This window comes from Schistocerca gregaria, chromosome 1, assembly GCF_023897955.1.
Source record: "Schistocerca gregaria isolate iqSchGreg1 chromosome 1, iqSchGreg1.2, whole genome shotgun sequence".
Taxonomy (NCBI): domain Eukaryota; kingdom Metazoa; phylum Arthropoda; class Insecta; order Orthoptera; family Acrididae; genus Schistocerca; species Schistocerca gregaria.
Window position 1 is genome coordinate 1,097,785,647 of NC_064920.1, and position 72,089 is coordinate 1,097,857,735.

At 39.0% G+C, this 72,089-nt stretch overlaps 2 protein-coding genes across 4 annotated transcripts; one reads left to right on the forward strand and one right to left on the reverse strand.

Moving 5' to 3' along the window:
- Positions 1 to 16,772: 16,772 nt before the first annotated feature.
- LOC126282271 (histone H2A.V) lies at positions 16,773 to 20,035 on the reverse strand. The gene is made up of 5 exons (XM_049981886.1): positions 19,056 to 20,035; positions 18,834 to 18,911; positions 18,541 to 18,654; positions 18,133 to 18,262; positions 16,773 to 17,212 (listed from the first exon to the last, which is right to left on the reverse strand). The coding sequence occupies exons 1-5, from the start codon at positions 19,056 to 19,058 to the stop codon at positions 17,151 to 17,153; spliced, it is 387 nt and encodes a 128-aa protein (XP_049837843.1). The 5' UTR covers positions 19,059 to 20,035; the 3' UTR covers positions 16,773 to 17,150.
- Positions 20,036 to 25,836: 5,801 nt separating this feature from the next.
- On the forward strand, positions 25,837 to 53,375 carry LOC126282258 (uncharacterized). 3 transcript variants are annotated; one of them, XR_007551355.1, is made up of 3 exons: positions 25,837 to 26,029; positions 39,845 to 40,045; positions 52,577 to 53,375. XR_007551355.1 is itself a non-coding variant. In XM_049981871.1 (3 exons), exons 2-3 carry the CDS (start codon positions 44,221 to 44,223, stop codon positions 53,263 to 53,265), a joined length of 762 nt encoding a protein of 253 aa, XP_049837828.1. In that variant the 5' UTR covers positions 25,892 to 26,029; positions 44,185 to 44,220; the 3' UTR covers positions 53,266 to 53,349. The 3 variants fall into 3 exon arrangements, 2 of the variants coding, with proteins under 2 accessions (XP_049837828.1, XP_049837818.1); XM_049981871.1 differs by lacking the exon at positions 39,845 to 40,045 and adding an exon at positions 44,185 to 44,293 and having other exon boundaries at positions 25,892 to 26,029; positions 52,577 to 53,349; XM_049981861.1 differs by lacking the exons at positions 25,837 to 26,029; positions 39,845 to 40,045 and adding an exon at positions 50,564 to 50,915 and having other exon boundaries at positions 52,577 to 53,349.
- The last annotated feature ends 18,714 nt before the right edge of the window (positions 53,376 to 72,089 follow it).

A 72,089-nucleotide genomic window follows, 5' to 3' on the forward strand; every position in this document is an offset into this window, starting at 1 on the left:
ATAGATTTCATTTAAAAATGATTATAATGCTCCATTTATTGATCTCCCTTTCCTAAACCCAAACTGGTGAGTACTTAGTATGCAGTTACTTTCCAAGAAATTTATAACATGGTCATATACTGATTTTTCAAGGACTTTTGATGAGCTTGATAAGACTGAGAAGGGTCTGTAGTTGTTTGCATCACTCCTTTCTCCTTTTTTAAACAGAGGAATAACTTTTGCTGCTTTAAAAAGTCTAGGAAATCGACCTGATGATAAATAGCAGTTTATTATATGTGACAGTGGTTCACACACATTATGGCAGACTCGTTTTAAAATGCAATCAGATATGCAATCAAGACCACAGGAATGTTTGTTTGGTCTCTACCTTATAATATTGCAGATTTCATTTGGTGTGACTGAGTCAACGAAAATTGATTGTGGGAATACTGCTAAATCTGAGTGATCAGTGAGTACAGGAGTCTTGATTAAAGAAGAAAACTTGGCACCAATATTTGTGAAAGGGTCATTAAATATTTCACATAATTGCTTAGGGTTAGTGATAACACCATCCTGATCTTTAATGCAGGTTATTGATTCATTTATCAATCTCCACACAGCTTTTGATTTATTACTTGAGTTGATAATGAATTGCCTATTATACATTTTCTTTGCTTCATGAATTACCTTGTTTAGAATTCTTTTATACTGCTTGAAATAGTTACGGAATACCTCACTGTCTATAGTTTTACTGTAGGCATATAGCAGTCTTATTTCTGCAAGAGGTTTTTATTCCTGGTGTTAGCCATTTATTATTGGACAGTTGAGATGTGTATTTTTTTAGTTGTAAGTTTAATTGGGAACGCCACTTCATAGCAGTGTTGCAGGATACTCATAAATTCATTAGCCTTTCTGTCAACATTGATGGCAGAATAGACACCTTTCCAGTCAGCTTTATGGAGCAGAAGTGAGAAAAGTGCTATATTATTTTTATTGCCAGTTGATCTTTTGTAAGTCTGTTGGGGAGGTTCTGTCTGTCTATTTGCATCTTGCATGGTCATATTCAGTATCAAGCAGTTGTGAACTGATATACCGTTGGAGATGTTGTCTAGTTTGCAAACAGATGACAAGTCAGTGTTAACCAAAACAGGCATCTATTGCAGAGGAACTGGTATTAGTTGTTCTAGTAGGTTTTTTTGTTTAAGTTTAACATGTTATAACATTGCAATATATTCACTATTTTCCGGGAAGCACTGGATTCTACTATGAAATCTGTATTAAAGTCTCCACATAAGATAATACTGGGATATTTTAAAATGTACTGTTGTAGTAGCATATCTAGTTTGGAGGTGAATATTTGTATGTTACCATCAGGTGGTCTGTAGATAAATATAGCTAAAAGCTTAATAGATTTAACTTCTACTCTGACGTGTTTAAAATGCTTTTCCTGAAGGGAGCAAACAGCTCTGACAGAGACTGAATTTTTCCAGAAAAGTTAAAGTTAAGCAGGGTTATGCCAGAGTACAAGAAAGGGGGTTAACAATGAACCTGAAAACAACAGATGGCTTTCCCTGCTATCAAGTTTCTCAAAACTGCTGGAAATGCTATGAATAACAGATTAGTTGTTTATCTGGCAAACGCAACATCATTGTACCATCACAGCATCTTTTCAGAAAGAGTGAATATACATAATCAGCATTTGCCAAACACACAGAAAATGTTATATGGTCTTTAGATGAAAAAAGTTGTATCTTCATTTCTGTACCTCTTCATAGCATTTGCCATCATCACCACAAGCAATACTGACACACAATTGGAAAGCTGTGGCACTCAAGGCAAACAGGAGAGTGGATACAGTCATACTTTTACAACAGCAAACAGTATGTATGTGAAGGAAACACATGCCAGTCAGAAGCAGGTTGATTACAGTTCAATCTGTTCATAAATGATACAGTTGTTGAAGAGAGAGCGAAGAAAGTATTGCGATTGTTCAGTTTCTCCTGGCGTATTTCTTGCTCGAAAAGTCCACGGGTGTACTGCCGGTCCATAGTGTCCAACGAGCACAATATTTCAGCAATCAGACATGTCAACATCGTCAGGTGCGTCCGGGCACAATATTTCGGTGATCAGACATGTCGCCATCATCAGCTGCACTGACGTACCTGACGATGGCGACATGTCTGAGTGCCGAAGTATTGTGCCCGTTGGACACTATGGACCGGCAGTACACCCGTGGACTATTCGAGGAAGAAAATATTGTATGTGGATGACTTGACATTGCTGAACAGTGACCAAAATGTGGAATGGATTGAGAAAAGAGTATATATTTCTGCAAGTGTAACAGCCTAATGGCCCATGGAAAATAAACTGGTTTAAAACTGGACAATCTGCAGTGCTCAGAAAGAAAGATAAGTCTGAGCACATGGACTTAGAGGTGGATGAAAAAGGCTAGAAGAAGTAGATTCCACTAGATTCTTAACCATTGACATTGATAATGAGCTGAAATGAAAACAGCATATTAATTCAGCCTGTAAGAAATTCAGATCCATTATATTCAAAATGAAGTAGCTACCACAATGCACAAAGAGCTTCTGTGCACAGTAACACTATGAACTCTCTAAGCTGTAGTTGCAGAGTGGGGTGACTGTGCAGGGGGAAACCAAGCATTCAAGAAACAGAAAAAGTGTTCATGTTCCAAAAAATGTGAATTCAGATCATTTTAGAAAGCAGGTCATCTGAGAGATTAAAACTGTCTTGCCAAACCGAGACTCAAACTCGGGACCTTTGCCTTTCGCTGGCAAGTGCTCTACCACTTGAGCTTCCCAAGCATGACTCATGCCCCGTTCTCACAGCTTCTATTCTGCCAGTACCTCATCTCCTACCTTCCAAACTTCACTGAAGATCTCCTGCGAACCTGGCAGATCTAGCACTCCTGGCAGATCTAGCAGTCCTGGAAGAAAGGATATTGTGGAGACATGGCTGGGGAGGTTTCCAGAATGAGATTTTCACTCTACAGCGGAGTGTGCACTGAAGCTCTGAGCACTCTCATTCAGGTCTTCTGAAATATTCACAAACTGCTTTAAAACTTATATTGGTTGGGGAGTGAGATATATGGAGCAATTATACATAAGCCATACCAAAAATTGTCTGCCCAGATATATCCTTAAGCATACATGCATTCTAAAACATTAAATAACTGTTAATCTCTCAGTTTTAGAGTGCAGCTTGGTAATTTACCTTTTCTTCCCAACAACATCACTGTGACTGCAGCAGTTATTCTTTTTTCGAGTTGGTTTCTTCTCTGAAGAGCTGAATTTTAAAACACAAGTCATCACATCAGGAGAAGGAAATTAGGACATACATCAGTAGTAGAATGAAAAGCTTGTGACTCCCACATATTAGAACTTTTACTTAACACAATACTGAGATAACTCAATTATATACGTCTTTCTCGTATCAGCTCAGAAAACTGACATGGTGTAAAAAAAATTTACATAAAATAATTGCTTTTTATGTTCTCTAATTGTCTGTCAGAGTAGACATAATCATACATCTCTACAATACCTTGCCGTACAGGGAGAGCCCGAATATTTATTTATACGTGTAGGCCATTTAAAGAACCTACACAAAATCTAGGTATGGTTTCTTAATTTTTGTGTCTTGTACATATGTAAAACAAACACACAAATCACCATAGATAGTTCAGAGTGGATTGTTTTTTAGAAAGGAAATAAGGAAAGGAGATAAGGATCTTTATTGTCTTAATAAATCATACAATCGCCATTGATCTTTATTTTACAATTGCCATTACCAACTTTCGCCGATATAAAGAGGTACTCATCAGCATTTAATTTCTTCTTTCTAGTACTCAAAACAAATGGCATGCTTGGAACTAGATTACCATAAGGCTGTTTAGCCAACAGTCCTGTAGTCTCAGAAATACTCCATGTCTTCCAAGTCAGAATGTTAGCATCAGGAAAAGCTTCAAGGCCACCATAATCTGCTTGATTGCCCCACACAACAGCAAGTGTGAGCCAAGTAATACCTCCAAACACTGCTTGTACATCACAGGTAAAGTTCAGATGGAGTCCATGAAATGCATTCGGACCTCCAATCAACTGCTGTTTATTAAATTGACCAGCAAGGTCAATATCAATTGCCTTCAAACTGCGATAGACAGGTACACTGCGCCGCCAGCGACGACGCCATGCACGTCGCAGAGGAAGAACAAGCATATACCTCAGCAACCAATGCCAGTACTTAGGTATTAAGTTACTAAGAAATCAACCTAAAAACCTATGTCTGCCACTAACTACCTGGTGCAAAATGAATCATACAGTGTTCCAGATTCCTGCCCACAATTTCTCTTTAAACACTTTAATTAAGGCATTGCCTATGCTTCAGTGACAGTACTATTCTGATATGATCTGAGCCTACTTGGTAAGTGTATTTTATTGATAACATTTAATTATTTGTTTGTATACAGTCTTCAATATGATGGCTTTTGCAAATTTCAGATACATGTATGTCTTAATATTATAGGTAGCAGTACATCACAATCTTTACCCATATTAGTGCAACAAGAATCATTAATTTACTGTAAACTATAAATTATGTACTTCATAAAATTGTCAACTTCCTTATGTCTCGTCTGCATATACATTATTTTTCAACACTGGCCTCTAACTCTGCAGGATAGAATTTTGTTTGTTTGCTGTCCATATAGCAAATGGTTTCCAGACGTTTCACAGATTTTAGTTCACATATATAAAGGTTTAGTTAGTATGTGAAAATCAGAAATTATCATTTTCGTGTTACAAAAACAAACTTACGCTATACACACCAAAAGTGGCTGGGAAACATTGTACCACTACTAGTCATTTCATTCCCTTTCCTGTTCCATTCACAAATAGATGAAAAAACAACTATCTGTATATCTCTCTACAACATCCAATGTCTCTTGCCTTGTCTTCATGTTCCTTAGACAAAATGTACACTGGTGGCAGTAGAATCTCTCTGCAGTCAGCTGCAACTGACAATTCACTAAACTTTCTCAAGAGTGTTCATGAAAAATAATGTCATTCTCCCTCCACAGATACCCATTTAAGTTCACTAAGCATCTCCATAAGTGGTGATCGAACCTACTGGTAACAAATGTAAGCACACCTCTGAATTGCTTTGATGTCTTTCGTTGATCCAACCTGGTATCCCAACTGAGCTACACTTCCCTAAAACTCTCCCAACAAACTGAAGTTGAGCATTGACATGCTCATTCCATTCCATATCGCTTTGCAGTATTATGCCCACATATTTAACCAACATGATTGTTTCAAGCAGCACACTTCTAACGCTATATTTGAACGTTACAGGATTGATTATCCTATTCATCTGCATTAACTTACATTTTACTACATTTAGAACAAGTTGCCATTTATCACACCAACTAAAAATTTTGTTTAAGTATTGGGTTCTGCAGTCACTGTCAACAGAATCCTTCTTGGTATGTGACTATTGTAAATATGTAAAATTCTCTGACACTTCAGCCACTGCCACAAATCGTCTTCCTCGGGGCGTTTTGCTGACTCAGCCAAACCAACATCCTGAGGAAAATCATTTGCAAAAGTGGCCAATATGTTGGAGAATTTTACATATTGATGATGCAGCCACACAACAAGAAGAATTTTATTGACAGCAGAAATTTTATCTAAGTCATCCTGCATCCTCCTGTAGTCACTCACTGACATCGTCCCATACACCACAGCATCATCAGCCACAGGTTGGCTGCTTACCCTGTCCATCAGATCATTTAGGTATACACACAATAAGAGCAGTCCTGTCACATTTCTCTGGGATACTCCGGACAATATCCTTATTATGATGAACTGTGTTACTTAAGAAGCCTTCGAGCCACTCGCATATCTGAGAAACTAATCGGTATGCTCAGACTTTCGTTCAAGTCTGCAGCATGCCACAATGTTAAATGCTTCCCAGAACTCTAGAAATAGGGAATCTGCCTGTTGTCCTTAATCCATTGTTTGTAGGATATCATGTGAGAAAAGTGCCAGCCAAGTTTTGCACAAGTTATGCGTTGATGTTCAATAAGTGAATATAAACATCTTTCCATTAAAAATTTGTTTAGTTTTGATTCAAACTGTTTTTTGTTAATAGTTTTCAGGGAGTTGGAGGAGATTAGCGTTTAACATCCCATCGACAATGAGGGGATTAGAGATGCACCCCCAGCTTTGATCACAGAAAGATGGAGAATAAAAGTGGCCGTGCCCTTATGAAGGAACCGACCCAGTAACTGCCTTAAGTGTTTTAGGGAAATCATGAAAACATAAATCAGGTTGGCCAGAAATGGGTTTGAACTGTCATCCTCCCAAATGCAAGTCCACTGTGCTAACCACTGTGCTACCCCACTTGGTTAGTTTTCAGGGGCTCTGGTAGCTTATAACCATATCAACCCCTTAACGTATGGACTAGTCTGTCGTTTTCACTTTAGTTCTTAGTTACCTTCGGACCTGGTGGTGCACTCGTGTATTACAACAATTACTTCAGTTTCCTGGGTGACAAAAACGATGTAACTGATCTATAGAAGTACAACGAATATGTGGTAAAGCGCCCATTTTTATGGAAACTTCATGGCAAGAATTGTTACAGCTTAATCGACATGTTATTCTTAACCATCTTTTTTGTAGCAGCTGTAATCTGTTAAGCTGTATGTCTGCTGCCCAACCCCATATCTCTACGCAATAGCTAAGATAGGGGTTGATTGACCCCTAATACACAGCTTTCAAGGTGTGGATTTGCACCATTCTGAACAGCTGGCTAAAACAGATACTGGTCACTACTGACTTTACTACACACAGCATTAACATGATTAATCCAAAGATTTGAGTCCAGGTGGCCACCTAGGACTTTACAGCAGTTTGTTTCCACTGTCTTTTCCCACATACATAGTTTCTGCACGAGTGCTGTGAACTGCTAGTTGCAAATAATAGCATCTGGTATTTACTTACACTGATCCTTAATCCACGAGCATGGAAATATTTCTATTCCAATACCCTTCATTAGTTACCACAAATTTCACTTCCTCACAGCCTTCGCCATATAAAAAAACTGAGGTGCCGTCAAGCGTAATATGTGCGTTTACGGATGTACATATGCCAGCAACAGGAAAGTGCAGGAATGAAACCTCAGGGGACTCTGTACCATTGTTTCGCTTGTGAATTTGAAAGTTTGAACTTCATCATCAATTAGATATTTAAGTTTGTTACACCTCCTTTGGCTGAAACAGCATACTTCATGGAAAAACTGATAACAGCAGTTGCCTTGCTTAAGTCTTTCCTAAATCCATGCTGTGATTTGGTAAGTATTTCGGGGTCTTAAGAACACTATGCATTGGGCAGGATGACGGTTTCAAATATTTTGCTAAACGTGGAGATTAGTGATATCAGTTTACAATTTTAAACTAGTTCTTACCTACCTTTTTTAATAGACTGGCTGAATTACACTTATTTTTGAGCACTTGCCTACATACTTCCACTAATACTACATTTAATAAGATAATTAAGCAGCTAGCCATTTCATTGGCCTGATTCTTTTAACACCACATGCAAGAGAGTCCCATCCATCTGTTTGCTGTTTACCTTTCACATTTCATGAAATATATATTGTGCCGTGACTCAATCTGCAGTTCTGTAATGGGAAGTGGTTCGTCAAAAGGAGAGTTAAGAGCTTATTGAACAAATTAAATTACATACTCCCATGGACCATGGATCTTGTCACTGGTGGGGAGGCCTGTGTGCCCCAGCAATACAGATAGCTGTACCGTTTGTACAATCACAGTGGAGAGCACTCTCTTGCAAGGCCCGACAAAAGTGTCATTCTGAAGAGGCGCAGCAGCCTTTCCAGTAGTTGCAGGAGCAACAATATGGATGATTGGCTGATCTGGCCTTGCAACATTAACCGTAACGGCCTTGCTGTGCTGGCACTGCAAATGACAAAGCAAGGGGGAAACTACAGCCATTTTTCCCAAGGGTATGCAGCTTTACAGTATGGCGATTTGATCATGGCGACCTCTTGGGTAAAATATTCCAGAGGTAAAATAGTCCCCTATTTGGATCTTCAGGTGGGAACTACTCAGGAGGACATCATTATTAAGAGAAAGAAAACTGGCGTTCTACGGGTCGGAGCACGTAATATCAGATCCCTTAATCGGGCAGGTAGGTTAGAAAATTTAAAAAGGGAAACGAAAAGGTTAAACCTAGATATAGTGGGAATTAGTGAAGTTCGGTGGAAGGAGGAACAAGACTTCTGGTCAGGTGACTACAGGGTTATAAACACAATATCAAATAGGGGTAATGCAGGAGTAGGTTTAATAATGAGTAGGAATAATGAGTAGGAATAATGAGTAGGAATAATGAGTAGGAATAATGAGTAGGAATAATGAGTAGGAATAATGAGTAGGAATAATGAGTAGGAATAATGAGTAGGAATAATGAGTAGGAATAATGAGTAGGAATAATGAGTAGGAATAATGAGTAGGAATAATGAGTAGGAATAATGAGTAGGAATAATGAGTAGGAATAATGAGTAGGAATAATGAGTAGGAATAATGAGTAGGAATAATGAGTAGGAATAATGAGTAGGAATAATGAGTAGGAATAATGAGTAGGAATAATGAGTAGGAATAATGAGTAGGAATAATGAGTAGCATAGTGAAGGCATTATTGTGGCCAAGATAGATACGAAGCCCACACCTACTACAGTAGTACAGGTTTATATGCCAACTAGCTCCGCAGATGATGAAATTGATGGAATGTATGATGAGATAAAAGAAATTATTCAGATAGTGAAGGGAGACGAAAATTAATAGTCATGGGGGACTAATTCGACAGCAGGAAAAGGAAGAGAAGGAAAAGAAGTAGATGAACATGGAATGGGGGCAAGAAATGAAAGAGAAAGCTGTCTGGTAGAATTTTGCACAGAGCATAACTTAATCACAGCTAACACTTGATTTATGACTCATGAAAGAAAGCTGTATACGAGGAAGAGGCCTGGAGACACTGGAAGGTTTCAGATACATTATATAATGGTAAGACAGAGATATGGGAACCAGATTTTAAATTTTAAGACATTCCCAGGGGCAGACGTGGACTGACTAAAATATATTGGTTACGAACTGTAGATTAAAACTGAAGAAACTACAAAAAAGTGGGAATTTAGGAAGATGAGACCTGTATAAAATGAAAGAATTGAAGGCTGTAGAGAGTCTGATAGAGAGCATTGGGTAACAATTCACAAGAAAGGGGGAAAGAAATACAGTAGAAAAATGGGTAGCTTTGAGAGATGAAATAGAGAAGGCAGTAGAGGATCAAGTAAGTGGAAACAAGGGCTAGTAGAAACTTTGGTAACAGTGGATATATTGAATTTAATTGATGAAAGGAAAAAATACGAAAATGCAGTAAATAGAGGAAGCAAAAAGGAATACGAACGTCTCAAAAATGAGATCGATAGGAAGTGCAAAATGGCTCAGCAGGGACGGCTAGAGGACAAATGTAAGGATGTATAGGCATGTATCATTAGAGGTAAGATAGATACTGCCTACAGGAAAATTAAAGAGACCTTTGTAGAAAAGAGAAACACCTGGATGAATATCAAGAGCTCAAATGGAAAATGCGACCTACGCAGAGAAGGGGAAGCAGAAAGATGGAAGGAGTATGTAGAGGGTCTATACAAGGGTGATGTACTTGAGGGAAATAATATGGATATGGAAGAAGACGTACATGAAGGTGAAATGGGAGATACGATACTGAGTGAAGAGTTTGATAGAGCACTGAAAGGCCTAAGTCGAAACAAGGCCCTGGGAGTAGACATTTCATTAGAACTACTGACAGCCTTGGGAGAGCCAGTCCTGACAAAACTCTACCATTTGGTGAGCAAGATGTTTGAGACAGGCAAAATACCACCAGACTTGAAGAAAAATATAGTAATTCCAACTCCAAAGAAAACAAGTGTTGACTGGTATGAAAATTACCAAAGTATCAGCTTAGTAAGTCACAGCTGCAAAATACTAACACGAATTCTTCACAAACGAATGGAAAAACTGGTAGAAGCCAACCTCACGGAAGATCAGATTGGATTCCATAGAAATGTTGGAACACCTGAGGCAATACTGATCGTATGACTTACCTTAGAAGATAGATTAAGCAAAGACAAACCTATGTTTTAGTGTTCGTAGACTTAGAGAAAGCTTTTGACAATGTTGACTGCAATACTCTCTCTGAAATTCTGAATGTGATAGAGGTCAAATCAGGGAGCAAAAGGCTATTTAAAATTTGTACAAAAATAAGATGGCAGAGTCAAGGGACATGAAAGGGAAGCAGTGGTTAAGAATGGAGTGAGACAGGGCTGTAGCCCATCTCAAGAATAGAGGAGACATGGTTGTAGCCTATCTCCAATGTTATCCAATCTGTATATTGAGCAAGCAGTAAAGGAAACAAAAGAAAACTTGAGTAGGAATTAAAATCCATGGAGAAGAAATAAAAACTCTGAGGTTTCCCGATGGCATCGTAATTATGTCAGACAGCAAAGGACCTGAAAGAGCAGTTTAACAGAATGGACAGCGGCTTGAGAAGAGGATCTAAGATGAACATCACCAAAAACAAAATGAGGATACTGAAATGAAGTGATGCTGAAGGAATTAGATTAGGAAATGAGACACTTAAGGTAGATGAGTTTTGCTATTTTGGGAGCAAAATAATTGATGAACGAAGTAGAGAGGCTATAAACTAGACTGGCAATGGCAAGAAAAGAGTTCCTAAAAAAGAAATTTGTTAACATCGGGTATAAGTGTCAGGAAGTCATTTCTGAAAGTATTTGTATGGAGTGTAGCCATGTATGGAAGTGAAACATGGATGGTAACTAGTTTACACAAGAAGAGAATGAAAGCTTTTGAAATGTGGTGCTACAAAAGAATGCTGAAGATTAGATGGGTAGATCACGTAACTAATGAGGAAGTACTGAATAGAATTGGGGAGAAGAATTTGAGGCTCTAGTTTACTAGAAGTGATCAGTTGGCAGAACACATTCTGAGGCATCAAGGTATCACCAATTTATTATTGGAGGGAAGTGTGGAGGGTAAAAATTGTACAGGGCAACCAAGGGATGAATACACTAAGCAGATTCAAAAAGATGTAGGTTGCAGTCGTTATTCAGAGATGAAGAGGTCCGTGCACTTGCCCAGAATAGAATAGCATGTAGAGCTGCATCAAACCAGTCTCTGGACTGAAGACAGTTTCTGCATATGTATCTTTCACTATGTGGCCTTCACACTTATTGCTTACTTTACAACTTGCTTGTGGTTTTATAGTGTTTATTGATTAGTCTCCAGGCTGCTTGACCTATGAAGGCCATGTTTTATTGCATCATTATTTCTCTGTTTCCTGAAGTATAAAAGTTAGCTTTGTTTCTCTACATATACAGTCAAAGTCGTATACATTTTGCTGTAACTTTATTAGGCTAGGTAATCCTCTAGGTTTGACAGCATATATAGCTTCACTTCCATTTATTCACAAAGTTGGGTCCAAGAACAGTCACAAATGCACCTTGTAAGCCTTCACAAAACAATAATACTCCACTTAAGTCTGCACAACTGCATTAAAACTGTCTGCAACTACTTTAACAATTTTCCTCTTATTAGGTAATATCTCTATCTGATTTCAGTGATTTCCATGGAATGGTCTGATTAAGCCAAGTGCTGGCTTTCCATATACTTGATGGTCATTCATTATATTAATGGGATTCCTAACATTTTCATGGAAAAGAAAACTAAATGACTTTAAAAGCCATGACATCATCAAGGTGCAGTACTTTGTTCTGTTAGCAGCTGTTTCGATTATAACTTCAGTTATTCTGCACCTCTCTCTTTTGGATGAACTGAATAACTCAATTTTCTATACATTACAGCAACACCTCAGTGTTGTCACAAATAAACTATTGTTTATACTCTCAACCCTTTGCATTTTGAAGTTGAAAGCTGACAACAGGGCCAACTGCTGTTGGGGACCTTCTTTCACAAACTAAACTAGTATGGGGAGCATGCTCAGCAATGTGCATGATATCCTTAATTTTATAACGATGCTTACCCTCACTAGGTATACTGCCTAAGGGAACACACCAAGTATCCTGTAACAGAAGTATTTGACAGTAAGTTCTGAAAGTCCAGTCACTCCCTCTTTTTTTTCAGATGGTGGACAAAAGTACTTGTACTATGGAAGAATGTGTTCTGGCACATGCATGGGCTAATGAACATGCAGTACACACCAGTAAGTACCTCATAGGGCTGTAATTCTTTGCTGGAGCAGTGAATCAACATAGTTACTGACAGTTGGCTTCAACAAGATGGAGCTCCCACGCAATAAGCTCTACGTGTTCGAGACTTCTTGGATGAAGTGTTACCCCAGAGGTGGGTAGGGAGAGGATCAGTGCCTGTGCCAGCTCCGATCAAGTGGCTTCCAAAGGACTGACATTATGTGACAATTCCCTGCAGAGAATAAATAAGCATGTCACAAAATAATGACAGCACGTAACTGACATATTTATGAAATTGTTATGGAGGCTTCACAGGAATTCACACTGCCTACACTTCACAAAATTTCACACCAGACCTGGCACCGTATCATTTTGTGCCACAACTAAGATGGTACCCAACATAAAATATCAATGTTTATCACACATCTGCTATAACGTGTTCAAAATAAACACACACAAACAAAGAAGAGGGGCGGACCAGACTGTCAGCCTCTGACTGCACAAATGGTATCAAACAGTGAAATAAACCTTCCATTATTAGATTATTTTTTTCCAAGATCATAAATCACAGTTGACATAATGGAGCCCTACACTTGAAACAAAAATAGTGAGTTATCTAGTGTAACTTCCAAACAATTCTACACCAGTTTTGGCATTAGTAGTTCCTTGCTGGTGCACACAGATAATCAATAGTAAGACAACACTAATTCTATAAAAGGCTGATGAAATAGTCTATTTGAAATATTGTAAACAAAAGGGTCTCTGGGTAAGAACTTGCAAAAATTGTATTTCATGTGCAGAACCAGGTATAGGTATAGTCAGAGGTAATGAACTCAATATCTCAAAATTGTGTTTCACTCAAATTTTCTCAAGAACTGCCAGTGATGTTTAAGCACAATCAAAAACATGGTGTACTGCTAATGGGGCAAGAAAATATGACTAATGGTTCAAATTATTTCACAGATTTACAAAAATCTGACCATCCTTGTGGTATAAAAGCAGCAAGAAAAGAAACAGGCTGCTGTCAAATATCATGGATAAGGGGCAAACAAAGAGGTTTATAGCCATTCGATATAGTCCATCATCCACAAATTTGTTTGCACTGCTGGTCACTTAACACTGACTTCTAGTCAACAGAAACAAAGTTCTGGCTTAGAATCAGTTGAATCATTAAGGAACACAAGGAATATGTCAAAACATTTTATGAAGCAAAGTTAGAACCATTTCTTCTACAGGAAACAGTTGAAATAAATGTTACTGACAGTGACTCACTGTCAGTCACACCATGAGAAACGCAGATATCAAGTCACCATTTAGCAGCAGGATGTGGGGAAAACAAAGAACTGGGTGTGCCACATTTTTTTAGAAAAGTGTATGAACCACTCTGAGCATCAAAAGAGGGACAAAGACTAGTGAATTGGAATGAACTTTTGCTTGAGGAAATTGACACACCCTTTCAGAAGGAGAAATATTTAGCTATAAGGCTACATAAAAAACAGGTTACCATCAGCTCATCTACCACTGAGGAAGCACTTATTGCCGCAAACAATGCTTGAAAGAATCACCTTGGTATCTTATTCAAATAACGGAAAATGAAACTCTTACCGGTTCTTTAGTCAACGTATGAGTTACAAAGATCTCAGATTTCCCCAACACACTGAATTTATTAAAATGCAGATTCAACAAATCACAGTTGGTTTTTTTATTCCTTTTAATAACTTCAACTGAACAACAGAATGCATCGAAATAATGCATGTTCTGCATTTAATCAAAGAGTTCTTTGGTTTGAAATAGACCATTTACAAGTAATAGTTAACACTCCCACAGTAGTAGTAGTAGAACAAGGAAAGGAAACTGATTGTAAATGATGATAGCACCTAAGAGCAATGTGCTTATTCAGCCACAATAAATCACTTTATACCATGTATGAGTGCTCTATTCTATGTTAAGGTATAGATATCAACAGGCAAAGTACTAAAAATTTAAATATGCAAGGCCACAGATTTGAACATTTCTACAAACAAAAAAGTAACTTTCATGTGCAGTAAACAATATGATTGAATTCAATATTAACTGAATATCACAACCACAATTAACATGTGTAAAAATTTCCCTAGACTGCATCCCTGCCTACGTTAAAGACATGCCACATTACATCCACCATAATATTTGGACTCTCGGATTTAAGTTCCTAGCACCCTGAAAATTTTGTATAACAGAATGAATCAGCTAGCTGATGCTGTGAGTGCAGCCTTTTTTCAAATGACAACTTACATGTTGCTTTAACCCTCTGGAACTTCATAATTTTCACGAGCATGGCTCAACTAGTATATGTCCAGATAGAAACAGCACTAGCTTACATCTTTTAATCTAGTAAATTAATGAGAATGTTTTCACTGCATAGCTCCTGTTCATGTGCTATTAGCTTTTTTCCAAATAAAATATTTTCTTAACTCTGGAAATGCTGTACATTACTACCAATACTTGCCACACAGCATTATAACACTGCTAATTTCCACATAGTTAGAACTAACCCCTGAAACTACGTACTGTGATAATTCAACAAGCAGCTAGTTGAACCTAACTTCAGCACTATAGTCAGTTTCATGTTCCACAGATAATTTGCACAAGACATGGAATTCCACTCACTACCTTTTTACACATTATAATAAACTATGCAGGTGCTTTCAAAGAGAAACTGTTTTAAAATGTCAGCCAGACATTTTATATCACTGGGTACGTGATCAAAAACTTTGGCTGCAGCACTATGCACCTCTCAGCTAGACTACCTTAAAGTGGCATAATGAACATTATTCCTCCCATCATCTTTAAGTACATTGCTGTATTACCTACAACACACTACAATGGAATAAATATACCATGAAGCAGTACTCATCATTCCAAACTCTCATCTATGATACAATTGTTGGTGGGCACCACATTCTTACCACACATTTTCAGGCAAGGAAGACTTAATGAGTTAACCCATACTATTATTCCACAACATTGTAAATATGTCAAATGTAAGCTTACTGATTTCTTCCCCCAATATTTGCAACAGTTCTTAAAAGCAAATGTGGCTGAACTAATATTTTAGGAATGCAAAAATGTGGTTTTCCGGAGCAAATTATCAATTTGGACTCGTCAGGATTTGAAGTTTCCACCCTATTGATTATTTCCCCACCATGTGCTAACACTGTTAGTTCTAAATGTGCTTAACTGAATACAGTGGCGTCTTTCTAAAATTGAGGGTGAAAGCATATGCCAGACACCAGTGATACCTTTAAGACCTTTGTTTACTGTTTTCTGTTGCTGTACATGTGCTTGCATTAATGATACAAGTGTCACCCATTGACATAAAAGGGACAGTATAGAGGGTTAATGTAGTTTCATATGTTGTAATATTAAAGTACAGGATACAAACAGAAACTGAGTAATTTAGAAACAGCAGCTAAACCATAACCATGCTAACACATTTGACTCCATTCCACACTACTACACTCAATTCAATCTACAAAACGCAATGGTAGTTTTAGATGAATGCAATAAGCAAAAGTGCCCATACACTACCTTCAAAAAAGCATTAACCATTCACAACACCCACATTGAATTAGGAACAGCATTTTTGTCAAAGCCACCACCTCCCAATAACAGCTCAGTTCAAAATCAACCGTTACTATTGCAGAACAGATTGATAAAGTCAACAGTGACCACATACAGAACCCCTTTTATCTAATTCCCAACTTCCTAATATTTCATGAAATTAGGTAGTATTGCCATTTTTAGTTTATACTTTAAGACTTCAAGCAACCTCATGGCATACAGCTTTTTAAATGTATTTAATCAAAAATCCTTTTCAGTTTCAGCTTTGCTACTCCCACAATGCATATGTATGAAACAATACTTACGTGTACATACCCTCAGATGAACTTCACAGGTTTTTTCTACACATACTTTCCCCTGACCACACAATCCTTGCAGTGCACAGCCAGAATTTATACAAAAAGCCAAAGGTTAGCAGCTATTACAAGAGTTGCCATAAAAATAGCACAAAAGTTAGGCCCTTTCTTCAAGTCCACTTCCTGCCAACAATTCCCTTCTCACATAATACCAACTGGCCACAACAATTTGTCTAAATTTAATCTTTCTTACATCCACAGAGCAGACAGAAGTTGCCTCACCAAAATATTACCATTCAATATGTCACTAGCAACACACTGCTCTCCACAACAAACATAATACTGACACTCCACAATTCACTGTAATTGTTATAATTAGAATACGAAACTGATTTGTATATTGTTACAAGGAATATTGTGCACCTCTAATTACACTGAGGATATTTTTGGCTAAATCAAGACTTCCAAGTAAACCACATTTAAATTTCAATCACCAGTGAAACCACATTTTCCAAACAATGCTATGCACAACTAGAAAAGTTGTTAAGTACTTGGGATTAGACAAAGAAACAAAGAAAATTTTATATGAAATGAATATATTTTCTACATATTTAATACTTAATGTCAAAAATATGTTTATGGCGAATGATATCTAAAACTAATGAATGCTTAACATTAATGTTGTGACTGTATCAATAAATTTAAGACATTTCAAAAACATTTAAAATAACTATACCCCTAACATCAACTTCACTCAATTAGTGAAACGTGCCCAGAATTTGCTGTTGTGTTTTAACATTGTCATAGAAGTAGTCTTTAATGTAATGAATAACTTTTAAATGCAAATGAACAGTCTTCAACGTCTGACCACATTCTTGAAATTCCACAATTTCATGCAAAGTTCAGTCACTGCTTTCTTATTGAAACTAGTGTCCTCACATAACACCACATTACACATTATGCTGGCTTCTGTGAACCCTTCTTGCCAATAAGAGATTTGTGGATGTGTGGTATAACACCTGGAATGAAAAGGTTTTTTTATCAATTGCATGATTAACTTTAGAGGATGATGTGAAACAGTATTATTGGACACTAAAGGATATATAAACCTATGAAACTGAATTAAACTACCAACATTGTTCAAACACAGTATCTAGTACACACATTTACATCTTAAGTGTAATCATCAAGGGCATGTAAAGTGTTGAGCACCCTGTACACCCTTATCCCAGCAACCGAAGTGCTATGCATCAGCCAAAAATATTTATCTGAAGCAGCTCTATACCCACAATGGGTATACTCTTTGTTGGGAACAAGTAGTTGTGCAAATTTACAATTCCAAGTACTAAATATCTCAAAGCAAAATTCATCCTTTTCAACATAAAAGGAATTTGTTAACGAATATTAGTACATTACTTTCCATATAATCATCAATGTTATTGTTCCATTCTTGCAATAGGTATACCTAACAGATTCCATATTTAATCAACCCATCCAAAATATCTGCAGAAAACTTGGCTAACCTGAGAATCCATTCGCCTAATATACAAACAGATCACATGCTTGTGTGTGCTCACCATGCTACCATAGCATTAAGTTATCAGATAGCAATATTAGTGAACTTTAAATCCGCAACATTTTCACAGCCCAGTTACTATCAAGTATGCGACTACACACTGCACATCCCCACAAAGCAAGAACAAATTTCTTTTCACAACGATAATTATGCCGGCACAAGGCCAGTTCATAACAGTTTAACTGTAGCGTTGCTTTCCATTTTCAGTAACCACAAGCACCACTCACGGCATCCTTACACAAAGTTGTACCTTTAAAAACATACAAACTTCACTACGAACTAGTAAACAATCCCATTACGCGATTGTGTGTATATTGTACAAGATCTAAGTAAATACAACACTAATTTTAATGTAGCACTTACCACCACCCGCGATGGTAGCTTTAATTAAGCTATCCAGCTCTTCATCTCCTCTGATAGCTAACTGGAGATGACGAGGAGTTATACGTTTCACTTTCAAATCCTTCGATGCATTGCCGGCTAACTCCAGGACCTGTATCAAAATATTTACAATTAAAATAAACATAAAAATCAACATACTAACAGCACGGAAAATCGCGCCAAAATTTGAAGGGTCCCAACCGTTCATATTTTGTAAACACACGCATTCAAAGACACGACAATGACAGACTTTCTGTGATCTATTTCCAATAAGACAAGGTTAGATACTTACCCAGAAACTTCACCATTATATAAACTACGGCCTATTTCAACAAACAACGGATCCTTGATTACGTCTTCCAAAGTCTATGCAGCCATTTTGTAACTCACCTCCGCGGTCAAATATTCCAAGATAGCTGCGCTATAAACAGCTGCCGTTGCTCCAACGCGGCCGTGGCTTGTTGTCCTGTTCTTCAAATGTCTGTGTATTCTTCCGACAGGAAACTATGAACAGAGAAAAAAAAGAATGCGTTCACTGCGGAGCCAACATAACGCACGGTTAGCACTAGACAAAACATTGATTTTTCTGCCAAAGAAAAATATAATTTCACAATAAAGGCAAGTCTTATTATGGAGGGAAGACAAAACTATTATTTTTCATTTATCAACAGAAACAACAGTACCTGTAATCCTGCCCTTGCTGACCGCGAAACAGCCTTCGCCTTCGCTTTACCGGAGTCTTTACCAGCTTTTCCACCAGCCTAGAAATTCACGAAAATGAGGTTAATTTTCGTAGTAAGTCATTCAAACTTCGCCAGTTGCTAGAAGAAACCTTGAAGTTTCTAATTTTGGCACAATTGAACACCACCGACTCGTATTTACCACAAAAACTTATCTGTACTCACCATTGCTAACGTATCTCCAATGCCGTTTGCTACCAACGCTATGCCTACCCGCCAAACGAATCTACTGGTGAAAGTATGAAAGCAGCCACGTGATTCAGCTCAGCCAATAGCAAGGAAGTGTACAGGCGGGAAGCCCGCCATCTATCGATCATGTTGCTAGAAGCATGGTTGGGACTCAACATGATGTTGGCAACATGGCGAAGCAAGGAAATAAAATTTTAAATGTAAAATTTTTGTACATTAGTTTATTCACTTAATTTCAATAATGTTATATCAGAAATTGTACCGCAGCCGAATATTCTTTTCATTGGTCAAAAAACCTAAGAATAATTGTTGTCAATAATAAAGTTTCTGCTTCGTGGGTTTTTGAATCGCTCTGAAAGTTAATTTGCATCGTTCGCCATTGATGATCGGTGGCTAAGGAATAAGAATATTATGGTCCTTGAAACGCAACGACGTCTTTTAAATTATGAAGAATAACGTCTATGTAGCGCAGAAGAACCAAATTGTCTCGTTCCACAAAGCGTTTATTTTAATTAAGAGTACTGTGGAAGTTGGGAACCTGAAAGATTTTCTCTGCCAGCTGGATACCAACACCTATATTCCCAGATGGCGTTAACGGCGTTAGAATCACGTGTCTCGGTTTAGTGGGCGTCTGTGTAATGTGTATGAGGAGTTGGATAGCAGTTGCACAATTCTGTGTAGTGGACTGGGAAAGCTTTACATATTCATTTCTGCTAATTTGTGGAAGAGATTCTATGTTATCACATTTTTTTCTTCGTTCATCTTAAAGATAGGTTCAGAAACAAACGTAGAGTGCGAAGTATAATTATTCCCAACCAAATTAGTCTCAAACTCTGCTGTTTTGTTAAGTCAACAAAAACGAATAATTGCACAAACCAACCCCCCCCCCCCCCCCCCCCCCCCGTTGTTGTCCGGTAGCAATGTACGTATTTCACGGACTGTGAGCAGAAAATTGACCCTCACTGCATTGAGACCTGGCATATTTAAAATAAACTGCGACGTACCATCGTGTTCTTGTTGCCGTTACTAAGCGATGAATCGTGTTAGAGAGCAACCATGATTAGGTACTCAGACACGCTAATGAAAAACACCACAATTACGCCACTAAATGTAACGTAGATTGGAAACAACGGTACTGAAATGCTCCGCCTCATTGTTAAATCTCCATGGATTATTCAAACAGGGCACACTTAAAAAGTAACATCAATCACATAGCAATTTGATGAATTAGAACAACGACATTGGTGATATAAAATATTGATCAGAGTAATTAGGCAAGTAACAAACAGATGATTTTACATTGCTACAGACTGTTATTGCTATCTCCTTGACGCCCTAGAGTGACGACAATATGTGGAAACAGTGGATTTAAACAAACTATTATTACATATGATATTTAGTAACAATAGTTTCTCATTGAGGATCTAACAATAGAGGAATGCTAGTGGTATGACAGATGTGGGAAGAGAAACAATTTTGTCATGGTACAGTAACAAGTTAGTAATTATGGGTGGCATCAAGTAGTATGATACGAAAAGAAACTTGCAGAAGCTATTAATTTCTTGTGTAAATGTAATAAAATGACTTTACTGTGCATTGGCCTCGCGGAAGGACGAGGCAGATGGGAGACACACACACTTCAGGATCATCCAAAAGCGTTAACAAAGCAACTTTGATCATACTCTACAGTAACAGGGCAGAGTTTAAAGAAAGTTATCTTTGTGGTTAATTAAATGCCCCTCACCGCATAATGTTTAAAACATAGTTCATCACAATAATACTTTACTAGGCATGACACTATTTGGGGAAGGGTGGGAAGAAGTGGTAGCTGACAGCAAATAATAGTTTGATGGTAAAGTTGCACAGAAACTCCACTTTTCTTACCCTATCCTTCCCCCAAGTAATTGCTTTCCTCCTAATTTACTGGTTAACTATAGATGCAGTAACTACACATAGCATTAACCAATAAGTGATAGTTTATTGTCAGTGCAGTGTACTGGTTACGTTTCTAGCAATTGCTTCCCATTCGTTAATGTATTCCTTGACTCATTCCAAACTTACACTTTGTGACAGCATATAAGAAAAGCAAGGAATGAATGTCCTTTGCAGTCTTCTGTCCTGAGGCAACATGCAGTTACATCGAAATCACCATTACACTTTTAAGTAACTTGGCATAAGCAGTACCTTGCATATTTTGGCAATTCAGTATTTTTAAAATCTGTTTAGTTATTTGCATATTGTGTAGAACATGTTCATTGTTTACGTGTAGGGGGTGAAACATCCCTGAGAATATTTCTGTGGCCATATGCTGATCTCACTATTTTGTGTCTGATACTTCCTATTTTGTGAGGATATAGGGAGAATCACTGAAAAGCCACCCAGAGCCCCTGTCAGGGAAGACTTCTCGGATAGGATGAGAAGGAAAGACCAAACTAGAGTAATAAATTAATCATAGTACTTTGTTTATAGAAGAAAACCACAGATCTGATGGGGTATATTTGTATGAAAATGTAAAATAAAAACAGGTACTTTCACTTCAGTTTATTAAATACAGCTTAAGCCTACATTCTGAATTATAGCATGAACATTAGTAATCTCATTTCATCTTGATTGTAAATCCATTGTCCCTTATGAGAACGTACATAAATACAGTAGGGTGTTGTTTTTTTCTCCCCTCCCCAACATACTACAGATATCTCGGGTAAGAAGCACAGGAGAATAGGTTGCATATTATGATGCTGGTGTTGGTTGAATGTAAAATAATCATGTGCATGAAGTGGAGGAATGACATTATAAATGTTTCTATCAGTTTCCTGAATAATGTGTGTTTCTGACAGTAGGGAGTTGGCTCAGAATATATCAGCCTATGATGACACTGATGGAAATAATGGGTAATTGCATCATAGCTGTTTGAACATTATTCTCACAGTAAACATTAATCTTCTGTGGGATATATGGCTTCTCTTCTGTTCTCAGCCCAAAAAAAACTGTTTTGATGGATGTAATTGGATGGGAAGTACAATAGAATAGAGTTTACAAAGAGTATTTCTATGATGATACAGAGTTTCTAGAATTGTGGAGAAGGACAACTATATAAATTTGAGATCTGAGTTGAATTTATAAAATTTCAAGTTAAGCATTAGTCTGAAGACAACAATAAAAATCAATTACACACACTGTTGTAATAAGTTTACTTGTAAAATGTAAAGTTTCATGGCTGGAGCCATGGTGTGAACTGGACATTCAAACAAACTACGATCCCCCTTGAAAAAGTCCTCCACAGATGGGTATGAAACTTTGGGTTTTAAGGTGAAATCTGTGTGACCACAGCATAATAGCCCAGAACATTTTAATAATTTTACTTACTTGTAAGTCCAGCTATGTTCACAATAGCTGATCAAATTGCCATGACTCAGTATCTACACATGTGTGGCATTGTTGTACACCCACTGAAACAATCTTGCAATTGTTTGTACAGTGTCACAGCTAGTAAGAATTACTGCCATGACATAATCTTCAGTCCCGACAGGTGCCTCGTGCACAAGACACTCCACGAGCAGAAATTAATGGTGTCAGATCAAGTGAATTAGCTGGCTACAAAATGACCATCATTTCATGTCCCTCTTCACAGATCAAAATTGGTCATCAGTGATTAAAAATACAATGATCCAAATGGTGATTTTCATTCATTATATCAATGGAGGTCACAGTTGCCCTTGTCATGGCTTCAGTTGAGAGACAATGCCAAAAGCCATTAGAATTTAAATCACGGACTTTCTGTAAATGGTATAGGTGTAGCTGCTGTGTCAACATTATGTTCCACGCAGTACTTTGCGCAACTCTTCTTTCAAGGCAAAGAGTTCATATAGGTCATTGTCTCCTCAGTTCTTGTGTTGCAGAACTGCTCGCTCTGTTTCTCTTAATAGCAGGGACAGTCTTGAAAGCATGGTGTGCATCAGATGGTTCCTGTGTGTGTGCTTGGCCTTAAAACCTGCTCCTCCTTATCTGTTGTTACATTTGCTCACCCATACACAAAAGTCATGTCACTTACATACATAACCAGGTAAAATTCCATTTCACCAAAGCTGTTCATGTGTACCCTCAACTTCTAAATACAGACTCCACAATTACAGACCTTGACACTAGGACTGACTGTGCCAGTATACACTTCACACCATCAAACACTAAGCATTTTATGCCTCTTTACAGGCATGGCTGGTGCTCAGTATCTGTTCTATTTGACAAGTACTGATCTGTGCCCATATTCTAGATTTTCTATTAAGCACAATGTCTGTTGTTCACCTGCAGTTCTGCTCCAAAATACAATTTACACATATCATAGGTTGTGATGGTAGCTCAAACACATTAGACCACCTCCAGCCTTCTGCATGCTATTCTAATGATAGAAGTCTGCCTGTAATATCATCATCAGTTTGTTTATGCTAGTTTGAGATGATTAACTGTTCCCATGAAAACATACAAGAATGAAAATGTCTGTCTGTACCTGTTCATACAAAGTACTTGGATAGTGCCTTTGCTGTCTCAAGAACACACATTGTATGAGATCGGCACAGAAAGCCGCAAATTAATACTAGCTTTTAATGACATTATGCCAACTGTACATTTTGTTTTCGAGAAAAAGAGGCTTAGTGTGATACTTGGTTGTAGTAAGATTCAGCATGTAAAAAATGATACACCCTTCAGTTTGCCTACTTCATGAAATTAAAAAGTAAAACATGCTGCATGGACAAGATTAATAACAGATAACTGGTTGGTGTTTCTCTTTTGTGCATGCCTGGTGATGACTAAATGCTTTTGCTAGTCAGTGACTGGTGTCTTTTACTTCTAAAATATTTATGTTCACCAGATCTTTCTGCTTTGTATTAAGATTAATAACAGTTTTGTGGAGTCCTGTCAATTTCTTTGTCGTAACTTACACAGTAGCCAGATAATTATTTTACACCATCTACGTAAATGAATTTAGATTTTTATCGGTGTTTGCGCAATGCAGGATGAGAAGAACCTGTTGTCAGTGGATGATTGATTGTTTTATAATACTGTGCTTCTGCTAATACACCAAGTGACCACAAACATCCAGCCTGAAACTGCACAGCAATTTTTCCCTTGTGCCATCCTAGTGCTGTGGATTTTTATATAGCTTTGACTGACCTTTTGTCTTCAAGATGACTTTTGCTTTGCAATAAGGAGCCAAAAGCATTTGCTGAAAATGGCAGCCCATTCTTTTCTCAATATTTTCACAGATAGGTATCAATGTGACTTTTTGTGCCTCTCTGATGCCTTTCGTTTCCCCCTAGAAGTAACTGGTAACTTGCTCATATACTCCTACCAGACAGCACTCTTTTCTTTTCTTTTTAATTTAATCTTACTACATAACAGTGTGTTACCTTCAAAAGTGTCTTAAAATGGCTGTAGTTTGAAATATTTCCAAAGGTTATGATGACTGAAATGCAAGAGCAACATTTCCCAAACAGTTTTACACTGTATTTCAGATATTGCTTCCATTATAAAGTTTATTCTGAGTCTCTTTCTGTTACAGTTGGATTAAAGCACATTCAATTGGATTAAATCCCTTAGAGAGGTTAGAGAGAATATGACTGGCAAGGAGAGTAAAGTACCTGTTGTAGCTGTCATTCTGCACAATTACTCATGTGTTGACTGCTAAAGAACTGATAAAAGAACATAGGCATGTAAGTGAGAAGTGCACAAGCAGTTTTAGAGGGGTCATTTACAATAGATCACATTTGCGTACTTAGTGGATTCCAAGGGTGGTGACTCAGCCTGCAAATTGGGATGGAGTTAACGTTTTCAACTTCCAGATAAATTCACTTGTTGTGTTTTGTAGATTCTCTTCAGAGGGAGACCCTTCAGGGATGTGGAATGAATTGAGGTATACATTAACAAAAGAGAAGTAACTCTTAGGCATATCTGTAAACTGTACTAATATTAAACTCTCAGTATAATACTAATACTACTGTTACATTCCATCCTGGATTTTCCATTGCTTAACACTGTTGATACTTATACCATCTTTTGGGGACGACTGATAAAAAACTGCTATCACTGCCAGTGAGTGAAGGATTTACAGTTAACAATCCTGAAGTGGAAAGACAGGGCCCCAGAAGAGTTCAACCCGTCATACAGGTGAAGGGTGAACATGTCCCATATTAATGTCCATTAAACATGTTGACCAGGTAGTGTATGTAGATGCAGAAATAAAACTTGCTCCAGAGCTAGTATTCAAGGTCAAACTATAGGTTGCCCTAATAAAACACTATGCAAGTACAATAATTTTTTTTCAGATGTAGATGAAACATTAAGCAATAGTTCAAACCCCCTTCCATTCTTAAATATTTATAGTTTTTGTGGTTCCGCCGCACTCGTTTAAGGCAAATGCTGGGATGGTTCACTGGAAAAGAAGACTTCTGATTTCTTTGCTCATTCCGAGCTTGCGTTCCGTTTTTAATGAAAATGTCCTGAACGGAATGTCGAACCCTGATCTTCCTTTTTGATGCAAAAAGACCGGCCAATCTGCAGGGAATCTGACTTTTATCTGACACACAGCGACAGCCTTTATGTAACAGCATCTTTTGCTTACTCAAACGCACTGTAACTATTTTCTTTTTTCACGTACTTTTGCCACTCCTTTCAACAAGCACAAATTTTCTGCACTTGTTCTATATTCCATAAGACTCCTTCCATCAGACTATCGTCCTCCCACGATGAACCATTGTAATCCACAACTAGCGTAGTTTCTGTCATGTCGAAACGATGCCCGTATTTTTACCCTTGTAGTTTACTTTATTCAGAGTTCCGTAAGCTAAGCGTGGCCACGGATGTGAACAAGTGGCAAAAATATTATGTTTACAATAGGCCTACTTGAGTCTAGCAGTTCTCAACATTGTGGAAAATAGGACTAGGAGACAAAAAGCGTGAGTTACCGAAAATTTTCTGAATGTTTATTTAATAGACCAACAACAAAATATTTCACAAAAATTGCCGGAATCATCCAGCACTGTCTGTCTTCAGATCTTGATGAGAAGCGGGGGTATTTGTAAGTGTTGCGTACATAGTATTTATACGCACACGACAACTACCTAGTGTAACCGATACAAATATATATAGAGATCCGGATCTGGCTAGACGTACATATATTAGAGAATATTTGATACGATAGACGTACATTTAAGATATTCTTCCCGTTTATATGATGTGTTTGCTTGTACGTATCATCTTATCATAGTAACCTGCCTTATCATGATATGAGGGTGGCTGATGTCGTCTGAAACCGATAATTTCTCTGGAATATCTCGTGACAACGCCAATAAATAAACACTTTAAAAACTCAACATTGTGTTTCAGAGCGCTGTTACAACCATTACGGTACTTCCGTTGACTATTTAGGCTGCTTTCACGCGGAGGCAAAATTGCGTCAGACAGCTATGCATTTGATTTTTGCCATACAAAAAGGCTGTATGACATTCGTGCGTTTACCCCTATCAAACCGTTCGCAAATAACACTAGTACAGTAAATACCTCTCTGACTGCGAATAACGGCTGCAGCAAAATATGATCTGGAAGTGGCTATCTTGCGCAACCGCTATTGATTAGCTTTTGCGTGCACTTCACTTGCTGCACTTTATGCTTATAAGTGTGAGTGTACGTTATTTGTAGCGTGCTAATGCTACTTACAGATTATTTTCCAGGAAATTACTGTCTTATATTGCAACAACAAAATCCCCTTGATTGAATCTCACGCTGTATTCAAAAATGGTTTAAACGAGATATGCTGTAACTAAATCATTAAGTATAAAATTAACGCCAAATTTATCATAAAATTTTATTGATTGCACGCGATTTGACAGCTTGTATAAATGAGAACCACAACACACAGTCTGTAAATTCAACATGACATGTAATGATTTGGTCGACTACAACATGTTACCACCTGACAAAATATATTACTACTTTTATTCAGAAACGAAGGACTGGCTTCCCTTCGAAATTCAACAATAATTTCGAAGTATTAACCACAGAAATATACCTACAGTTCTCGAAAAATAAAACTCCCAATGACACGATTCAAGCTGCAAGATAGCAGAATTGTGCGCTGTAAGTCAGTTAATTTCCAGTTAACATGATAACCATAAAGAGGAGTTAAAATTATTTAGTTGATCATCATGAAACTACAATGCGAGATTATAGTGTGCAAAAGATTCAAACTTGTTAATGGCGTCTTCTCTTTAAAACCTGTTGTGAAACATTGCAGAACAAAAATCATACCGAAGGAAAAAAGTTTGTTTTTAATTTTTTCTACAAAAACTAGAATATTTACCAAAATACCACCTTCAGAGTAAGGTGTAGTTCTACAAAAAATATTTTTACTGAGACTTAGGAAAGAAGTGCTTTCGGTCCATACTTGGCATTTGTGAATGTCGCAATATCGTGCAGTATTACTTCAGTTGACTTCATGTACCACATACCAGGGTTTCGTCCCGTTCCATTCGCGTATAGAGCTCAGGAACAATCACAGTTTAAATGCCTCTGTGTGTTCCTAATTAATCTTGTATTCGCAGTCACTACGTAACGCTTTAATGTTTTCTAGATACCAGTTTTTGATACATCGCCAGTAGGCTTTCGCGGTATACTTGACACCAATCTTCAAGCGTCTGCCAATTCAGGTTTGTCAGCATTCCCGTGAGTCATGTGGACTTGTGAACATTCGCGTTACCCGTCTTTCCATACTGTTAAAGGTATGTCCACAATATGCCTCTTTTCTCGTGCGCAATCACGGGCGCACGGCAAGAAAGAGCATGCGCAAAAAATTGCGGAAAGAAATGCAAGGGCGCTCTCGTGTCCACACATTGCCTTACTGCACAAGCCGTTTGCTAATGGGGACCATTCCTGGCATGAGAGCTTGTACTGCGTTTGTTGTGGTGAAAAGCCGGCAGAAAAAGAAAACGTAAAAACGACTGTAGGTAAAGAAGTATCTAAAAAACAGAGATACCTGAAACACGAAGTGACGACAACGTTTCTTTGCAAATTTCTTGATGAGGTCACAGCTAGTTTTTAGATTATCTGCTTAGGAAACTGCAGCTACAAGGCTGGCAATAACATTTGGCAATCTAGTAACCGGCAACTTATATGTCAGTTTATTTCGCATTTCAAAACAATACATTTCACTGATTATTCCCGGGAAATACCATGGTTTTCAGTCGTTATGTGAAGGTTAACTAACTTTCAGTGCGTCATTTGTATTTTATTTTATTAAAGAGTTGTCTACACAGCCTCAATCACGGAAGATTATACGTAGATTACCGTCTTAGGCCTTGACAAATGTGAGAATTTCATAGACACCAAAATCCACTACAACGGGGGCTGCGTAATTCAATTTTGTATTTTTTGGACCATTAATGTTCTTATTTCTATTTCTAATAGTTTTTTGAAAAGCTACATATACCCCAACATTTCTTTGTTCAGACGTCAGGCTTCTCAGTTGTACTGTCAAGTCACCATAGCGTGAATATTCGTCCACAGTTTTCATAAATTTCGGGCTTATTCTTCTCTGTTTTCCTACTTATGGTTTTTTTTCTTCACAGTAATATGGTCGGAGATTTTTTTTATCTTACTCTTGACACTCAGGGCATCATGTCTCAAATTTTTGTTCAAGTAATCTTTCAAGATGGCATTCCATACGACTTTTCTTTGTCTGTAATCACCTATGAATTTAAGCGAGTTTCATTTAGAGTCAGCAGACATTACTGCACGTAAATCGCTACACAGCATAACCTCAACATTACACAATCAAACACGCAAGGACCCTAGCTGCCCGTCGTCTGCTAAAACCAGCAAAGATCCCACCGAAGGCGGAGAGCAATGCGCTTAACGCACAGCCTCCATTTCCAGAAAATTACGCATACACAAATGCGCATGCGCAGTTGGCTGTTGGAAATTTATGCGCATATGCAAAGTGGATAGAAATACAAAAAGGCATTATGTGGACGAACCTTCAGTCCTGTTTGGTATGGACACCATACACATCTGGGTTACACCGCACGAGTTTATTGTTAGCAATCTCCTTTGTAGATTGACTTCATTTTTCCAGTATCCCATCATTTAAGTCTGTCATGCACTTCACCTACGACTGAGTTTACGTAATCATTCAATTTCATTACCTGACACATTGTTACATTAAGATGTGAACTGAAGTCTGCCACCTACAACTGAACATATGAAGGCCTATTCATTCCGAATCATATCGTGAGTTGTTGCTGCACCACGAAATTTGTTTGAGATGTCTGATTCCAACTGTGACCTACTGATACTGCGGTAGCAGGATACGTTGTGTGACGTACAGTTTTAGATTTTTGTACATTTAAAGCAAGTTGCCAATCGTTGTACCACTTTGAAACCTTATTATGATATTGTTGGGTGGAAGAAATTCCTCGACAACTCTGTCTCGGTCAACCATATAAGACGCAATTTTCCCATCATAACATTTTTACATAAGTCATTGTACTTCCAATCTCTTTCATAGCGCTTGCCAACGCGAGGTTCTCTTGTGAAAGGAGCATTCTTATGAAGGAAGCCTTTACGTAGATCGCTGATCAGCTACCGATATAAAAAATCGATCGGTAACTTACGTTGAGAAATAATTTTCTACATTAGCCATAACTGTGCTTTTCAAAGAACATCACGCCAATATTCACGCTTACTAGCTATTTCAGATGTTGTTGTGGTCTTCAGTCCTGAGACTGGTTTGATGCAGCTCTCCATGCTACTCTATCCTATGCAAGCTTTTTCATCTCCCAGTACCTACTGCAGCCTACATCCTTCTGAATCTGCTTAGTGTACTCATCTCTTGGTCTGCCTCTTCGATTTTTACCCTCCGCGCTGCCCCCCAATACTAAATTGGTGATCCCCCGATGTCTCAGAACATGTCCTACCAACCGATCCCTTCTTCTAGTCAAGTCAGATGTATGACACAATTATACAACGTTCCAAATGGTTCACATGGCTCTGAGCACTATGGGACTTAACATCGGAGGTCATCAGTCCCCTAGAACTTAGAACTACTTAAACCTAACTAACCTAAGGACATCACACACATTCATGCCCGAGGCAGAATTCGAACCTGCGACCGTAGCGGTCGTGCGGTTCCAGACTGAAGCGCCTAGAACCGCTCGGTGACAGCGGCCGGCTACAACGTTCCAAACACACACACTTAAAAATGACGTTTAGATATCAGAAATGACCTGGTTCGTTAGCTATAGATTTTGAGGCACATTTAATGAGGACTCGGAAACTATCTCTGTGCTAATAACTGGATCTGAAAGATCTAACCCTCTGAAAAGACCGACATTGTTACGATTTGCGGATAATAATTTTGTCTTTAAGTATTCTGTAGAATGACTTGCAGTGTTGCAATGTTTTTCGGTCCAAAAACCTTAATCGTACCAAAGGGATCTACAGTATTTGTATTTCTGCTCAACGCAGGCCGAAATTCACCAGACAGTGAATCATAACTTCATGACCATATTGTGAATGCACTAAGGGAAACAACTTTTATGAGTGAACAAAAGTCAAAACCAGCATAGTAAAAATTACGTTTAGCAGGCTTTAAAAACGGAAGCTTTCTTGCGATTTATTAATATTTAGCAGGCCAGAAACGGTTCGAAAAGAATGTAAAACTGTTCAGAAAGAAATTCGATGCGTTGTGCCTTTTCCAAGTTATGTAACATTGAAGTTAGCCAATCAGGCCGTTGAGCGCGCAAATTCAAGCGACCAGCCAGAGACGTTGTAACTAAACGTGTACCGTACTCGGTTCGGTTTCCTAAAACCGAACAAGACATGGAACGGCAGACACGATCGATCCAAGCCGCAGGCTGCCATGAGCCGTCTCGTGCGCTATCAGAACAAGTTGAACCAACTGTATCTAGCTGGTCGCTTGACTTTAAGCACGCAACATCCTGATCGACTGACTTCAATGTTAAACTCTGGAAAGGCGCAACGTATCGATTTTTTTTTTTCTGGAGAGTTATTTCTACCTTGCTGCGCCCTTTCATATTTTTCAGACTGTTTCTGACTGCACTGTATATCGCCCAAAGTTTACGATCGAGTCTTGGAAATAAACTTGTAGAAAAATAGTGTCGATTCACCCAATCTGACTAGAGGCTTGATAGAGTACGAATGCGTATAAACGTTTTCTTGTGCAGTCTGCTCTAATTTTTCCCCTTTAAAAGCACACTTCTTTTCCAAAAATAGTTGATACACTAGTTTTTCAGTTACTGATGCTCGCACACATAACTGATAAAAACATATTTCCTTTGAACAGTCTTTAAACACAGGGATTTCTTACCTCCTCTATTCACCAGTTACATTACGATTATTTCTTCCATCATGAAGATACGTTCCGTCTATGCAACTAATTGAAGCAGTTTGTTTATTCCCACACGCATTTCGCTTCTTTTATTTGTGAAGCATCTTCAGTGACCTGCTTCTTTTTACACATATAATAATTGTATTATGTGGTAGTTGCAATATGTTAGTATGTTACATGTTTTTGTCTTTGTTTCAGGTTATAAACCACTTTTTTAGTACAAATTTCGTTAGGTGAAATCATCCTTCTGTGTTACTTACGATTTCCAGCGCTGTTAGCCGATGTGTGTGGACCTGGAGATGTGGTCATTAGTCTCCATGCACCAACTGGCCTACTTCTGGCGTCCTTTCACCCACATTTTGTTACTACACATCGCTTATGTCACTTGCACTTTACATTTGTGTTCAACATGTATGTTTTTACAGTGTGTAGTGTTGCCAACTGTGGATGTGTGTTTTTCTTTCGTCTTTTGTATGTGATGTTGGTTTAGTTTGATATTTTTCTTTTGGTTTGTGTGTATGTGTCGTTCTTTGTGAGAGCGTCATCTTTTTAATGGATATTTGTGTATGTGTGTGAAGGGGGAAGAGGAAGATTCATTAATTATTAAGTCTGTTTCTCTTTCAGATCTCTATTTGTTATTGTTTCAGTGGCTAACGTGATCTGAGAGTTATTGCTTATATGTGCTTGGTCATTAAATACCTTATTTGCCATTGTAAGAGCTCTTTGTATGTGAAAGTTTTCTTCTAGTATCGGGAACTTTTTGTCGTGATTCTTCAATCAAATAACTGTAGTTGCTAGTGAGGACAAGGAAATGATCTGTGTGTTGTTTTCGGACCTTTCCAAAGCATTTAATCTTATAAATCATAATCAACAGGTGTTAAAACTATGTAGTTATGGTGTCTGTGGTATTTCCTACCAGTGGTTCAAGTCATATTTAACTGACAGGAAACAAAGAGTACCAGATTGGAAATGTGTACCATTCTGAATATAGAAGAGTTAATTATATGGTGCCCAAGGCTCGCTATTATGACCATTGCTATTCTTGATTTTTATTAATGACCTACCACAACAGTTGGTACCATATTATTTGCTGATGGTACCAACTTCATTATAAAAGGAAAGAATGATTATGAGATGAAGCAAAAAATCGACAACACAGCAGAAGTTTCAGAAAAATGGTTTTAAGATAACCGTCTAGTTGTCAGTGACAAGAAAACTTCAACCATACAAGGAACTAAAATAGCACCAATGTAAAATTCACATTATCAAATAGCCAAATTCAGCAACAGACTCACTTAAATTTTTTAGGATTATGGGTGGATGAGCATCTAAGATGGGAAATACATCTAGAAATGCTTAACAAAAGTACTGCAACACTGAAACAGTGTTAAGTGCTTATTATGCATAAATGCATAGTCTACTGAGGTATGGTATAGTGTTCTGGGGAAATACTTCTTTCGCAAAGCAGTCTTTTAAGCTCCAAAGGAAAGCTGTAAGATTAATAAGTGATGTTGATTACAGAGCACCATGTAGAGGTATCTTTAAGGAATTAAAAATCATGACCTTACATCTATATATTTGAAAGCATCTGCTTCATTATGTTTCAGCTTTGAATAGTGAGATCCACAATTATCAAAAAAGGAAAAGGAATGACTATCATAGGGATGTGCACAGAAAATTAATATATCAGGACAGTGCTGTTTACAAACAAAAAATTCTGCACAGTGCATTGCTAGATAGCATCAAAAAATACCAAACATTAATACATTCAAAAAAGAACTAAAAAATCTGCTAACAAACAACAGCTTCTACAGCATTAATAAATACCTGGAATTTTGGGAGATTTGTAGGTGTGCTTCATAACGGTCTCAACAAAAATTCATAATTTTCAACCATTTCTAGATGTAACCAAACTTCTTTCATCCATGTACATATCTAATTATGCACCGAGCTTTTGTGCCATATGTTACTATGCCTATTTAATTAAAGTACTGGTATTTAATAGTTCTAGTAAAATCAATCAAGGGCTTTCACTAGCTTTTATTCTGTCATTATGTGCATATATAATTTTATGATCTAATTAAGCAGACAAAAAAGATGTGTTGATACCAATGATAAGATTTTGTACATGATGTAAATATGTAATATTTTATACTGTTCTGTACTTTGACAAGCCCAATACCATGGATATGATAATAGGGATGATAAATAAATGAATAAATAAATGTCCTCACTGCATGTTGGATGGTTCATGTCCATGTTTTATCAGGTGTTCTGCAAAGGTAGAATGGCTATTTTCATATTTTCAACTTCTGATATGTAATTTGTATCTAGTTTTGAAGTTTCTACTTGTCATCCGCAAATATACTGATTCTTATTCTTCGTTCTGCAACTGGTGTATACGTGCTACTTGGTATTTATCTGGTCTGTCATTTGTTTGTAAATATGACTAGAGTGTGTTTCTTGTTCTGTAAGCAATGTGTAATCCCTATTTCTTTAATACAATGGTCGTCAAACTGAGGCCCGCGGGCCCCAATGTAGCCCAGATCATGTTTTCGTTCAGCCCGCGATGCTCCTTGGCTTTGCACGGGTAGTATTAGGTATCTAATTGTCTGGCATATGGGTGTTTTGTTTATGGAAACTGCGTAGAATTGTGATTAAAGTCGAAGAAGTAATTAGGTAACTTTGTACCAGTCGTGAACTAAGTTTCGGTACCCGTGAGCATTCGTCGTGTATTGAGTGTATTTGTGCTCATATTTGGTGATATAATTATCAGTGGTATAAATAATGTCTGATGTACCCTCAAGAACAGTAACTAAGATGAAAATATGTGAAGAGAAAAGAAGTTTTCAAGAAATATGAGAAGAAGAGTTATGCTTTATAAGTGGACACAAAGAAGGTACTGCTACTTGCCTAATATGCCGGGATACGATTGTGGCACTGAAGAGATACAATTTATTTCGCCACTACACAAGTAAGCACAATTCATTTACAGTAGCTTTTCCTTTGAATTCAAATGAAAGGAAGGAAAAAATTTCTCATCTAAAATCTACCATTCCTCGTCAACAAAACGTTATGTTAGCAGCATTTGGGCAAAATGAAGCGGTCACAAGAGTATCATACCAAGTATGTAATATTCTGGCAAAAAATATGAAAGCTTTTACTGATGCTGAATTAGTGAAGCAATGTATAACGACTGTTTCTGAAACTTTGTTTCAAAATTTCTCCAACAGTAAACAAATATCAGCTGAAATAAATAAGCTCACACTTTCAGAATCTACCTGTCGACGTCATATAGAAGATATTTCAAAATATATAGTTGAGCCAGTACTTAATAAAGTCAAACTATGCAAATACTTCAGTCTTGCATGTGATTACAGTACAGATTCAGCTTTGATAGCTAAGGTTTCATTATTTGTGCGTTACTGCACCAGTGATGGGTTAATAGAGGAAGATTTTTTAGCAGCACGAAGGGTCACACAAAAATATATGATTTTACCGATGCAATTAAAAAAATTGTAAAAAATCACTTATCTATGAGCTAATTAATATCAGTATGTACTGATGTCCATCAATGATGGGGTCAACAATGGTTTGGTACCATTGATTAAGAAGGAATGGAAATTGTCAAATTTACTTCCCATTCACTGCTTACTGCATCAAGAAAGTTTGGCATGCCAAATTTCAAATACCAAACTGAAGAATGTTATGCAAAGAGCTATAAGCTTTATAAATTTCATTCATGCCCATGAACTTAATCACCGAAAATTTAAAGAACTTCTGCAGGAATTGCAAGCTTGTTACAGCGATGTTCTCCTACATACTGCTGTCAGATGGATAAGCAAAGGAAAAGTGCTGGACCGGTTTGTCAACTTGAAATCTGAAGTGATTTTATTCTTACAACAAAGTGGCCAAAATTTTCCTGAACTGGATGATGATGAATGGTGGATACTTACAGCTTTTTTAATGATATTACACAAAAATTCAACACACTTATCTTGGAATTACAAGGACCAAACAACATAATTGGGCAAATGACTAACAACATATTTGCATTTGAAGCCAAACTACAATTATATATCAATGAACTCAAAGTAAATGTTGTTGTTGTGGTCTTCAGTCCTGACACAGGTTTGATGCAGCACTCCATGCTACTCTATCCTTTGCAAGCTTCTTCATCTTCCAGTACATACTGCAGCCTACATCCTTCTCAATCTGCTTAGTGTAGTCATCTCTTGGTCTCGCTCTATGATTTTTACCCTCCATGCTGCCCTCCAATGCTAAATTTGTGATCCCTTGATGCCTCAGAACATGTCCTACCAACCGATCCCTTCTTCTGGTCAAGTTGTGCCACAAACTTCTCTTCTCCCCAATCCTATTCAATACCTCCTCATTAGTTACGTGATCTATCCACCTTATCTTCAGTATTCTTCTGTAGCACCACATTTCGAAAGCTTCTATTCTCTTCTTGTCCAAACTAGTTATCGTCCATGTTTCACTTCCATACATGGCTACACTCCAAACAAATACTTCCAGAAACGACTTCCTGATACATAAATCTATATTCGATGTTAACAAATATCTCTTCTTCAGAAACGCTTTCCTTGCCACTGCCAGTCTACATTTTATATCCTCTCTACTTCGACCATCATCAGTTACTTTGTTCCCCAAATAGCAAAACTCCTTTACTACTTTAATTGTCTCATTTCCTAATCTAATTACTTCAGCATCACCCGACTTAATTCGACTACATTCCATTATCCCCGTTTTGCTTTTGTTGATGTTCATCTTATATCCTCCTTTCAAGACACTGTCCATTCCGTTCAACTGCTCTTCCAAGTCCTTTGCCGTCCCTGACAGAATTACAATGTCATCGGCGAACCTCAAAGTTTTTATTTCTGCTCCCTGGCTTTTAGTACCTACTCCCAATTTTTATTTTGTTTCCTCTACTGCTTGCTCAATATACAGATTGAATAACTTCTGGGAGAGGCTACAACCCTGTCTCACTCCCTTCCCAACCACTGGTTGCCTCTCCTGCCCCTCGACTCTTATCACTGCCATCTGGTTTCTGTACAAATTGTAAATAGCCTTTTGCTCCCTGTATTTTACCCCTGCCACTTTAAAAATTTGTAAGAGAGTACTCCAGTCAACATTGTCAAAAGCTTTCTCTAAGTCCACAAATGCTAGAAACATAGATTTGCCTTTGCTTAATCTTTCTTCTAAGATAAGTCGTAGGGTCAGTATTGCCTCACGTGTTCCAACATTTCCACGGAATCCAAACTGATCTTCCCCGAGGTCGGCTTCTACAAGTTTTTCCATTCGTCTGTCAAGAATTAGCGTTAGTATTTTGCAGTTGTGACTTATTAAACTCATAGTTCGGTAATTTTCACAACTGTCAACACCTGCTTTCTTTGGGATTGGAATTATTATATTCTTCTTGAAGTCTGAGGGTATTTCGCCTGTCTCATACATCTTGCTCACCAGATGGTAGAGTTTTGTCAGTACTGGCTCTCCCAAGGCCGTCAATAGTTCTAATGGAATGTTGTCTACTCCTGGGGCCTTGTTTCGACTCAGGTCTTTCAGTGCTCTGTCAAACTCTTGACGCAGTATCATATCCCCATTTCATCTTCATCTACATCCTCTTCCATTCCCATAATATTGTCCTCAAGTACATCACCCTTGTATAGACCCTCTATATACTCCTTCCACCTTTCTGCTTTCCCTTCTTTGCTTAGAACTCGGTTTCCATCTGAGCTCTTGATATTCATACAAATGGCTCTCTTTTCTCCAAAGGTCTCTTTAATTTTCCTGTAGGCAGTATCTATCTTACACCTAGTGAGATAAGCCTCTACATCCTTACACTTGTCCTCTAGCCATGCCTGCTTAGCCATTTTGCTCTTCCCGTCAATCTCATTTTTGAGACGTTTCCATTCCTTTTTGCCTCCTTCATTTACTGGATTTTTATATTTTCTCCTTTCTTAAATTCAGTTCAGTATTTCTTCGGTTACCCAAGGATTTCTACTAACCCTCGTCTTTTTACTTATTTGATCTTCTGCTGCCTTCACTATTTCATTCCTCAAAGATACCCATTCTTCATCTACTGTACTTCTTTCCCCCATTCCTGTCAATTGTTCCCTTATGGTCTCCCTGAAACTCTGTACAACCTCTGGGTTAGTCAGTTTATCCAGGTCCCATCTCCTTAAATTCCCACCTTTTTGCAGTTTCTTCTGTTTTAATCTACAGTTAATAACCAAAAGATTGTGATCAGAGTCCACATCTGCCCCTGGAAATGTCTTACAATTTAAAACCTGATTCCTAAATCTCTGTCTTACCATTATTTAATCTATCTGATACCTTTTAGTATCTCCGGTATTCTTCCACGCATACAACCTTCTTTTATGCCAAGTGTTCGCTATGATTAAGTTATGCTCTGTGCAAAATTCTACCAGACGGATTCCTCTTTCATTTCTTAGCCCCAATCCATACTCACCTACTATGTTTCCTTATCTCCCTTTTCCTACGCTGGAATTCCAGTCACCCATGACTATTAAATTTTCATCTCCCTTCACTACCTGAATAATTTCTTTTATCTCATCAAACATTTCTTCAATTTCTTCGTCATCTGCAGAGCTAGTTGGCATATAAACTTGTACTACTGTGGTAGGCATGGGCTTTGTGTCTATATTGGCCACAATAATATATGCACTATGCTGTTTGTAGTAGCTTACCCGCACTCCTATTTTTTTATTCATTATTAAACCTACTCCTGCATTACCCCTATTTGATTTTGTATTTATAACCCTTTATTCACCTGACCAGAAGTCTTGTTCCTCCTGCCAACGAACTTCACTAATTCCCACTATATCTAACTTTAACCTATCCATTTCCCTTTTTAAATTTTCTAACCTACCTGCCCAATTTAATGATCTGACATTCCACGCTCCGATGCATAGAATGCCAGTTTTCTTTCTCCTGATAACGACGTCCTCTTGAGTAGTTCCCGCCCGGAGATCCGAATGGGGGACTATTTTACCTCCGGAATATTTTACCCAAGAGGACGCCATCATCATTTAATCATACAGTAAAGCTGCATGCCCTCAGGAAAAATTACGGCTCTAGTTTCCCCTTGCTTTCAGCGGTTCGCAGTACCAGCACAGTAAGGCCGTTTTGGTTAGTGTTACAAGGCCAGACTGTTGCCCCTGCAACTACTGAAAAGGCTGCTGCCCCTCTTCAAGAACCATACGTTTGTCTGGCCTCTCAACAGATACCCCTCCATTGTGGTTGCACCTACGGTACGGCTATCTGTATCGTTGAGGCACGCAAGCCTCCCCACCAATGGCAAGGTCCATGGTTCATGAGGGGGGGGGGGCTCGAAGTAAAAGATCTGTCTAATTTTCCAACTGTTGCTATGCTCCGATCAGGCTTAACTATTTACCAAAACATGAAAGAATATTTGGAAGTGTATTTAGAATAAATAAAATTTGCAGAGGTTAGAAATATTCGCAGCTTTTTTTAATTCTCGCAGAGAACCCTTGGCAAGTTAACCTCAATTTATTCTGCCAATTTGGATTTCCTAAAACTAATTAGCTAAATGAAATAATCGAACTTCAGCATGACACACAGCTTAAAGCTCTGTTTCTAGAACATCGTGAAACACAACAGTACACTGAATTTTGGAAATGTGTGCCTAAAAAGTATAAAAATTTACGAGACAGAGTACAGTTCATGATAACACTATTTCCTTCAACTTACACTTGTGAAGCTTCATTTTCAAAATATCGTAATCGGCTGTCCAGTCATTTAGTAGACGGAATGAGGATTGTGCCTAGCACAAATGACACAGATATAGATGACATAGCCCAAAAAGTCCAACATCACAAGTCACATTAATGAAATATTATATATTTGTTTTTATGTTTGTGTTTCAATTATAATGAATAAAAACCAGATTCAATAAGAGACCTATAGCATTCTTATATAGCCTGTTGCATATGCAGTGCATCTGTCCTTTTCTTATTTTTTTAATTTCTTATTTATATCTACATTTTTGAAGTTATGAGATTAATGCAATTAGAATTAAGTTTTGTGGCCGTTTTAACAATGTAATATAATATTTTAACAATACATCTATCTCATCTTGCATGAAAGTACTTTAAAATAAATTTCAGGAGCAATATACACTGATCCAATATTTGTTTTTGGTAGTGGTTCAAAATTACTAATGATTCCCTTCCTTCCCTTCACCCTTCATATGCTCCTGCCTAGCTACATGAACATAGTAAGATTACGCAAGTCATGTGAATTTTATATTCACAGAGGTAATTAAACTGGAAAGAATTAGCCAGATGCACTGTATGTTTTTTTCCAGTTTATTGAAATTTGATCAGCAACATTTTATGCAGTTTTCAACACTCGTAATCATGGTACCAGCCATACTGTGGAAATCTATGAATGGCACATGTCATCATTGACTCATGCTACCACAATGGTTATTCCAGTTGGACTCAACACTCGACTCCTGGGAAGATAGACTAAAAATGTAATCGTTGACAATGAGCCACAACTACTCGTAAGTCGCCTACGAATATATCCCTCTTAATATAATAGTTGTCAAACCGGCGGACCGGTATTTAAAAATCTTTTCCCTGTACTGCAGAATTTCAGTGTCATAAGCATGGCTTATTATTGTCAGCAAGTGCACAGCAATGCTATTTGGCGAAGGAGTCACACACATCCAACAGTTGCGAGTGGTTTGTTTCCGAAAGTACTATTTCATTTTAACTGGTGCTACTGATACAGTTTCTGAAGAACGATAAATGATACATATCCAAATCCGGTAAAGAATAAATGGGTTGCAGCTGTCGGCTGTACCTGTCTCCTTCGTCAAATGAAAAATATACAGGAAGAATTGTAATAAGGCGCGCGTTGTTCTATCACTTTTACAGGTGTCTCTTGGTACAGGGGCAGATTAATTTATCGTTGCGGTGGGAGAGACGTAATATTGGAAATGTTTTCTTGTTTGTTTCTCAGTGCTGACGACAAATGGGTGCATGTGACTCTCACCAATTATCTGCTATTGTATCAGTCTTAAATGAAAGTGCGTTGGATTCATGAATACGCATTACAGAGACGGTCATATGCGGTACATATTTGTTAAAAGAAATAATTAGTCATTAGCTCTTAAAAATGTGTGTGTATGTGTATGTGTGTGTTTATTCTCCACTTCTGCTCCTAAACCCTCGGATCGATTTCAGCCACAGTGATACACATATTATTTTCAATCTTTAAAGAAATATTGTGGGGCAAGCAAAGGCAGCGTCTTATTGGGGCGGGGGATGGTAATGTGGAGGGAAAAGGGGAAGGAGGACATGGACACATACAGGGGGAGTGCGAAATGGACAGATAAAGGAGTGAAGAGATGGTGAGTGAGGGGAAAGTCGAGATGGACGACAGAGAGTGGAGGAATGAAGAGACAGAATAACTTAAGATTCGAATGCATACATATCTAGCCAATGCCATGTACCTCATCCAGTATGAAATAAAATTAAGGCTGTTGTAGTTCAGTCAAGAGAGTTGAAAAAAAAATGGCTTTCAAAACATGTAGAAAACAGTTGTGACCGTGACTCATGTTACATAATACATTTAAGTATAAGTCCATTTGCTGTTATTAACCATCTGTTCTCAAAGACAACGCAGCAACACTTCGTCGGGCAATTACAGTATTACAATTTACGGGTCATTGAGAGCGGCAGCAATCTGAAACAGAGAACATTCTACACCTAGTGGTCCGAATGGTATCGACTTTAATCATAAGTGGTAGAAAGTCAGTGGTAAACCTCTCGCTTCTTTACTATAGCTAGTCTATTAGAGGTTTGTAACAAACCATTCACGTGGTTTGCCAGTTAATAAATGGACCTGGAAATCTGCGGCCTGAGTTTCCACATCGTATTGTTAGTTTTGGCTCTTGAGCAAAAAAGGTTGACGACCACTGCCTCGATATATTTGCTATTCTGTGCGTTGCTTTGAGTTTGTAAGTTGAAGTGTACCGTTTTTTTTCTATCAGTCATGTCATGAGTATTAATATTTAGTGTTTCTGTGTGTGCTATAGTGCTGTGGAGTTCTTTGGTGTTTGTGTTCTCTGCTTATTTTCTTTGTTCTTTAATTGTGTTTTAATTTTTTGGTTGAGCCTCTGTACTGTATAGGTGTTCCAGCCATTGTTTGTCATTATGAGTTGTATTGCTTGTAAATGTTTTTCATGGTTTTCTTTGCTGAGCGAGATATTATTTGGTCTGTGTCTTACAGCCCCTAATTTTTTATTTTGCAGGTGGTTGGATGACGCATGTATAATTGTGTATGTGGCTGTTGGCTTTCTTGAAGCTGTCAAATGTGTGTCTATTGTTTTCTCTCTTTATTGTTATAACCACGAAATGTATTCCCTTCTGTGTTTCTTTTTCCACGGTGAAATGAATATTTTTATGTATCTCGTTTATGTCTGTATAAAGTTTATCAATTTTCTCTGTTAGTTCATGTACCATACAGATTATGTCATCCACATATCTGTACCAGTAAACAATTTTGTATCCTTTCTTTGTGATGATTGTGGTAAAGACTGTGTTTTCTATGTGGTTGATGAATACGTTTGCCAATGTTCTGAAATTGTAGACCCCATTGGAAGCCCACCTTCTTTAAGAAAAATTCCACTTCAAACTGGAAATAACTCTGAGGTGAGATTGCTTTGAAGGTTTCAATTATTTCATTAATATTGTCTGCAGGTAGTTTGTTGTATGTCAGTATGTTTTCATCAATTAGTTTTATTGTTTGTGCAGTGGGTATCGACGTGTAAATGTTCTCTATGACGAAAGAGGTGAGTGATGCTGTTCGTAGACTGTGTAGGTCTTTTATTTTTGTTATGAATTCATTTGTGTTTTTCACTGTTCGTCTGTTCTTCATTTGATAATTTTGCATTATGATTCGGTTCGCGTGTTTTGCCTCATGGAATGTTGGCGCCTTCATGAAATTACACTACAGCCCATTCAAATTGCTACACCAAGAAGAAATGCAGATCATAAATGGGTATTCATTGGACAAATATATTATACTAAACAGACGTGTGATTACATTTTCACGCGATTTGGATGCATATATCCTGAGAAATCAGTACCCAGAACATCCACCTCTGGCCGTAATAACAGCCTTGATACGCCTGGGTATTTAGTTAAACAGAGCTTGAATGGCGTGTACCGGTACAGCTGCCCATGCACGATACCACAGTTCATCAAGAGTAGAGACTGGCGTATTGTGGCGAGACAGTTGCTCGGCCACCATTGAACAGACGTTGTCCATTGGTGAGAGATCTGGAGAATATGCTGGCCAGGGCAGCAGTCGAACATTTTCTGCATCCAGAAAAGCCCATGCAGAATCTGCAACATGTGGTCGTGCATTGTCCTGCTGAAATGTAGGGTTGCACAGAGATCGAATAAAGGGTAGAGCCACGGGTCGTACCATATCTGAAATGTAGCGTCCACTGTTCAAAGTACAGTCAATGTGAACAAGAGGTGATCGAGACGTGTAACCAGTGGCACCCCATACCATCACGCCGGGTGATACGCCAGTATGGCGATGACGAATACACGCTTCCAATGTCCGTTCACTGCGATGTCGCCAAACACAGATGCGACCATCGTGATGCTGTAAACAGAACCTGGATTCATCCGAAAAAAGACTTTTTGCCATTCGTGCACCCAGGTTCGTCGTTGAGTACACCATCGAAGGCGCTCCTGTCTGTGATGCAGCGTCAAGGGTAACTGCAACCATGGTCTCCGAGCTGCTGCTGCAAACGTCGTCGAACTGTTCGTGCAGATGGTTGTTGTCTTTCAAACGTCCCTATCTGTTGACTCAGGGATCGAGACGTGGCTGCACGATCCGTTACAGCCATGCGGATAAGATGCCTGTCATCTCGGCTGCTAGTGATACGAAGCCGTTGGGATACAGCACGGCGTTCCGTATTACCCTCCCGAACTCACCGATTCCATATTCTGCTATAACAGTCATTGGATCTGGACCGACGCGAGCAGCAATGTCGCGATACGATAAACCGCAATCGCGATAGGCTACAATCCGACCTTTATCAAAGTCGGAAACGTGATGGTACGCATTTCTCCTCCTTACACGAGGCATCACAACAACGTTTCACCAGACAACGCCGGTCAACTGCTGTTTGTGTATCAGAAATCGGTTGGAAACTTTGCTTATGTCAGCACGTTGTAGGTGTCGCCACCAGCGCCAACCTTGTGTGAATGCTCTGAAAAGCTAATCATTTGCATATCACAGCATCTTCTTCCTGTCTCTTAAATCTCGCGTCTGTAGCACGTCATCTTCGTAGTGCAGCAATTATAATGGCCACTAGTGTAATAATTTATTTCTCTATCAATATTTAGAGACGAACACAGAGTGTGTGCAGCAGACGAAGTCCAGGCAAACTTTTTCAACCTTAATCCTTTGCGGCCCCTCTCCCCTTCATTCTTCCATCGTCTCTCCATTTTCTTGTTAATCATCAGTGTTTAGCCTGTTTATTCGTTAATTAACATTTACAACGAACTGTTTCTTTAAATTGAATTCGTATGATACCATTCAGAACACGAAGCTATATAATCAGTCCAAAGACGAATTACTTGTGACAATAACGCGATTCCAATTTCATTGTTTCAGTGCCGTGCAACTGAAATTTGTAATGTTAAATGAGCAATGCAAGCCGGCCGCGGTGGCCGAGCGGTTCAAGGCGCTTCAGTCTGGAACCGCGCGAACGCTACGGTCGCAGGTTCGTATTCTGCATCGGGCATGGATATGTGTGGTGTCCTTAGATTAGTTAGGTTTAAGTAGTTCTAAGTTCTAGGGGACTGATGACCTCAGAAGTTAAGTCACATAGTGCTCAGAGCCATTTGAACCATTTTTGAGAAACGCAAACTATGAATCGCCATTACATGAGCTTGTTGTAACAAGTACCCGAAGCCTGTATGAACTGTTTAAAAGACGTCGTTTTCCGCTCATGGCTGCAGTAAGTTTTTACTCTGTTATTGCAATTTCGGCATTACGCTAACGTCAAGCATAAAACTTCGATGGCATGTCGCGGCACTTCACAACAATGGAGGCAACAGCTGTCATCTCTGACATAAGTTACATAATACCTACAAGTGTGCTAGTCATATGCAGGTTTAAATGCAAGTTGTATTGTGGTGCCGTTGCTCAATTCAGTACAATATGAGTATCCTTACGGTTTCTTCTTGTACATCTCCATTCCTTCCGCATTTTAGCGTCCTTCTATTCTTCCCTTTCCTGTTCTATTTCTTCCTCTTTGTCTTCTTTCCCACCTTTTTTCCTCCCACCCCCACACTCTTCTTCTTGCACATTTCTTTCGCCTGTCACAACTTCTACAGTGTTCGCTTCAAAATCCTGCTCAATAAAATCTTAAGAGTACAGTGTCAACGTTTTGAGATTAGTATACCACTCCATCTTAAAATAAGGGCAACACCATGCTCAGTTGACTGCCCAAAGTGATTCCTGCCTCTTGGATAACTATTTGTTCCACCGTCAAGTCCTCACTCTGCGTGGGCATAGCGAAACATAACAAAACTGCACAACACTATCTAGGAGAATGTTGTCACGTGATCTTTCACAGAACCCAAAGAAATTCTGGCACCTACGTTAGTGTCCAGTCCCTAGCGAATGAGACAGGAACTGAAATTGAGGGTAGCAAAGGAAAAACTGATTCACTTAACTCCATTTTCAAATGAAACCAAAGAGAATTGCCCCAATTTAAGCCTCGTACCTCTTAAGAAATGAATGGAATAAGTATTAGTGTAAGTGGTGTTGAGAAATAGCTGAAATCGTTTAAACTGAACAAAGCCCCAGGCCCGATGGAATCCCTGTCAGATACTATACTGAATTTGTGGCTGAGTTAGCTCCTCTTCTAATTTTAATCTACCGTAGATCTCTCGAACAAAAACCGTACCCAGTTCTTGGAAAAAGGCACAGGCCACAGCCGCCTACAAGAAGAGTAGTAATCCACAAAACTACCATCCAATATCCTTGATGTCGATTTGTTGTAGAATCTTTGAACATATTCTGAACTCAAACATAATGAGATATCTTGAGCAGAATGACGTCCTCAATCCCAACCAGCATGGATTTCGGAAACATCGAGAAACTCAACTCGCACTTTTCTCACATGACATACTGAAAGCTTTGGAGGCAACCAGCAGTATTTCTTGATTCCCAAAAAGCATTTGACTCAGTACCACACCTACGCTTATTGTCAAAAGTACGATCATATGGGATATCTAGTGAAATTTGTGACTTCTTGGTAGGGAGGACACAGCATTTTATCTTGGATGTATCGTCAGATGTAGAAGTAACTTCTAGTGTGCCCCAGGGAAGTGTGTTGCGACCCTTGTTGTTTATATTGTATATTAATAACCTTGCAGACAATATTAACAGTAACCTCATACTTATTGCAGATGATACAGTTATCTATAATGAACTACTATTTGGAAGGAGCTTCGTAAAGATTGGCAACCTACTCCAAATGTTCAGAAATGTGAAATTTTGGACTCCACAAAACGAAAAAACATAGTACCCTATGCCTGTTGGAATCGGCCAACTCTTACAAATACCTGGGTGTAATACTGTACAGGAATATGAATTTGAATGTTCACACAGGTACAGTCATGGCTAAAGCAGGTGGTAGACTTTGGTTTATTGGTACAATACTAGGGAAGTGTAGTCAGTCTACACAGGAGACTGCGTGCAGTCACTCGTGCGACCGGTTCTAGAGTTTTGCTCAAGTGTGTGGGACTGTACCAGTTAGGACTAACAGGGGATGTGGAACTCATACAGAGAAGGGTAGCACGAATGGTCACAGGCGTGTTTAATCCGTGGGAGGGTGGCACAGAGATACTGAAGGAACTGAACTGGAATACACTTGAACAGAAACTTAAACTATCTCGAGAAAGTCTATTAATAAAGTATCAAGAACCGGTTTTAAATGATTACTCTAGGGATATACTACAACCACCTACGTATCGCTCACATAGGGATCGTGAGGATGAGATCAGTATAATTACTGCATGCAGAGAGGCATTCAAACAATTATTACCTTTATTACCAATTCTATGTCACTCGCCAGCCACAGCTGGGCAGACAGCGTCAAGGTACAACATTATCAAAATACGCGAATACAACTCTACTATGATAGTAATTTAATACCGCAAGACATATTTAAGTTATAAATTAGATTACAGTAATATCAAAACTATAAAATAGATACAAGTATATAATGAAATTAAATGTAACGGTTGCTGTTGAAGTCATGGAACTGAGCTGCAGCTCAAGTAAACACTATGCTATTACTAGAGAATAATTCTTCAATATTATAGAAGGGTTGCTCTTTTAGCTTACACAAAATAGTAGTTTTAAACTGCTCCCATTTTAAAGACTGAATGTTTTTCTTCTCACGCTCCATAGGAAATGGGACAGGAAGTAACCCTAACAGCTCGTACAATGGGATGTACGCACTACCATGCATCTGGCGTTGATCTGCAGAGTACAGGTGAAGATGTAGAACACACATAAACAATAATCGTTAATAGCTACAGTAGCTACTTATTTTTATTAATGACCTTCCTCACTGTTCTATGACTACCATCAAATTTACGCTTTTTGCAGATGATACATCCCTTGTAATTAAAAAAAAACAACTGAAAATGATATTGCATCATCTGCCAACTTGGTGTTCCATGACCTCCATAAGTGGTTCGGATGCAATGGCCTAACTTAAAAAAAAAATAGTTCATAAATTTCCATGAGCCTCACAAAGTTCAGGATGACACAAGTCTAAGCTGTAATGATCAAGATATACATCAACTCTATTCAACAAAATTTTTAGGCCTCCACATTGACAATAAATTAAATTGGTCTTGCCATATATTGGACTTCAGAAAAACACTTAGTTCAGCAACTTACGCTCTACGTATTATAGCAACAACTGCTAATAGTGATGCTGTTAAGTCTGCTTATTTTGGCTGTTTCCATTCATTTTTATCCTATGGCTTCATATTCTGGGGTAACCAACTAATGGCAAATAAAGCATTTGTAACTCATAGAAGAGCAATTCTAGTTATAAGTGGAGTTAACAGGAATCATTCATGCAGAAATCTTTATAAAACACACAAAGTATTAACAATGACCTCATATATCTTATCCCTTATGTGCTTTTCAGCTAAGAACCTACACAAGTGCAAAACCAATACTTCTTATCATGACTATGACACAAGAACAAAACATGAGTTTCATGTTGACAGAAAAAACTTGAGTATGATACAAAAGGGAGTATACTACTCAAGCATAAAGGTGTTTAATGCACTCCCATCTGACATAAAAATCTTACCAGTAAAATGTCAAAATTTCTGAGTAAATTGTAGGAATATCTTCTGGAAAAGCGTTTTACTCTCTTAATGAATTGTTTAATGTAACCTTATAACTTAGATATAATACTTTACTTGTAATATTTGCTATTGCCACTTGGTAACTTAATACATCTTACACCAGTATGGGAATTCGTGTTCAGGCACTATCAAATTCCTGCTAATGTACAGAGTGAAAAGTATTTAAACCGACAAACTCTGAGAGCTTGTAGGGGACATCAAAACAAATATTTTTCCCTAATGTCATTTTTTCCTATGAGGAATATTTAAACCGGTAGAGGAAGATTTATCTGGCGGCAAATTAATTAAACCAACAAACACTTTCCAATTTTTTATGACCAAGAGACAACATATTAACACAACCCAATTTCAATTACAGTAGATTTTCAAAAATTCCTCCATTGACACGTAAAGAAAGGTTACAACGTCGGATCATGTTCTGTCTGACACGGGCAAAAACCCCAGGAGTATCCTGAATTGTTCCCGCTGCTGTTACTATCCGGGCAACCAAATCCTCTTCTGATGCAATAGGAGTTGCGTAAGCTGGCAATGCTCTGGCGAGAAAATTGTAATAGTGCCTGCCATTTAATGGCCTAGGTAGCAGATACGGCCCAATTAAACAGTCCCCAACAACACTGACCCACACATTAACGAAGAACCGCACTTGAGCGATAGTAACTGTGGCATGTTGGTTATCCTCACTCCAAACATGCGAATTGTGCATATTGAAGACTCCATCACGCCCGAACGTTGCTTCATCGGTAAACAACATAGGGGATGGATATGTAGGATACATTTCACACTGTTACAGGAAACACTGTGAAAGCTGTGCTCTGGGTGGATAATCAACTGGTTCCAGGTTTCGGACACGCTTTAAGTGAAATGGACATAACAATTGCTCTCGCAGGACTGTTCTTACATTCATCTGGTTCGTCCCCATGTTACGTTGGTACACAGCAGCAAAGGTCGTATGATGCGGGATACGGCGATTAGGATATTGTTGTTGATAAACCCGCTGTGCAGCTCGTCCGTTGTGGTGTGCTGCGTAGTACGCACAAACCATATCAGTGTACTCACTCCAGGTGCATAGATCCATTAGTAAACAGATACAATGCACTACTACACTGGTGGACAGCAATTGTCTACAACTGAAGTGTGTAATACGCCCTCTAACAACCGAAGAGCGTAATATGGCCTCCACTGGTCTAAATAATCCTCATAGGATAAAATGACATCAGGGAAAAATATTTGTTTTCATGTCCCCTACAACCTCCCAGAGTTTGCCGGTTTAAATACTTTTCACCCTGTGTAGTTTGTGATATGGAAAACTGTAATTTATTATTTTATCGTTTTATACCTCTGTTTCATCATGTTGTTGTTGTTGTGGTCTTCAGTCCTGAGACTGGTTTGATGCAGCTCTCCATGCTACTCTATCCTGTGCAAGCTTCTTCATCTCCCAGAACCCACTGCAACCCACATCCTTCTGAATCTGCATAGTGTAGTCATCTCTTGGTCTCCCTCTACGATTTTTACCCTCCACGCTACCCTCCAATACTAAATTGGTGATCCCTTGATGCCTCAGAACATGTCCTACCAACCGATCCCTTCTTCTGGTCAAGTTGTGCCACAAACTTCTCTTTTCCCCAATCCTATTCAACACTTCCTCATTAGTTATGTGATCTACCCATCTAATCTTCAGCACTCTTCTGTAGCAACACATTTCGAAAGCTTCTATTCTCTTCTTCTCCAAACTATTTATCGCCCATGGCTTCCATACATGGCTACACTCCATACAAATACTTTCAGAAATGACTTCCTGACACTTAAATCTATACTCGATGTTAACAAATTTCTCTTCTTCAGAAACGCTTTCCTTCCCATTGTCAGTCTGCATTTTATATCCTCTCTACTTCGACCATCATCAGTTATTTTGCTCCCCAAATAGCAAAACTCCTTCACTACTTTAAGTGTCTCATTTCCTAATCTAATTCCCTCAGCATCACCAGACTTAATTCGACTACATTCTATTATCCTCGTTTTGCTTTTGTTGATGTTCATCTTATATCCTCCTTTCAAGACATTGTCCATTCCATTCAACTGCTCTTCCAAGTCCTTTGCTGTCATGTTTCATCATAGAAAATGCTTAAGCCTGTAATTATTAACATACTTTGTTTCTTAGATACCAATTGCAATTTACATTTGTTAGCATATACAAGTAGGCTACTGTGTTAATTTATATTGTGACTCGTTGCATATCCATGCAATTCTTTCGTATACCGGATATACGGAGCACGAATAAATAAATAGACAGGCAGCCATAGTACCGACGTTGGCCGATTTGTCGCACGTGATTCGTCAAATTGCTTGAAAATTACGAGAGATCGCTGCGATTTGCCCATGCAAATGCGATATATGAATAGATGGTACGACGTGTCGATGGACTGTTGCGATTTGCCGCTCGGGTGCGGGGCAAGTGCGCTCTACTGCGCTATGAAACGCCGTGCGGCAGCTTTCACATTAGCCCGGCGCATGCGTTGCCGTCTAAAATGCACTCCCACTGCAGTAGAGCAGGCGAGGTTATCGAGCACACGACCGCCGCGCTGTTAGCCCGGCACTGCGTGGAGTGGTGGGGGACTAGGTAAACGTGGCGCCTTCACACTCAGCGTTCAGGCAAGGCACGGCATCCTCCAAGGCAACCACAGAGTGCAGTTTCCGTTTATTCCTTCCATTTTTCTTACACTTTCATTCTGTTTTCGTAATTCCTCGCCGTTACCCTAAACATGACTCGGGAAATAGACACTAAGCGATTAATTTCATTAGTGAAAGAACGGCCAGTAATATGGGACAAAACTCTGGAAAATTACAAGGTCAGGATTCATACGAAAAACGCGTGGATTGGTATATTCAAGGAATTGAATGGTTCGTATCAAGGCATGAACTACAAGGAAAGAACTGAATATGGTAAGTAAGTTGTTCAAAAAGGTTTTATTGTATCGTTTTTTTTTTTTTTTTTTTTAAAGGCTCTTACAGTAAATAGAGTAATAACCGTGTTTTCTTGTCCTATTGACGTCAAAAAGTAATCCGCGATGATGTTCTTCATATTATTTAGTGAAATTTCCTCATGTTACCGCTCAGCTCTCTGCACACATTGCAGTCTAATTATTGATAATGTATCCTCAGTTTCATGAAGATAGCTGTCTCGCATGGAGTTACCGAAAACTACCCAAGATTTTACAGTATCTAGAGAAAAATCGATATCAAGTTCAAATGTGCGTGAAAATTCGCTATTTGATGCTCACTTCCCCCCAAGTGACGTCCTACGAACTTTGGGCTCCGAGAAGATAGTAGTAGAAATTTTTCTCCAACCCTAACAATTTATTCTGAGCATGTGATCGCAAAATCTATCCGCAGTATAAAATAAGCCTCAATCCCTAAGATAAAAAAGACGCATCTGGGTTTCGTACGAGAAAGGCATTTTTTTTAGGAAATTCCATTTCTGTTTATACTACTGATTTCCACGATGAACTTCTTTGAATACAACCCTTCTCGCCGGCCGGAGTGGCCGAGCGGTTCTAGGCGGTTCAGTCTTTAGCCGCGCGACCGCTACGGTCGCAGGTTCGAATCCTGCCTCGGACATGGATGTGTGTGTTGTCCTTAGGTTAGTTAGGTTTAAGTATTTCTAAGTTCTAGCGGACTGGTGACCTCAGATTATAAGTCCCATAGTGCTCAGAGCCATTTGAACCATTTTTTTGAACAACCCTTCTCATGGTTTCCAATATCGTACAAAAAAGAGTAATTTGAATCTGCCATGTTCATAAATACAATAGACAATTATCCTTTCCAGCTGATATAAGTGGAATTTGAAGGACTGACAAGTATGTGTTTAACGTCATCCTAAGTATCGAAAATTTTGAGCTACTGTTTCCCTTTGTACCGATTGGCTATATTAAAGTGCAGCTACTCACAGAGGTCCAGTGTGGCCTTCATAATTATCGCATAGCTGCTAAATTTGGTAGTTGTGGTAATGCATTGGGCAGAACATATTTACACTGGATAAAATATGTCCAATTTTGCCACCAGGTGCAAATCTGGCGTTTTTTACATCTCGTCGACGCCTCCGTTTCTCATATCGAACACACTGTGTAAGTGACGGTTAATTATGGCTTTCTCACTTCGACCTCTTCTGCCCACATCCCGTTCCTAATTCATTACATACGTTAATATTTGTGTATGTCGTTCCTGCATTCAAATCTCCAGATTTGCACCTAGTGGTCAAAATTGGAAGTAATTTTTTCTAGTGTACATCGTTTCTACATCAGTGCATTAGAACATCTACAATGTTTCGCTGCCATACGATAATATTACAACCCACACTGGACCTATGAGTGTGGCCGAACTTTAATTATAGCCATTTGATACTTTCGTGAGCACAAGCCATTCGTGACGCATGGACCAAACACTTTTGAGATTATACAATAAACAGTACAAAATTGCAAATTAACCACAAAACAGGTTTTCAGATAGAAGTTTTTTTCTTGTTCCTGTGCTTGTTATGTTGGTATATATACATTTGCATAGTGTGTGAAATGAATGAAGCCATCTTCATGTTTTTTCTCTTTCAGGCAAAAGTGTTATGAAAAAGTGGACCAACGTTCGGGATTCATTTCATAAAAGCGAAAGGAAGAACACTTCTTCCTTTAAATCAAGATATGGAAAACAGACAACTTCAACATACATTTACGGACATGAATTACAGTTTTTAAAGAAAGCGTCCTGCGGATGTCCTACTGAACTCAGTATGCCAGTCGTTAATGAAGAGTCCGCTGATTCTGACTGTATCACTGACTCTTGCAGTGAGGAAGACAGTGAAGAGAAGGAAACAGTCACAAAAAATAAGAGAAAGCATAAACAAGATACCGTGGAACAGCGGATGGTGGACGTTTCTAAACAACATTCAGATCGCCATATATCGTTTTTCAGAGGTATAATTCCATCTTTAGAAACATTCGACGATGATGAGATAGTAGAATTTCAGCTAAATGTTCTTCAGATCATTGCAAACATTAAAAAACGGAAAAGGACATCAACAAATATTAATGAAGCTATAAACGTTTCCCAGCATCGACAGGCACAAAGCCCGTCTCTACCTGTTCATTCCTCTTGCCAGGACCTTCAGCATGCCTTCAACCCTGCCGATGAGCAGACATCTCCAGGAACTGAAACCACCCTGTATTGTGACAATGTTGAACAGAAATGTTCACGACCGCCTTCCAGCCCACCCAGTGCATCAGACAATTTAGAAAATTCGTGATTCATATGGTTTTACTATTATGTTAACAACAAAACCTACACTTATTTGAAACCTTTTGTGATGCTCTTTTCTTCTTTAGCAACATTAAATTATAAACCTATGATAAAGCTTTTGAAACTTTTTGATCGCTCCATTTCCGCAACGTTTTCTGTGTGAATTATGTGCTGAGTGCAAAAAATTACGGCTTTGCGCTCTTCTTGTTGCCTTCGGCCCCAAGCACCAATCAAATTGTGCCGTGTATAGCGCTGTCCGACCAACGGCCCATTGAGGTAAAAGAAAATGGTAGGTGGCACTACAGATCAGCACTGTACGTTGCTTTGAGCCACAGTGGACGCCTTTGTAAGTAGCCCAAAACATTAGCAGACTATTGTTTACGAGTGCTTCTTGTTCAATATTTCCATAGAGTGCGCGCGGTAACTGTTTTAAATGCTAAAAATTCTGTTCTTGAATGCCCATTTGCTCTAGCAACGCGAGACAGTCATATGACGTCACGGGGAATTGTCACTGGGGTGAACTATGGGGGTATGAATGGGGTGAACCTAATGTTTTGGGCTAGTTAAGATGGCGAACAGCAGCTTCAAGTTTGTGACGTAATACCACCTTCCCTCTTTTTTTACCTCCACGCAACTTCCCGGCTGACGATCGTCTACTGTCGGTATGCGCGAAAACACACGCTGTTTAAAATGGCTTATGTTTCAAACAGCGAGGCAGATGGAAGTATGATGAGAGACTTTCTAGACTGATACAGAGATTGTAAATGTTTGTACGTCAGAGCACGTGAAACGTACATCAACAGTGAAGCGATAAATGTAGCAATCCCTTGTTGGATAGATAATCTGTTTTAGTGTTTTGTTTTGCATTACCTTGGTATATTTCCTCAGGCTCCTAAAAAACATACTCCAGGTTTTAGGAATCATTTCCCATGGTCATTGTGGAGATATAACAGCTTTGAATTTGGGATCCTTGTAAATTCCAGTGGCTACAAACAGTAATGTGGCTAACAACCTCTCCTCGCAGCTTGTAGCCTCTCTCATGAATGTATTCATTTTCGTTAATAATTGTTTCATGGTCTTTAGCCACTCCGAAAAGCATGTTTCAAACACCCTTAGATATTTACGAATATCATCGGCTCCCAGCTCTGTGAGTAACAGAGCGTCGGTGAATTTCTTTTCTTTGAATAAACTTCTTCTTTGCCACAGTCCCTCGAACAACCTTGTAATTTATCGAATGCTGATAAACTCACGGAAACTGCTGAAAGGTTTTTTCATGATCTGTCTGGAGCTCTTGAAATAGGTCTTCAAACGCCATGCAGTAGTACCTTTTTTAATTAATTGTCTGATACATTCACTTTCTGCCTGTCCTATTTAAGCGACGATAATCTAAGTCCTAAGATAACATTTGTTCACATTCCATATCGCTGGGAAAGTGCTGAGAGCCTGGGAAGCAATGAAATGAAGTTCAGCCAATTGTGTAATACTACGCACAACAGCAGCTGGATAAACTTGAAATGGCAGCATACCTTGCACAAGAGGCTGCCGTACAAACGTGAACCTGGCCTTAAAGGCTCTTCCCATACGGAATGGCTCAACTGAAACCCGTTGCCGACACGAGTTGATAACCGGTCGATTGCAAATCACTTGTTGTGTAGTTAAATAGGGCTCTGCAGAAGGCGCGATTGCACTGTGACTCATCAGCGACTGCAATGACTCACCAGTAAATCGCTTAGTTACGCCGTGTCCTCGAACACAGCTCTGTAATAGTCTAGGCGTAATTGGAAGATGAACGAGTAGATGTTGGACGTTAGCTTTGTAAGGGAAGTGGAAAAACGTCCCATTTTATACAACTACCAGCTGCAGGCTACTACGGGAAGGATTTGACAGCAAAAGCGTTCTGGGAAATGGGAAAAGACATGCATAACCCAGTTCCCAGTTCTAAACAAAGAAGGGAAAGCAGAAATGTGGAAGGAGTATATGGAGGGTCTATACAAGGGCTAAGTACTTGAGGGCAATATTATGGAAATGGAAGAGGATGTAGCTGGAGATGACATGGGAGATATGATACTGCGTGAAGAGTCTGACAGAGCACTGATAGACCTAAGTCGAAACAAGGCCCCGGGAGTAGACAACATTCCATTAGAACTACTGACAGCCTCGGGAGAGCCAGTCCTGACAAAACTCTACTATCTGGTGAGCAAAATGTATGAGACAGGCGAAATACCCTCAGACTTCAGGAAGAATACAATAATTCCAATCCCAAAGAAAGCAGGTGTTGACAGATGTAAAAATGACAGAAATATCAGTTTAATAAGTCACAGCTGCAAAATACTAACGCGAATTCTTTACAGATGAATGGAAAAACTGGTAGAAGCCGACCTCGGGGAAGATCAGTTTGGATTCCGTAGAAATATCGGAACACGTGAGGCAATACTGACCCTAAGACTTATCTTAGAAGGTAGATTAAGAAAAGGCAAACGAGCGTTTCTAGCATTTGTAGACTTAGAGAAAGCTTTTGACAATGTTGACTGGAATACTCTCTTTCAAATTCTGAAGGTGGCAGGGGTAAAATACAGGGAGCGAAAGGCTATTTACAGTTATAAGAGTCGAGGGGTATGAAAGGGAAGCAGTGATTGGGAAGGGAGTGAGACAGGGTTGTAGCTTCTCCCCGATGTTATTCGATCTGTATATTGAGCAAGCAATAAAGGTAACAAAAGAAAAATTCGGAGTAGGTATTAAAATCCATGGATAAGTAATAAAAACTTTAAGGTTCGCTGATGACATTGTAATTCTGTCAGAGACAGCAAAGGACTTGGAAGAGCAGTTGAACGGAATGGATAGTGTCTTGAAAGGAGGATATAAGATGAACATCAACAAAAGCAAAACGAGGATAATGAAATGTAGTCGAATTAAGTCGGGTGCTGCTGAAGGAATTAGATTAGGGAATGAGACACCTACCGTTGTAAAGGAGTTTTGCTATTTGGGGAGCAAAATAGTATATGTATAAAAAGTAGATTGGCAAAGGCAAGGAAAGCGTTTCTGAAGAAGAGAAATTTGTTAACATCGAGTATAGATTTAAGTGTCAGGAAGTCGTTTCTGAGAGTATTTGTTTGGAGTGTAGTCATGTATGGAAGTGAAACATGGATGATAAATAGTTCGGACAAGAAGAGAATAGAAGCTTTCGAAATGTGGTGCTACAGAAGAATGCTGAAGATTAGATGGGTAGATCACATAACTAATGAGGAAGAATTGAATATAATTGGGGAGAAGAGGAGTTTGTGCCACAACTTGACTAGAAGAAGGGATCGGTTGGTAGGAAATGTTCTTAGGCATCAAGGGATCACCAATTTAGTACTGGAGAGCAGCGTGGAGGGTAAAAATCGTAGAGGGAGACCAAGAGATGAATACAGTAAGCAGATTCAGAAGGATGTAGGCTGCAATACGTACTGGGAGATGAAGCAGCTTGCACCGGATGGAGTAGCATGGAGAGCTGCATCAAACCAATCTCAGGACTGAAGACCACAACAACAACAACAACATAGTGTATGTATGCGCCTCACTGTACATATATTGTTACAATAAAATCACCGGTACCTCAGAGGGAGCAAATGTACCAGTAAATGTAAATTATATCAGATATATTCTTTTGCGTGACTGACGACAGCCTTGTATCATTTTTAAAATTACATTGTGAAATGGAAACGAACAGTAGAAACGGCGGGAAAACGACAGAAAAGATATAAATCTCTCATAGGTGCAAACACATTGCTGTTCATACAAACGATTTAATGTGCATAAACGAACACATCCGTGTATATAAATCTCATGACATTTGGGTTTTGAACAGGAAAGTAACTCAATGTTATGGCGGATGAAATCAACTTTTACAAATATCTGTAAAATCGTTACCGTATTTTACGAACGATAAAACGCCCTTTTTTCTTGTAAAAATCGCCTCGCTAATTCAGATGCGTCTTATACTCAAAATTGATATAAAAAGTATTTGATTTAAAAATATCGCCAGTCTTTTAAAATGGCCATATATTCGATGCCACAGGAAACCTATCTCTGTCTGGCAAACTGGATTCAACAGGCAGCAACAGTGTACAGATGCGGCGAACATGAGTTGCGTGGATTCACAAGCTTGCTAACGCTTTCTGCTTTCCACCTCGCCATCACAAACCCAAAACACTGTCTAGCCTATGATGCGTCATTCCAGTCTACGGGGCCAATGAACTGTAACTGAAAGTGATTTGTGTTATCGGTAACAGTACAACATTTGTTTTAGTAGCTAGTTTCATGATGGAAAAAACTAAATGGTATTCATATCATGCGGGCTATAAATTGAAAGTAAAAGCGTGCGCAGAACATGGAAACGTAGCAGCTGAGCGACATTTCGGCCCTCCGCCAATAGAGAAAAAGCATAGCGATTGGCGCTAGTAAAGAAGAACTGAAAAAAAATAAGGGAAACTAAATGTGCAAATAGGAGACTGAATGCAAAATGGCCAATAGTAGAAGTTGACGCATTGAAATGGATTCAAGGACACTGTCAAAATGGCGTTGGAATTAAAACAAAACTGATTCAAATACACATGCGTATCTAGCGCTATAGTAGAACTCAACAAGACTTTGAGAGTGGGATTGGTTGTGGCTACAGGTTTGTCAAGCGTCATAGCCTTAGCATGCGAACCAAAACCAAAATAGCTCAGAAAATGTCACAAGAGTACGAAGAGAAAATATTATCTTCCCATCGCTCCGTTATTCAACATCGGAAGAAAACCAGTGTGGAACTAAACCAAATAGCGAATATGAGCGGAACCTCCGTGGCATTTGACGTGCCGAATAACAGAACTGTTGCCATGAAAGGTGCTAAAACTATAATTATAAATATAAATTGACATAAAAAAATGCACTACATTGCTGTCGTTTCATGTTATGCTGACGGTACTAAATTTAATCCAGTGACCATTTTCAAAAGCAAAACAATGCCAAAACCTTCTGAAATGCTGCCAACTGTTGTCGTTGACGTACATGACAAGGGCTGGATGGTAGAGGCTGGTATGGAATTATGGGTTAACAGAGTTTGTAAGAGAAGGAAAGGTGCTTTATTGAAAATACAGTTTTCTTCTTGTGCTAGATCAATTTAGCAGTTATTTGAAAAATTCCGTGAGAGAGGAATTGAAATAGGGAAATACAGAGCTTGCTGTTACTCAGGGAGAACTTATTGAACATCTGCAATCTCTTGACATCTCGATAAAAAAAACTTTTAAAGTGTATATGAGAGAGGAATGGAACAAATGGATGATGGATGAACCCCGGCGTGAATTGAAGCCGAAGGGAGCTTTAAAACGTTCTATAATCAAGTATGCTAGCGGATAAAATAGTCGTTGTCAAGTGTAAGAGAAGACATTACTGTTCAATCTTCAAGAAGTGCGGCATAAGTAACGCTCTCGATGGCAGTGAAGACCATGTTTTATATGAAGAGGATGAACGATGAAGAGGAAGCAGAAGAAAGTTCAGATGACGTTTTTCAGACCGGCCTTAGTGGCCGTGCGGTTCTGGGGGCTACAGTCTGGAGACGAACGATCGCTACGGTCGCAGGTTCGAATCCTGCCTCGGGCATGGATGTGTGTGATGTCCTTAGGTTAGTTAGGTTTAATTATTTCTGAGTTCTATGTGACTGATGACCTCAGCAGTTTAAGTCGCATAGTGCTCAGAGCCAACTGATCCATTTTGAACGATTTCCAGGGATTTGAAGGGTCAGTTCGGTATTATAAGTTAAGAATTTGTTTATACTCTGGCTTTGAGGTCTAATAATAAAAATGGTAAAAAGTTGTTTAAACAAAATTGCTTAAAAATTAAGGCGCGTCTTGTACTCCATTGCATTTTATGGTCGGTAAAATACGGTAAGTCATTCTATAAAAAGTTATAAATTTCGAATCTGTCTGCAGCTCGTTTGCTGCTGCAAATAGTCTACAGTGTTGGATGTACGGATGAATCCTTCCTCGTTTTCTCGTTCGTGTGTAATAATAACGGGGAACCACACCTTGCTCTGAGCTAGAATCTGTACTTGACATGCCGAATGTAGACAAAAGATGCTCGGGAACGACAAACAATACTTCCCCTTCTCCATGCTTGTAAGTCAGCTTAACAGTTAAGGCGTGTGCGGAACGATGTTGCTAGCCAGCCAGAAGCCAGTAGGCGATGTACAGGGTGAGCACAAAGTCTTGCTCTGATTATAAAAATTTATTACAGAATAACCGTTTGACATAATAATTTTTGTAGAGACTACTTACGTAAGTAAACCTCAACGTGTGCTCCCTTGGTAGCTCGGAGAAATCGAAGCGGTATTCCAGTTACCGCCAGGACACAGTACCCACAGCAGCTTGTATCCTAGCCTTCAGTTCGTCGACGTCAGCAACTGGTGTGACGAAGACTCTGTCCTTGATATAGCCCCAGAAAAAAAAGTCAAGGGGCCTAATGTCTGGAGAGCGGGGTGGCCAGGTTGTTGCACCGTCCCTTTCAATGCACCGATCCGGACATTGCTACCCTCTCGAGACATTACGCCTCTTGACTTTTCTTCTGGGACTATATCAAGGACAGAGTCTTTCTCACACCAGTGGCTAACGTCGACGAACTGAAGGCTAGGATACAAGCTGCTGTGGGCAGTGACAGAACACATGTTACGAAACACCTGGCGGGTACTTGAATACCGCCTCGACATTCTCCGAGCTATCAAGGACGCACACGTTTAGGTTTACTAACGTAAGTGGCCTTAAAAAAACTAGTAACACTAATCTATGTAACGGCATCAAATGTAAATTATTATGGTTAAATGGTTCAAATGGTTCTGAGCACTATGGGACTTAACTTCTGAGGTCATCAGCCCCCTAGAACTTAGAACTACTTAAACCTAACTAACATAAGGAAATCACTCACATCCATGCCCGTGGCAGGATTCGAAACTGCGACCGTAGCGGTCGCGCGGTTCCAGACTGTTGCGCCTATAACCGCTCGGCCACCCTGGCCGGCCATTATGGTTATTCTGTAATAAATTGTTATAAACAGGGCAAGACTTTGTGCTCACCCTGTAGATCGCGTGCCAGCTGCGTTCCCTTCCCTCGCTCCAAGTACGGACGGCCTAACTGTTCCGTGCCACGTGGCGGTTATTGGGTGTCAACAGTGCGGAGTAGTGTTTGTACTGATAGCAGAAACCCACTCTTTACGAGTAGCACCAAGGATGCTGCCGAACACAATATCAACCACTGGCGACCATGTCACAGTCAGCAAAGTGGTTGCCGCATTAATGCACGTGTGGTAATCAATAATCTGATGCTCCGCTTGGTAGCTCAGGGGGTTAGTGCTAGACTACAGACTGTGAAAACCGTGGCAGAGAGTACTTAGCGCTGTAATAGATATTGGGACAGTTTGCCGTTCCAACCGCATACGGTGGGCGGGAGTGGTGATTAAAAGCCTTTGTGCACTCTGTGATTGCTGATTAGTCTAGTCTTGAAACTTCCTGGCAAGTTAAAACTGTGTGCCGGACCGAGACTCGAACTCGGGACCTTTGCCTTTCGCGGGCAAGTGCTCTACCCACTGAGCTACCCAAGCACGACTCACGTCCAGTCCTCACAGCTTTACTACTGCCAGTATCTCGTCTCCTACCTTTCTTTCAGCTCTTCGGAGAAGAAACCAACTCGAAAAAAGAATAACTGCTGCAGCCACAGTGACGTTGCTGGGGAGAAAAGGTAAATTACCAAGCTGCACTCTAAAACTAAGAGATTAACAGTTATTTAATGTTTTAGAATGCATGTATGCCTAATCATATTTCTGGGCAGACAATTTTTGGTATGGCTTACGTATAATTGCTCCATATATCTCACTCCCCAACCAATATAACTTTTAAAGCAGTTTGTGGATATTTCAGAAGACCTGAATGAGAGTCCTCACAGCTTGAGCAGACACTCCGCTGCAGAGTGAAAATCTCATTCTGGAAACATCCCCAGGCTGTGGCTAAGCCATGTCTCTGCAATATTCTTTCTTCCAGGAGTGCTAGATCTGCAAGGTTCGCAGGAGAATTTCACTGAAGTTTGGAAGGTAGGAGACAAGGTACTGGCAGAATAGAAGCTGTGAGGACGGGGCATGAGTCATGCTTGGGTAGCTCAGATGGTAGAGCACTTGCCAGCGAAAGGCAAAGGTCCCGAGTTCGAGTCTCCGGCACACAGTTTTAATCTGCCAGGAAGTTTCATATCAGCGCACAGTCCGCTGCAGAGCGAAAATCTCATTCTGGAGTCTAGTCTTGTCCTCGTGGTTTTTAATGGAATGGTAAGTAGGTGGCTGAGGCACATTTCTAGATTCTTTGCTTAATACTGATTGTTGGCGAACTTTGTAGGTAGCAGGTTTTCGCGGTATAATTGGCGTCTGCTTTCAGGCGTCTGCAAATTCGGGTTTTTCAGATTTCCTGCGCCTCTCCTGTGACTCAAGCACACACGTCACTACTCGTGTGCTGCCTTTCTTCGAATGTGCGCAAGATACGCTGTTAGTCCTATCTGGTATGGGTTCTACAGACCTGAGTTATATTCCAAATACCCCCCCCCCCACCACCACCACACACACACACACACACACACACACACACACACACACACACACACACGAACGACGTATCGCTGCTATTGGTCGCTCGCATCAACACCCCACATAAGAGCTTTTTGCCAAGTCAGGCAGCGCTACAAACGCCACTGTGTCAATAAGTTCTGCTATGGAAAAGGAACTGATATGTTTGCGGCAGTTGTAAGTGATTTCTGCGTCTCCATGAATGCTTACAGAAAATAACTTTAAAATGAACGAGAATTATAATTTATTCAACTTTTTCTGAAACGTTTTTCTGGGGAACTGTAGATTACTTTAAAGAATATATTACATTTTTCACTGACACCAACTCAAATCTCGATGTGTTATGGAGATGTTGTCAACAGCAGCACTACTGATTACCTGTTATGTATAAAATGAGGGAGAGCAGGATTATATGAAATTTCAAGGGATCTGAGTATAGCTGTATAATAGATTTGCCGTAAATCGCTCCAGGCAAATGCCGGGATGGTTACTTTGAAAGGGCACGGCCGACTTCCTTACCCGTCCTTCCCTAATGCGATGAGACCGATGACTTCGCTGTCTTGTCTCCTTCTCTAAAACAACCCAATTCAACTTGTATTTTTCTCATGCAGTCACTCGAACAAAGCATAGTTTTTCCAAATGTTGATTTGTTGACAACACCAGTTCCTAGCGAATGTATGTACGCAAATACGAACCTTGGCTTTATGTTTGAACAGAAATTGTCGGAGTCAAGATTGTCTGAAGAAAATAAAGTTTATTTGAAGAAGAGATGCATTCAGTTCAGTCTGAAACTCACAAAAGAAATTCAACAAAGACTGCCAAGGAACGTTACGATCCTGAAAAAAAGTCAATGCTGAATGTTGAAGAAACACTAAAAGTGAATACAAATAATGCTGTAACGGATGTAGCCAAAGAATTGGGTTTTAGTGGCGATTTCATAGACGGGATGCTGCAAGAATGGCAAAATATCAACTTCATTAGGTGGAATAACACTACTAACACTGTTCGATTTTGGAGTGAGATTTTGCAGTATAAAAATTCACAGCTAGCCATGATTGTTCTATGCCTACCGCATTCAAATGCAGAAGTGGAAAGGATATTTAGTTCTATGAACATTATAAAAACTAAACATCGTAACAGTTTATCGTTAAAGACAATTAATGCTTTGATCATGTCGAGAGACCAGCTGAAGAAACAAAATAAAGATTGCGCATCTTTTGACATACCGCCAGACGTATTGGAGCTTATTGGAATGAACAAAAGTTACTATTTTGCGACAAAACCAGTCGAACTGCATAATCATCTTTTGAGCGACGCTCAACCCACTACATCAACTACAGTTCTGTCAGAGCATGAAACAGAAGAGTTACTCGATCTTCTGAGTGACAACGATGAATAGCTCACATACTGGTATGTATATATTTTGTAACCTAATTTGAGTTCTTGCTTTCTTTTGTTACAAATATAGTTGTATATTTCTAGTATATTTGACTACTGTGATTGAAACAACAATTTATGTGTTGCGTCAATTATGATAACATTTGTAATTAAACGTTAGCGTATTTTATATGTATGTTGTAAGCGATGCGACATTTAATTAAGAGAATATAGCAGTTACATATGAGACAATTTTTATTAATATTTTAATAACCCCCTCCCCCACTGGCTTATTGCATCATTCACAGCACGATTTTTTCAGTACACCCCTAGTAAACTCAGTTTTAGCTACTTTCTAGCGACTATTTATATTGAATCTAGCGACTCAGGTTTTTTAGAGTTGGAAACACTGTTGGAAGTAGGTCCTACTTATGTATTAGATGTTTTATTACTAAGTTACAGTAAATGAAACTTTAAGATATTCAAATTTATAAACAGCCATCAACGTTTTTCTTAATCACGCTATAGCTAAGTAGTTTCTATTACAAAAATAGTGAACAGTCACATCTTCTGCAGTGTTGTGCTCTGATTGCCGTGCTGTTAATGCGCAGTATAGAAGTGGCTGAGTCTATTTTCTGTTCCGTAGTGAAATTCGCGCGTGGAACACGGTTAAAAAGTGCCGAGAAATAGGCTGTTCTTAATGTTTTTTCTTGAATTTACGGAGATAATCGACTTTGCAGGTGATACAACATCTCTCATTGAACGTGTAGCGCAATCGGCACTGTAATGCAATGTGAACGAATTGCGGTTATTCGTGCATTATTTCAAATCCATATAGTATCATTTTTTCTCGTTCAAAAATGGTTCAAATGGCTCTGGGCACTATGGGACAACATCGATGGTCATCAGTCCCCTAGAACTTAGAACTACTTAAACCTAACTAACCTAAGGACATCACACAACACCCAGCCATCACGAGGCAGGGAAAATCCCTGACCCCGCCGGGAATCGAACCCGGGCGTGGGAAGCGAGAACGCTACCGCACGACCACGAGATGCGAGCTTTTCTCGTTCAATTTGAAATACCTGCATCTCGTTATTATAAAACGCATCATCATTTTTTTTATGAATAATGCACGTCTTCTTGATTCTAATCACATATTGGACGCGAAATTCCTGCTCCATCTCAAATACAAATTCTTAATTATCTATATTATATGAAAGACTGTTCATAAAAGTTCCTTAAATTAAGGAAAGATAGCAATTTAATTTTAAGGCAAAAATGAAAAACCAAGTCTTCTTTATTTAGATTATGTCCATCGTTTTATACCACAGAGGTAGATAAGAATCGCAGAAATTGGAAAAACAATCATTTTCACAGCATCGAGCACATCGTACAACAGCTGCATTTTTACATTATGATCCCAACAGAACTGATATGGAGCCAAGTGGCGGGATTTGGCCGGAGAAGTAACAAGACTGTTAAGCTGCCAGACGTACTGGAACTAAACGCACGCAGCTTTTTCACACGTCACTGCCGAATGCTGCAGGGATATAGAACGGCTCGTCGTCCAAAAAGAAGAAGAGAAAATGCTGCACCTGGTTGGCTTCGTGGATTCTGTTGCCTATGGGCTCGTAATCAACGTAGCAGGTGTAACTTCCAGAACTGAAGTGTACTTCTCGGATTCGGATAAGGAAGGAGCTAAGTGGTTATCAGACAACTGACTAAGTAATACATTCAGTGCTTCAATATTGAACTGTACGGTGAAATCCTTCAATACTCTCTTACGTAAAACATAGCTTATGCAGAAAAATTACCCTGTGGTTAAGACAGGAATTTTCATCATTCTTGTTTTCAATTACAAACGATAACGTGTTGCGATTTTCGTCTAGTCGTCGAAAGAGCGTACTGTGGGAGATTTGCAGTGTGTTATTTCATTCTGCTTAAAAATTAAATCACATCCGAATCCGTATTGCCCCTCTGCTCGTCTCTTTTTACTCGTGAACTGCAGCTGGCCACGTCACTGCAAGCTAGTTGTACCAGCTGACCAGCTAGTACTGTCCAAGTTAAATGCGCCGGAAAAGCTGAACACAGCATAAAACGTATCCTTGTCATAATACTTGGCAGTAGTGATGGGCTAAACTGCGATTTTCCGATATCAGTGATTTCTGTGAATGTTACTTTTCAGTATCTGCTATTCTTAAGTGTGATTTGTCGCAGTTAAGAGTCGCAGTTAAGGTACGTAGGTCGCGTATCCCTCCGCCACTGCTATTTCTGCGATTTCTGCTACTTCTGCGATTTTTGTGAGTTCTGCTACTTCTGCGATTTCTGCTGCTTCTGCGATTTCTGTGACTTCTGCGATTTCTACGTCTTACCACCGTATGAAAAAGTTACATCTGCTCACACAGAAAATTGTATCTCAACAAATCTGTCATTGGTAAGTAAGTTTTACGTTTGTTCTTCCGTTGGCTTTAATTATGTATTAAAGAAACAACTGTGAAAATATTAATAGTGTAATTAATATGTAAGTAGCCATACAATAGCGTAATAGTTCGTGTTTAGAAAATGAATTCTAACATATTGTTATGTTCACAGTTATCCGAACTACATTTCAGTCACTCAGTAAATTGATAACTCAAAATATCATTGTCAACAGATCTGGAGAAATTGCCACTGCGTCTTTAGACCGTTTTCATCAGACGAGAGGTTAGTTTCTAAGTGTTTCGATGGACTTAATTACTTCAGTGAGATCGTTCTTGCAAATGTGAAATATACCCCATTGAGTGGCTTTCATTACAGCAAATATTAGCAATCTACTCTGTCAATTATGTTGCTTGTAATTAGTGACAGCAAAAATTGTTTAATAATCCTTGTGATTTTGCAGACACAGTTCTGGCTCTTGATTACTGGTTGCTGTACGTATCTATCAACATCAAGGCTATTGAGACAGACTCATGAAGATTCAAGACAGCTCTTAGAGGATTTGCAGTTTGAAAGTGACATAACTGTGAAATGTGTGTGCAGAGATTAGTGATTAAACTGTGTTTTAAGGAAGTTGTTATGCGATTTTAAAGGAATAATAAATGTTAAATACAGTGATTGAATAATGAAAATCTCATTTTCCACATGTTTAAGCCGTCCTATACCCGTAATTTTCCGCCACATATTTACTGGTAAACACTAGTTGAAGAGTGACATGCCGCCGCCCCCCCCCCCCTCCCCAATCTTGATGTGACACTGACCTGTAGCATAGCCCGAGGTATAGAATATGCATTTTGAGGCTGTTGGTATGAAAGTGGGAAGTACAGATCTTCCAGTTAAATCAGGAATAGCTTAAGTGCAGTACTTGAAAGTAACACAGGAAAAGCTTACTTATGTAGGTGGTTGTAGTGTCGGCAAAAAGTTCGTGTGTGTGAAGTTGCCATGTAAAACACCAGGGGCAAAACTTTTATCCCAAGTCTTGAACTGTGCCGGAATAAAAGTGAGGCATTCATATGACTCAATAATGCTGTTTTCATTTCACTACACTTATACAGATGTCTGAGTTCTGCTGTGTTAACATTGCAAAGTCCTGTAGACATGTGGAGTATTAACCAAAATTGTCATATTGGAAACAGAATCACATTTCTTACGTTACTTGATATTTTCAGGAGAAAAAGGCAATGTTGCTTCTTATTAATATAATACATTCAGAGTCACAGCTGTATTTGACCAATCATAACTGATGCTGAATGTGCATGTCGTCATATAATGTGAAGGGCTTATTTCAATAGTGGTACAAGCCCATTACCTCCACTTTTTTGTCTATAATGCTTCTGAAATTAATGATCCAAACAAACATTAATAAAGGTTCATTTCTAGCAAGAAGCCATATGCTTGAATATTTCTGGTATCTCAACTGAAGATTTTTCAGCGCTCATTTAACTTTAGGACTCCGTATCTCAAAATAAACAAAAATGGACTTGTACCACAAATGAAATAAGTCCTTCATATACGCACACACAGCACACCGATCTCGTCAGGCACAAGGCTCTTATAACGAAGTATGTACGTCGTTCAACAGATGGCACTAGGAAAAGAATGTAAACTGCGCTTTTTAGTTGCTACTTGTGACTCTTAGTTGCGATTTGTCACGGAAATCGCAGTTTGACTCGGTAGCGAATAGCATAGTATGAGCTTTGCTCAACAGACGGCACTGCTAACTGCGCTTTTTAGTTGCTACTTGCGACTCTTAGTTGCGACTTCTCACAGAAATCGCAGTTAGACTCGATAGCGTGTCGCAGAGATGAGCGTAGTAAGAACTTTGGCCAACAGATGGCACTGTTAACTGAGCTTTTTAGTTGCTACTTGCGACTCGTAGTTGCGATTTGTCACTGAAATCGCAGAAAGCAGTATGGAATTCGGCCAACAGATGGCCTGCGGCGTTTATTGTGAAATGCTACTTGCGACTGCTAACTGTGACTGAAATCGCAATTAGATTTTGTAAAGTTGTTACTGTGTTATCTGTGACTTCTCAATCACTGTGATTTCTAACAGATATGCGATTTCCTGCCCAATTGACAGTGCTCGAGACAGCTTGGTTGCAGTCCCATGTGAAACGGAAATTCAATGAGGTTCCAAAAAAGTCAGAAGAATACATAGTGCAATGTTTACATCAGGTTTATTCTTATGATGAACGGATTATAGCAGACAACTGATTATATATCGACATTATGTATATCAATTGTCTTAGAAATGGTCAACCGATGGCTGGCGGTTAGACGTGACTTCGTTTCAGTACCAGTGCTTACTTAGATTAGACTAGATTTACTTTCATTCCAATTGATCCGTAGTGAGGAGGTCCTCCAGGATGTAGAACATCTCAGAAAAACAATAAAATATGGCAAATATTTAGAACTAAAACAAATAAGCTAATGTACCTTCCATAGATCCCAAGTGGAATGATCGTCATTTTTTTAAATCAACACTATATGAAAGGATCATTTTGTAACACTCATTTACTAAGGTTAGATTAATGCGCTCATATGTAAAATATTATTTTTTTCTTTATAAGGTAATAAACAGTGGCGAGTCTAGAAGTCTGTCAAAGGGGGTGAGGGTGGGGGTGGAGGAGTTCTGGGGGAATGAAACATGGCTTAACAAAAGGAATGTTGGGGTCCTCTACCGACAAACTGGTAAAATTTGGTGTTGCTTAAAGTAGTTTTTGGTAACTATTTTGGAGTTCAGGGTAAAAATTGTGTTGTTGTTGTTGTGGTCTTCAGTCCTGAGACTGGTTGGATGCAGCTCTCCATGCTACTCTATCTAATGCAAGCTTCTTCATCTCTCAGTAGCTACTGCAACCTACATCCTTCTGAATCTGCTTAGTGTAGTCATCTCTTGGTCTCCCTCTACGATTTTTACCCTCCACACTGCCCTCCAACACTAAATTGGTGATCCCTTGATGCCTCAGAACATGTCCTACCAACCGATCCCTTCTTCTGGTCAAGTTGTGCCACAAACGTCTCTTCTCCCTAATCCTATTCATTACTTCCTCATTAGTAATGCGATCTACCCATCTAATCTTCAGCATTCTTCTGTAGCACCACATTTCGAAAGCTTCTATCCTCTTCTTGTCCAAACTATTTATCGTCCATGTTTCACTTCCATACATGACTACACTCCATACAAATACTTTCAGAAACGACTTCCTGACACTTAAATCTATACTCGATGTTAACAAATTTCTCTTCTTCAGAAACGCTTTCCTTGCCATTGCCAATCTACATTTTATACATAAACTATTTTGCTCCCCAAATAGCAAAACTCCTTTACAACTTTAAGAGTCTCATTCCCTAATCTAATTCCTTCAGCATCACCCGACTTAATTCGACTACATTCCATTATCCTCGTGTTGCTTTTCTTGATGTTCATCTTATATCCTCCTTTCAAGACACTATCCATTCCGTTCAACTGCTCTTCCAAGTCCTTTGCTGTCTCTGACAGAATTACAATGTCATCGGCGAACCTCTACATTTTTATTTCTTCTCCATGGATTTTAATACCTACTCCGAATTTTTCTTTTGTTTCCTTCACTGCTTGCTCAATATACAGATTGAATAACATCGGGGAGAGACTACAACCCTGTCTCACTCCCTTCCCAACAACTGCTTCCCTTTCATGTCCCTCGACTCTTATAACTGCCATCTGGTTTCTGTACAAATTGTAAATAGCCTTTCTCTGCCTGTATTTTACCCCTTCTACCTTCAGAATTTGAAAGAGAGTATTCCAATCAACATTACCAAAAGCTTTCTCTAAGTCTACAAATGCTAGAAACGTAGATTTGCCCTTCCTTAATCTAGCTTCTAAGGTTAGTCGTAGGGACAGTATTGCCTCACGTGTTCCAACATTTCTACGGAATCCAAACTCCATCTTCCCCGAGGTCGGCTTCTACTGGTTTTTCCATTCGTCTGTAGAGAATTCGCATTAGTATTTTGCAGCTGTGACTTATTAAACTGATTGTTCGGTAATTTTCACATCTGTCAACACCTGCTTTCTTTGAGATTGGAATTATTATATTCTTCTTGAAGTCTGAGGGTATTTCGCCTGTCTCATACATCTTGCTCACCAGATGGTAGAGTTTTGTCAGGACTGGCTCTCCCAAGGCCGTCAGTAGTTCCAATGGAATGTTGTCTACTCCGTTGGCCTTGTTTTGACTCAGGTCTTTCAGTGCTCTGTCAAATTCTTCACGCAGTATCGATCTCCCATTTCATTTTCATCTACATCCTCTTCCATTTCCATAATATTGTCCTCAAGTACATCGCCTTTGTATAGACCCTCTATAAACTCCTTCCACCTTTCTGCTTTCCCTTCTTTGCTTAGAACTGGGTTTACATCTGAGCCCTTGATGTTCATACAAGTGGTTCTCTTATCTCCAAAGGTCTCTTTAATTTTCCTGTAGGCAGTATCTACCTTACCCCTAGTGAGATAAGCCTCTACATCCTTACACGTGTCCTCTAGCCATCCCTGCTTAGCCATTTTGCACTTCCTGTCGATCTCATTTTTCAGATGTCTGTATTCCTTTTTGCCTGCTTCATTTACTGCATTTTTATATTTTCTCCTTTCATCAATTAAATTCAATATTTCTTCTGTTACCCAAGGAATTCTACTAACCCTCGTCTTTTTACCTACTTGATCCTCTGCTGCCTACACTACTTCATCCCTCAGAGCTACCCATTCTTCTTCTACCGTATTTCTTTCCCCCATTCCTATCAATAGCTCCCTTATACTCTCCCTGAAACTCTGTACAACCTCTGGTTCTTTTAGTTTATTCAGGTACCATCTCCTTAAATTCCCATCTTTTTGCAGCTTCTTTACTTTTAATCAATAGATTGTGGTCAGAGTCCACATCTGCCCCTGGAAATGTCTTACAATTTAAAACCTGGTTCCTAAATCTCTGTCTTACCATTATATAATCTATCTGAAACCTGTCAGTATCTCCACGCTTCTTCCATGTATACAGCCTTCTTTTATGATTCTTGAACCACGTGTTAGCTATGATTAAGTTGTACTCTGTGCAAAATTCTACCAGGCGGCTTCCTCTTTCATTTCTTTGCCCCAGTCTATATTCACCTACTAGGTTTCCTTCTCTCCCTTTTCCTACCCTCGAATTCCAGTCACCCATGACTATTAAATTTTCGTCACCCTTCACTATCTGAATAATTTCTTTTATTTGATCATACATTTCTTCAATTTCTTCGTCATCTGCAGAGCTAGTTGGCATATAAACTTGTACTACTGTAGTAGGTGTGGGCTTCGTATCTATCTTGACCACAATAATGCGTTCACTATGCTGTTTGTAGTAGCTTACCCACATTTCTATTTTCCTATTCATTATAAAACCTACTCCTGCGTTACACCTATTTGATTTTGTGTTTATAAACCTGTTGTCACCTCACCAAAAGTCTTATTCCTCCTGCCACCGAACTTTACTAATTCCCACTATATCTAACTTTAACCTATCCATTTCCCTTTTTAAATTTTCTAACCTACCTGCCCGATTAAGGGATCTGACATTCCACGCTCCGATTCGTAGAACGCCAATTTTCTTTCTCCTTTTGAGTAGTCCCTGCCCGGAGATCCGAATGGGGGACTATTTTACCTCCGGAATATTTTACCCAAGAGGACACCGTCATCATTTAATCATATAGTAAATCTGCATGCCCTCGGGAAAAATTACGGCCGTAGTTTCCACTTGCTTTCAGCCGTTCGCAGTACCAGCACAGCAAGGCCATTTTGGTTATTGTTAGAAGGCCAGATCAGTCAATCATCCAGACTGTTGCCCTTGCAACTACTGAAAAGGCTGCTGCCCCTCTTCAGGTACCACACGTTTGTCTGGCCTCTCAACAGATACCCCTCCGTTGTGGTTGCACCTACAGTACGGCTATCTGTATCGCTGAGGCACGCAAGCCTCCCCACTAACGACAAGGTCCATGGTTCATGGGGCAAAAAATTGTGTATTAATAAGTAATAAGACGCCTATTGTAAGTTAAATGATATTTATTGGTTTAGCTAGTAAGCTATTTGCCGCTCTTATTCTTCTGTTAAAATGTGTTTGGAATATATTGCAACCTATATTGCTATATGATTATTAAAAAATGATTGAATCTGTTGGAGTAATACATTCGCTGATTTCTGAAGTAATTTTATCCATTGTAATATGATATTCCATGGGGGGGGGGGGGAGGGTTACAGCCCCCATAGCCCCGCCCCCCTTGTCCCCCTTGCCCTGGTAATAAACATATAACAGAACTACTACAATTATATATATATATATATATATATATATATATATATATATAT

Excerpts from the sequence above, each read along its gene's own strand:
- LOC126282271 (XM_049981886.1), bottom strand. Across the intron at positions 18,655-18,833 it reads CAGCAAGGGCAGGATTACAG|TTTCCTGTCGGAAGAATACA; the intron begins GTACTGTTGTTT and ends CTCTGTTCATAG. Across the intron at positions 18,263-18,540 it reads TGGAATATTTGACCGCGGAG|GTCCTGGAGTTAGCCGGCAA; the intron begins GTGAGTTACAAA and ends ATTTTGATACAG.
- LOC126282258 (XM_049981861.1), top strand. The coding sequence starts at position 50,735 with ATGACTCGGGAAATAGACACTAAGCGATTAATTTCATTAGTGAAAGAA. Across the intron at positions 50,916-52,576 it reads CAAGGAAAGAACTGAATATG|GCAAAAGTGTTATGAAAAAG; the intron begins GTAAGTAAGTTG and ends TTTCTCTTTCAG.